The sequence below is a fragment of the Vigna angularis genome, chromosome 2 (assembly GCF_016808095.1).
Source record: "Vigna angularis cultivar LongXiaoDou No.4 chromosome 2, ASM1680809v1, whole genome shotgun sequence".
In the NCBI taxonomy this organism is placed as follows: domain Eukaryota; kingdom Viridiplantae; phylum Streptophyta; class Magnoliopsida; order Fabales; family Fabaceae; genus Vigna; species Vigna angularis.
The window spans coordinates 21,928,606-22,000,694 of record NC_068971.1 but is presented as its reverse complement, the minus strand read 5'-3'; the positions used below and the strand labels follow the sequence as shown (position 1 = coordinate 22,000,694).

General features: G+C 34.4%; 5 protein-coding genes and 1 non-coding gene across 12 annotated transcripts in view; 2 read left to right on the top strand and 4 right to left on the bottom strand.

Annotated features, from left to right (window-relative positions):
- Positions 1-26,005: 26,005 nt before the first annotated feature.
- On the top strand, positions 26,006-30,927 carry LOC108327908 (xyloglucan endotransglucosylase/hydrolase protein 2). Of its 7 annotated transcripts, XM_052873019.1 has the most exons (9): positions 26,012-26,247; positions 26,714-26,814; positions 27,547-27,740; positions 27,857-28,136; positions 28,631-28,804; positions 28,911-29,118; positions 29,205-29,495; positions 30,292-30,382; positions 30,499-30,927. In XM_052873019.1, the coding sequence occupies exons 1-5, from the start codon at positions 26,085-26,087 to the stop codon at positions 28,649-28,651; spliced, it is 759 nt and encodes a 252-aa protein (XP_052728979.1). In that variant the 5' UTR covers positions 26,012-26,084; the 3' UTR covers positions 28,652-28,804; positions 28,911-29,118; positions 29,205-29,495; positions 30,292-30,382; positions 30,499-30,927. The 7 variants fall into 7 exon arrangements, with proteins under 7 accessions (XP_052728975.1, XP_052728976.1, XP_052728980.1 ...); XM_052873020.1 differs by lacking the exons at positions 30,292-30,382; positions 30,499-30,927 and having other exon boundaries at positions 26,008-26,247; positions 29,205-29,633; XM_052873017.1 differs by lacking the exons at positions 30,292-30,382; positions 30,499-30,927 and having other exon boundaries at positions 27,857-28,286; positions 28,949-29,118; positions 29,205-29,633.
- LOC108327906 (acyltransferase GLAUCE) lies at positions 28,729-30,634 on the bottom strand. The gene is made up of 3 exons (XM_052872562.1): positions 30,200-30,634; positions 28,884-29,474; positions 28,729-28,788 (listed from the first exon to the last, which is right to left on the bottom strand). Exons 1-3 carry the CDS (start codon positions 30,632-30,634, stop codon positions 28,729-28,731), a joined length of 1,086 nt encoding a protein of 361 aa, XP_052728522.1.
- Positions 30,928-32,423: 1,496 nt separating the features above from the next.
- On the bottom strand, positions 32,424-36,704 carry LOC108326776 (uncharacterized). Its single transcript, XM_017560330.2, has 6 exons — positions 36,300-36,704; positions 35,262-35,323; positions 34,889-35,154; positions 33,272-33,346; positions 32,970-33,032; positions 32,424-32,818 (listed from the first exon to the last, which is right to left on the bottom strand). The coding sequence occupies exons 1-6, from the start codon at positions 36,404-36,406 to the stop codon at positions 32,774-32,776; spliced, it is 618 nt and encodes a 205-aa protein (XP_017415819.1). The 5' UTR covers positions 36,407-36,704; the 3' UTR covers positions 32,424-32,773.
- A 12,095-nt stretch (positions 36,705-48,799) lies between these two features.
- LOC108329022 (uncharacterized) lies at positions 48,800-58,635 on the bottom strand. The gene is made up of 13 exons (XM_017562996.2): positions 58,365-58,635; positions 57,669-58,287; positions 57,058-57,142; positions 56,882-56,971; positions 56,436-56,509; positions 56,145-56,229; positions 55,963-56,052; positions 55,747-55,877; positions 54,813-54,894; positions 54,679-54,726; positions 49,934-50,006; positions 49,717-49,820; positions 48,800-49,295 (listed from the first exon to the last, which is right to left on the bottom strand). Exons 1-13 carry the CDS (start codon positions 58,519-58,521, stop codon positions 49,179-49,181), a joined length of 1,755 nt encoding a protein of 584 aa, XP_017418485.1. The 5' UTR covers positions 58,522-58,635; the 3' UTR covers positions 48,800-49,178.
- On the top strand, positions 58,630-58,702 carry TRNAK-UUU (transfer RNA lysine (anticodon UUU)). The gene has a single exon. It is a non-coding gene; the product is annotated as a tRNA-Lys (tRNA).
- An 11,621-nt stretch (positions 58,703-70,323) lies between these two features.
- The window catches only part of LOC108328184 (uncharacterized), an 8,043-nt gene continuing 6,277 nt past the window's right edge, over positions 70,324-72,089 (bottom strand). The window contains exon 2 of the mRNA XM_017562005.2: positions 70,324-71,051. Coding sequence (XP_017417494.1) covers positions 70,681-71,051 — 371 coding nt within the window. The 3' untranslated portion in view covers positions 70,324-70,680. The remainder of the gene's footprint in view (positions 71,052-72,089) is intronic.

Sequence of the window (72,089 nt, the reverse complement as noted above, 5' to 3'; positions counted from 1 at the left end):
TTGGTAGCTTCTATACCACTTTCTCAAGCTTGGCAATGGAATCCTCTTGGTCAACAATGATACCAACCAAAGCTTTATTTTCTGCAACAATATCAGCCAAAGATTTCCTTTGGAAGTTGTCATTCACTCTACATTATGATGACCATTAAATGCTTCTTTAACAATGTCAGTACACATCTCTTCATTTGATACAAATACCTCAATAATGACCTATAAAAAACAAAATAAGCACACACATCATATTGAAATCAATACAAATTACATAAAAACTCGTTACTACAAGCAATTCTAAACTCACTTCATTAGTGACAAATGTTTTTTCAACTTCTACTTCACCAACTTTAACATGTATCCAATGAAGAATTCTAGGAAAACAACTTCTTCTTTTAGCTAACTTCTTCTGACCAAATAAGACATGTTTCATTGCCCAGATCTCTGTTCATACAAAATTCAATTTCAAATAACTAACACTAATAGATTATAACACAATAAATTTTGTAACTAACATGAAAATATACATGTATTGCAAATACACAACCAACAACATGACAGTGTGATCTTTTCTGTGTCTTCCTTACACCCAATGCAGAATCACACAAACTAGATACCTAATAGTCATAAATAACACCCCTCAGTTATACTTTCCAATTCATGATAAATCATCTAATAATTCAAATAACCCAACATGAACTTTTCCACCTCTATTTGGAAAGAAAAACTCACTCAACCCTAACAGTATATATAATCTGCAAACATCAACCAATTTGTCCCCTTTTATACGCTTTTGAAGTTCTTCATAAACATTCTATACACTTACATCAATTGTATCAAACAATCTTGTAGTATGACAATCAACTTCCTCTTTAAACAACTTAAACATCTCTCCATAAACTTTAACCCCTAAATTTAAGAAAACGTCTAACTTTGTAAATGGAATAAACACAGACCTAACTTCAAATCTGCCCCTCCTCTCTAACTTACACAATTCTAAAAGTAGTGTCCTACTCATTTTCACATCCACAACAATGGACAATAGTCATGCAAAAGGAGTTGATTGTATGCATGACTTTTGCACATCCGTTAATAATGTGTTCACATGTGCCAAGTAATTTGTCCTGCATGAATGTCGTGCATAAACCTATATATCAGAGTAAACAATTGAACAAGTCAAACAGACCACTTCAAGAAATGAATTTTAAACAGATAAAACGTCATCATGTGCATTCAAACCTCGTTTTCCATAATGACTCTTCGAAGTATCTCTATGCTTTCATTGCATATCCATAAAATAAAAAAGTTACAGTTAAAGCCATAAAAGCTTTAAATGGAAGACATATCTGGATAGATCTCTCACAAGAAAATCAGATTCAGAAACCAAACATAATAATAACATTTTGCACCTATTTAATTTCATCTAACACTCATATACCAAAAAGACATCCAATTTAGAGGAACCAACTCATACTTGTTTTTCAAAGTGTAGCTATCATCTAAATAACTTTCCATTTTTATAATTTTCTATTCCCTTTCATCCTAAGATATTTTAAAAAATTAGTGAACTTAAAATTGCTCTATCTTTCAACTACTTCCATAACAGTAACAGAGATTCATATCTCATATAACATTTATCTTAGTTAAATAAATAAGGCAAGTACTCATTATTGTGGAATGGCAACATAGATGATGAGCACAAATGAGGTGTACATCACCGAGCAACAAGAACATCAAGTCACATGGATATTTAAAATTATTAATGATGGCAAAAGGCGGAAAAGGAAAGAAAGCCAATAAATAGAAGAAGATGGAAAATGGTGAGGAAGACTCTGCACAAATTAAAATACATCGAAAGGTTAAGCCTGAAACTCAATTCTAAAGTAGAATGGTGAATGAGAGTGAAAGTCGATTCCAAATCCAAAATGCAACGTGACAAAGGAGCATAATACCATGATGGTCCTTCTGGGATGATGACTATCTTTCTAACAGTAGAAAGGTCGAGATAGTCAACAATAATAGACTTGTTAAACTAAGTGAGGAACTCAGTTTAACAAAGAGATTTGACTTGCATGTTGGTCGTTCTGGGATGACACAAACCACACGATCATCCTCTCCATAATTTGAATCTTACACGAATCACGTGAGAATCACAATACTGAAGTACATAACTTTCATGCAAAGATAATCGGCCTAGGAATATGTGGTGTCGAAAACAAAGAAATCAGAGTTGTTGACTAAGAGCTTAAAGTATTTTTCTATTCAATGATTACTATCTTTCTAATAGTAGAGAGGTCGACATAGTCAACAATAATAGACTTATTCAAGTAGATGAAGTCAAGTGCAAGGATCACACAATGTCATCAAACTTGGTTAAAACTCATCATGAAATCCATTTTACTAATTTTCTAATGTCCATTTTCTTTTCTTTCAACCTATAATCATAGGGTAAAAGTCATACATAGTACTCCCCTCAATAGTGCCAATAATGGCCTTTTATTCATGTCTAAACCCCCTTAACCGATTATATATAATATTTGCAATAATTCATAACAAATTAATATCGCCTTACTATACTATCATTTTATTCCTTTTGTTATTCCTTTAAATTCAATGTTTACTACTATATAGACGATAATTTTTTGTATAGGATTATAGTGATACCAAAAAATTTGCCTTTGAACTTCATATGCAATTTGCAATCACAAATAACCCACCATGATGTACTTATCCATTTCAACCACCTAGCTCATATCCTATGTGTGTTTTCTTCATTAATTAACCATCATTTTATGATATTGAACTGATATAGTTAAACTTTAGAACCTGTAATGACATCTTTAATTTTTCCTACTGCGTCAATTTTCTCTTGTTCGTTACTAAGATTGGCAATACAACTCTGTATTATTCATATACCCCTTTGATTTCAACATGTCCCAAAACCTCAATTTTAATGTTATGTCTACCATTAATTCCTTTTAATCAAAACTATATCATTCACACACAAAAATTCATATATAGAAAAGATAGAAATGAAATACATATTTGACTAATTGAACAAAATTCTCCAGAGGAAACAACTTTTGCACCAGCCACTTCCAATAAAGATTTTAGCTGATCCTGAAATTTATACTGCAAGCAGGAAGAAGAATTAAGAGAATAACCCTATCAAGACGAGTTATGCTTCAAAATTATCAACATGTTTTCAACTTAGAGTATCAAAACCTCCAGCATATTTACATATGAACATTAGAAAAAAGTTCCAAGAATAAAGTACACAAAATGTATCGACATATTCTTTCAAAATGGAAATCTCAAAACTAGCTAGTACTGTAATACTTAAATTCGGTTTATAGTGAGCATAAAACACTTTGAATTACAAGTACCAAATGCTAAGATTCCAATAAAAAAGTGTATCCTTTCAAACAATCTTCACGTCCTCTAGGGTCGGCAAGGTCATGGAATATAAAGAAGGGGAAATAGAGAAGAAAAAGAAACCTTCTTCGGTTAAATAAACTGGTCACAAGGTCATGGAATATAAAGCTACCATTACCAAACTATAAAGTCAAAGCAATAGTCATGAATGACAACTAGGAATTTCGATGTTCATATTCTTTTCTACAAAAACCAACAAGGGAAAAACAGTCACTGGTTAAAATTCAAACACCAGATAAAGTTTTCTACTGGTTGCAGACTAAATCATTCAATCAAATCTCACAATTCAAGGCACGGATTGAGCATTTCGTGTTCTCCCTAGTGCAACTCTCCCCCTCTCACGACCTTGCCCCCTTTAGTCTAGGGTTTTCAAAAATGAAGCAAAAAGAAAAGGAAAGATACACAAATGATGTGAAAAGAAGAAAGGAAGAAGAAGAATATAACTTTCTTCCGATCATGTCTACCCTATGATCACGTCCACCCTCCGATTAAGTGGCACCCATGGAGTTCTCATGTTCTCTATCAACCCTAACCCTAGCACAACACGAAGAGTTGCTCTTCGAAAATGAAAGGGTTCAGCCTTTGCAAAAGTGAAATTAGAGAGAGACTTTACTGAAACACACCATTTCATTTATTTCGTTTTCAAACCAGTGCAACAACAACACACCGCGTAGATAACACAATTACCCTTCATGACATTCAAATAATTTGGCCCCATCGCGTGTCAAATGAGTGTCAAACATTTTTTTAAAATTATTCTATAGAGAAGCCTTAAGTATTGTTTGATGCCTTGCTAAGTTGTTTCACATGTAGAAGTTGTTGAAAAACTGTAAACCCAATTGAAGATCATTATTTGTTTTGAATTTTTGCACTATCTTACCCATATTGTTTTCTATCAAACATTTTTAGTTTTTAAAGTTCTCAAATTCTTCCTTTTTTTAGTCTTCCTAGAGTAAACTCAGATTCCTTAAACTATCATTCATTGATAAAAAGTATATAACACCAAATTATGTGGTAGTAGTGGAAGATCTCCATGGATCAACATGAAGAAAGTCAAAAATCTTCTCATATCTTTGTTGCCTAACGAATCTAATCCTACAAGTTTTTCTATAGACAATGTTTACAAAATTTTAAATTATCAACTTTCTCACTACAAGTGTTGTTTATGAAACTTCATCAAACATTTTTCACATACATAACCTAAACTTTTATGTCATAAATCCATCATAAACAAAAGAAATTGCTTCATAGTTGATATTGAGTTAGATATTATAACATCTTCTAAGGTATGCAAACCATTTTTTCTTACACCCTTCATAACTATCATGTATGCTTTGCTCACTTTCAAATCCATCTTTCACCTTTGAACCATATCCTTTCTAAAACTTACCTAACTTCATGGAACAACTTTTCTATTTCATTTCAGTTCCATCATGCAACTTGAGCATTGTAGTTCTAATGTAGGTTATCTAACATAACTTGTAATCACCAAGGATAATTGAACCCCTTTCAAGTTCAATAAACTTATGGAATCATAAATGGTTAAGTGTAATGTAGTATGAACATTCGTAATCCATAATCCACTACCTTATCAGAACTATTACACACCATTTGGACCTTTACTACTTTGTTTTCCAACAAAATTGCTTCACTAGCCTACATCGCCATATCTAAATGACTTACCAAAGTGGTTGACCTTTTTCTACTAATCATAATAGAACTTTCTGGTAGAACGTAATGTTGGAAATATCACCTCCATGATTCCTCTTTACAGACTTAAACCTTTTATTTATCTTTCACTAGTGCAAAAACAGCGTATAACGTCACGCGTTCAACATCCAACCACTGAATAGCCAACGTTAAAAATGATCGGTGGCATTTTTGTAAATAAATGCCAATTATTAGACGTCGTTCAGAATTGTAATCCGACGTCAATTTGTTATATTGGATAAATTTTGCGAAAATGTTTGACGTGAAAGTGTAATTGTATTTACGTATGACGTCGAATTCGCTATAATTAGACGTCAAAAGGATATAAAACGTCCAATGCCCCAGTGTTAGATGTTAAAAGGTTAGTGAATTCAATAAAAAATTGAACGGGAGAATGAAAATTCATTCACTTTATCTTAACGCATGATACCCTCTTCTCTGCTCAAACTTTTCTGGAACGAAGTTTGACGACCATCACATGTAATCTTTCTTTCATTTGTTGCAAATGCATGTTAATTAACTACTTTAGGTATGATTTTCGTTTGTTTTGACCGATTATTTTCATGTTCTTGTCCTTCATAGGCACATTCTGCTTTCTCTCTCACTAGTGACAACACTTTATTTCAATGAACCCACCTTTTGAAGGTTAGTTTTCGTTTTCGTTTTGAAGAACTTATTTGTTGAACTTGTTTGTTGTTGAACTTGTTTGTTGTTGTTGTTTGGTTGAACCTATTTTTTGTTGTTGTTTGATTGAACTTCTTTGTTGTTTGTTGCTGATACTACACTACACGTTCATAGTTCATGCTTTATAAAATACCAAAAATTGAAATTTGTTGTTTTTCTGTTTTTCAGGTCTTGTAGAGTTGTAAAAAAGGATCACAATTAATTAAAAAAACAAAAAAAATGATTAACGTCGAATATTGACAAAATTCGTTGTTAATTTGCTTTACTATGAACGTCGAATTGTTCTATGTTCGACGTCAATTTAACGTCTTCTGATATGACATCGACCTCGAATTCAACGTGAAAGACCGATCGACGTTATAAGGTGTTTTTGTACTAGTGTTTTCATTCTTGGATGCTGTACCCAATATTATTAGTTTATCTCCATTAAACAACTTCATCTGAAACTTCTAGTTGAATTCTTTCAATTCGCTCTTTGATACATCAATGTCTCCTTGAAGTGATCATGTATCTTATGTAACATATATGAAACATGATTTCTTTTTCACTCACTAAATAAACATATATAACGACATTTTTAATATGATGGTTAATTAAAGTGGTCACTTTTTGCGATATAATGTGTGGCAACTGTCAAAATACACGTATATAACATGACATTTGTAACCATGCATTGTCATATTATTATTTAAAATTGTGTCATTTTGAAATGCCACTTCATATAAAACTTTATTTTCCATTTTGTGAAATGATTCCTGATTAGAATTTTGTCCAAGCCCTTTTTTGTTTAAAAAAAGAAATTGTTCCCTCTCTTTACCTTTTTTCCCAATTTTTTTCCCACGAACAATATAAAGGTATGTGTTTTAGGATTTTTTATTTTTCAATAGAAACTTTGTAATGGAGAACTATTATTGTTACTATTTAAGGTTCACTAGAAATTGCTATTGTTACTATTTTAGTTATGTTTATGAACTTGTTTATTTACGATTTTGAAATTGTCATACTTATGATTGGTTTTGTGTTGGTGGATGGTTGTGTTGGTTTGTGGTTTGGCTCAACATTCTTCTGCGTTAATATCTTAGTAGTGTCCTCTGTCTTTAGCTCTGTCACATAATACCAATATCGAACGTAGTAGCATTTTGGTCTTCTTTAACATCATTGCCTGAATTCTATCTCTTCATTCACCCCTTGCCTTAACTAGGATCGATATCTCATTGCATCAGTTCTTTGCTGATTAGATAATCCTTAATCATATTCTTTAAATTTGCTGCCATTATTTTTAAAATCAGGTTTTATATGACAATTTCAGTTTTAGTTTTCCTTTTGCTCATCATTTGAGATTTGATGCCACATTTGTGAGATTACTTATTTAAGCCATTTTTTCTTTTCTTATTGTGCTTTATTGTAGCAAAGTTGCCTTGATTGTGGTCATCCCTAATCTGCCTTAGTCTTTGCCCCTTTGGATGTTTTCTTATTTGTATCCTAAAGGTGGTGTTTAGTCCATATCGATTAGAGATATGACTTAAATAAAACTTACAAAGCTTAGGCAATCCTCACCTTACACAATGATTTTGTGGGGTTAAGAGTCTTGAAGTCAATGTTTCTAAAATTGAAACAATTTTGTTAAATCCTTCTGCAAATCAGAAATTGTATAATCTCCTTGAAGCAACTATGTGCTAATGAAAAGAGAAAGGTTTCTCTTAATTAACCTTTAGATATTTCCTTTATTGCATTTTCTTAAATTTGGCAATATTTTTATGTCAATATACAGAAGTGTCCTTCTAGTCTAGATCCTTTTTAGATACATAATATACTTGTCATCTTTCCAAACTGAAGCTGAAGTTGTGATTTAGTATCATGACTCTAATCTAGGAGAAGGTATGCAATTCTTTTATTTTATTTGTTTGTGAATGCTGAAATTATAGTTTTTCGTAATAATAAGATGCTCATACTTTTTTTATATATGATCCCCTAGTGTTTTTGCTCTAGAGTGATTCATGATTATGCTTTGGGTACTAAAATATCATTGTTTCTTTTATGCAGTCATTTGTTTCAATTTGGAGTTTAGAGAAGTTATGTGAAAGATCGGACTTTCTTGTAGAAAGTAGAGTGTTGCTTGGCTTAAAAGCAATTTTTACTCTTAAGAATATGATGCATTTTTTCCAAGTGTTAGTTATCTTGAGAATTCCCTGATCTCATATTTTGTCCCTCAAGGTTAATTACTTATTATTCTTTGCTTGATTTTCTCTTTTTACTTCTTTCTTTGTGGTAATGGGGAACTAATATGTATAAAATAGGTTGGTGCATATTTGAAATATTAAAATTTATGATTTTCTCCCATATTCCCTACTTGCTATGAACAATTCTTTTTGTGTGTGCATTAGGATGAATAATTTCTATTAATGACTGCATGCCATCATATCTTCCAAACGGTTGAGTAGGTTTCTTGCATGTCCTTCATTTATTAAATTATGTTTAGTGTGGCTAATCAAAACAGTATTGATGCTTGAACTCATATAAGTTTTTTAATTGGATTATATATTATAATATCATTAATCTTGCTTAATCCTTTTGTTGGTGGATAGATATATAGTATTAAATGAGTCATAAAGTCAAGGGTTTTAATTCTAGTTCTCGTGCAGTTTTAAGAGCTTGTAAGAGTTGTTTGCCATTGTCTTTTATAGGGCACTAATCCCTCTCAAAATATATTCCTCTACAAGATCATTCATTTCTTTTTTTGTACAATGTCACAAGCTGTCAAAATTGTTGTTGGTCTGATAACATTATTTCTGTAGGCAATTCCTCCCATTACACAAATGATAGGTTTGATACAATTTACAAAAGAAGGAAAAAAGAAGGTAGCTAGTACAACTGTAATTAATAACTATAACAGACTATTATAAATAGTCTTATTAGGAGGTGAGCAGAATGTTTTTGGATTATTTTGTAAAGGGAAAAGTTACGAGAGACAAGTCCTCTCGAAAGACTTTGAAAATTATACATGGTTGTTCCTGTTCTTACCACATTGGTAGAACATTGTTGTTTGGTTTCTTAATGTCGTGGAGTTCTCTTGTAAAGTCTGGGTACCTATCACACTATCACGTAATGCTTGAAGAACTGTATTATGCAAAAAATGAAAAGATTGGTTACTCGGTAATAAGAATTTTTAATCAGCATGTGGAAAATTCTATATAACATTTTGTAGTTTCTAGAGTTAATGTGAAAAGAGAGTTGAAAGGCAGGTTACGGATGGGGATCTTCCTAATGTTGCTTCACATGGGTAAGTATGCAGTTAGTCTTGCAATATCTAAAGGAAAAGAATACTTTGACATGGTTAAAGTTCCTTTGAATATGAAAGTGCTTGAGGAAAATTTATGAGGTCATTCCCCAAACATTGAGAATCTGAAAATTTTTAGTTGTGTTTATAGTTAAATTAGGTAAGAAAAACTACAAACACGTGTTAGTAAATGCATGTTTATAGTATCCAAAGAATGAAAATAAACAAGTTATGTAGGATTTGAGAAGTACATAATTAATTAGGACATCATCTTTAATAACATAACTTAGTTATAAGTTTTACTCTAATGTATGTAAACTTATTCAATCATGTCATTGTCTTTAATAAAACTAAAAAAAAACGTAGTTGTGAGTGTTATCATTATATTTGTTAAATTCATCTTATGTTCTTCTTGAGAAAGGATGATTCCATCATACTATCATACTAATGATTTTTTCAACCTTCCAATCTAGTTATGTATTTATCTTCTAGTTAAAAATGACAATTTGACTCATATTCCATGAAACAACTCTAATTTACTTCAAAGACAAATCTCTTTTCTATTGGTTCAACTAATAAATGGGTTGAAAAAGTCCACTAGTGCAGAATTGGCTTTTAACGTCCCCCCATAGACGTCCGTCCACAAAAGCACCAACGTAAATAATTGACCGGTGGCATATCCGTAAATAAGTGAAACTGTAGAGGTCCGTTGTGGGGGGGGACGGACGTCTATAATATTATAGACGTTCGGGCCCCTCCAACGGATGTCTAAGAGGCTCGAACAATCACATGTTTAACTCCCCTGTCAGCCCCTTAAATGTCCGTGGTGGAGGGGGCCGGACGTCTATAATATTATAGACGTCCGGGCCCCTCCCACAGACGTCTAAGAGGCTCGAACAATCACCTGTTCAACTCCCCTGTCAGCCCCTTAAACGTCCATGGTAGAGGGGGCCGAACGTCTATAATATTATAGACGTTCGGGCCCCTCCCATGGACGTCTAAGAGGCTCGAACAATCACCTGTTCAACTTCCCTGTTAGCCCCTTAAACGTTCGTTGTGGAGGGGGCCGGACGTCTATAATATTATAGACGTCCGGCCCCCCATATCGGACGTTTAGGAGCCTGACAGGGTGGTTGAAGAATTAATTGTCTTTAGCCCCTTAAACGTCCGTTGTGGGGGGGGACGGACGTCAGACTACAAGCTGAGGCTGTGCACTTTACTAGTTCTAAAGACAAAAATCCAATCACAACATCCATGAGTTATTTTGGAATAATACAAGAAATATGGGAAGTTGACTACGTCACTTTTAGAGTCCTAGTTTTCAAGTGTAAATGGGTTGATATAAATTCTGGTGTCATGACAGATGACCTTGGTTTCACATTGGTAGACTTGAACAAGATGAATTACACTAATGAACCATTTATCATGGCTAGTCAAGCAAGACAAATATTCTACGTAAATGATCCAGCGAATAAAAAATGATCAGTGGTTTTAGAAGGAAAAAACATGCATGGACATGATGATGACGATTCTCTTGATATACTTGAGACAAGATCTGTTGCATCTAGACCCACTGAAAACCCAGTTGATGACGTTGCCGATGTCATCCAGGTAATTCGTAGTGATCACAATGAAGGGATTTGGGAAAAAACAATATCTTAATAGGTTGTGACATTTTCTTTTATTGACTTTATATGTATGTTCATCATAATTGAATTATTACTAACCTTGTATAATTTTTCAGGTATGTCGGGCCTCAGACTCAGGATCGGGAAAGACCAGACGTGGTCAAGGCGTCACACGATTGGCAGATGTGACAACCGGACGCGTGGATGGGCAGAGGAGACATGTTGACATCGACCCCAGATCAGGTCATCCATCAGGGCCAAATGTTGATAGGTTTAGGAGTTATCTGGGTAAGTTAGCAAAAAGTCATGTCTCTATCCTTCATGCATGTTGGGATGACGTCCCAGAGGTTGACAATAACCTCTTATGGCAAGATATTCAGGTATTTTATACTTCATGCAATTTGTGATATACTTATATCTTTCATGTTTTCTTATCAATAACATGTTTTTTGCTTTAAACAGCAACATTATGATATTCCAAACACAATACAAATTAGAAAGAAAGTGTTATCGCATATAGCGATAAGATGGAGGGATTTCAAGACAAGGCTGACACGACTATATGTCTTTGGAGACAGGCAACATGAAAAATCCATGTCAGCAATATACATTCACAGAGGAGGATTGGATGCAGTTTCGTGCATCTAGAGAGTCTGAGGAATGGAAGGTATGTTTCTTAACATCTGAAAAGTCTTTCATTGAGTTTTTATGATTTTAAACTTATTTATATACATGGTTTCACAGGGTAAAAGGTTAGCCGCCCAAGAAAGACAAAGGCTAAACGATGCACCACACTTGTTATCACGAGGTGGTTATGCAAAACTGGAAAAGAAACTTAAAAAGTCTAGAGCGGATGCCTTGGGACTTGAGTCGCCGGACCTAGCACCTGCACCTGCTAGGTACGAGCTGTGCAAGGCTGCTCGGACTAAATCTGATAGGAACATGACATCTTCCTCAGCTGCCTTGATCTCACAGAGAATTGTAAGTTCAAATTCTAAGCAGTTGTTTGATTGTGTATTTATCACAGCATGTCGAATAAGTAACTTGCTTTTTTAATGTGCAGGATGACTTGGTTGAGCAGCAGACTCAGGGCACATTTGCTGGCCAAGGTAGGGACGACATTCTAACAACGGCCATTGGAAGGCCCGAGCACCCAGGACGTGTATGTGGAGTTCCTAGGGCGATTGGTCTTCGTGACTACTTTGGCCCTACACAGAAAACCCTAACATCAATGAGTCAGGAGACACTGAGGCAGATGAATCTTCAGTGGGAGGAAAGACTCAACCAAAGTATGAGATCAATGGAGCAACGATTCATGAAGCAGCTACAAGAACAAAAAGAAATACAAAGAACGCTTGAAGAGAACCTGCATTCCATGACGCAAGGCAACATGGGGACCGCTGAAACTCCCATACCACCTCGTGTAAGCACTAGAGGATCATGCTCTGCTGTAGAACCCACTTAGTATAGCGGTCAATATGAGCTGTTGGTGGATGGGGATCCCCCACGCATTGTGGCTTTCGGACGAGTGCTTGAGGGAGGGCAGACTATTCATGGTGTTCCCATATTACCCCAGCACGTGCAAGTGACGATTGACGAGGTTCGGGATCCCTAGGCTCAGGTGCCTGTACCCACTCCAAAAATTAACTTTGTGGGGGAGGCCATAGGATCATTTATAGCCTGGCCTAGAGCATTGTGTTGGTATCTGAGGGGGTATTTTTCGAAGAGTATAGCGCAGCGGAACTAAAACTCAAAGAGCTGAAAGCGTGTTCGATCACAATTAAAATTAATTTGGTCCTTTTAGTAAAAATAATTTTCTTTCAGAAAATTAATCAAACAGTTGATATACGTAAAATAATATGAGTGTAGGGAATAGAAAAATCACACAGATATTTTTATACTGGTTCGATTCAACAGAATCTACGTTCAGTCGTTAATCACTATAAATAGTGATTAACAGTTCCACTAAAAATGGTTTAACATATTACAATCAAATGAACAGGAATAAAACGAAAAGAACCACTCTAACAACTTGAAGAGAATCGCTCCGACAATCGACCAACGATTCGCAAGCTTCTCCTTTCACAAGACTAGGCAGAGTACCTTACTAACTTGAAGAGAGTTTGCTCCGACTATCGACACACGATACGCGAGCCTCTCCTTTCACAAGACCAAGCAAGGGAACAATGAAGAAAAAGCTCTCTAAGAACGTTCCTCTGACACACAATGTTCTAAGCTTTCTCAGTTCAAAAAACGTTGCCTTCTGATTTCTCCAAATCAAATTATATAGCCAAGTACACTGAATGCCAAAGGTCAGCTCCCAACTGCCATGAATAATCGATTATTGTAAGTGATAATCGATTATTCAAGTCCATTACAGAGTTTTCAAAAAAGTGATAATCGATTATATGAAGTGATAATCGATTATTCAAGTATGACTTGTGATAATCGATTATTGCTTAACCATAATCGATTATATTAGTAAAAATTACAACGTTTAACATTTTCCTACTACATTCAAAATCTACAAGTTGCCTTTTTTAAATATTTTCCTACTACATCCAAAATCTATAAGTTGCAGCATCATCAAAACACATCTTCAGGTTTTACCAATACTCCTTATTGGTAACAATCTCCCCCTTTTTTATGATGATCAAAAACTCAGGTTTACCTGCAACATATATAAACTAATGGACAACCACAGAGTTAGCAGTACCTGTACAATTAAAAACTATTTTTTTCTTTAATCCTCCCCTTATATTTCTTCTCCCCCTTTTTTATCATAAGCAAAAAGAATAATGTAATAACCTCCCCCTTAATATGAGCTCCCCCTCAAAAATGGAATATATGCACAAAATAAAAGCTCATTATATTAAGAACAGAAAGGAATTACATGAAATTCATAAAGATTAAGAAACTAAATACCATAAAGAAAATAACATAACAATCAAACTTAGAGGCCTAAAACCTAGAATTCAGGACTAGGACAACGTTCAGGAGGTGGGATATTAAGATGACCCTCGATGTTAGATAGGCGAAGATCAAGATCAAGAAATTGATCAACCATGTACTCATCAACAGATCGTTGCCACTCATAAATCTCCTCAAAGTGAGTCTTTTGTGCAAGACTCATATCCTCCAACTGTTTAGATAACCTTGCAAAATGTTCTTCCATAGAAGTTGAGGAAGAGAAGGGTATGTTGGATGGTCCAACATCAGACGGAGCAGCAGCACTTACTGGGTCAGCCATATGAGTGTCCATGTCATCATCTTCATCTACATCAGGATGGTCATCATCTTTGTGAATACGGACTCTGTCTCTAGTAAGGAATCTCATTTGACGAAAGGTAGTATCTCCAATTTCTGATCCCACAGCTTCAATAGTTTGAACGAGTTCTCCTTCAACAGGTACACCTTTGAATTCTAAAATCCTAGAAATAAGAAGAGCATAGGGAAATTGATATGAATGGGATTTCTTGGCTTTTACCATTGTGTCAGCAATGAGAGCAGGCCAGTCGATGTGTATGTGATTTAGAATCCCATACAACAGAAGTAAATCTTGCTCAGAGCATTGAACATGGTTGGTTGCTCTAGGACATAAAATCTAGACAATCAAGTAGTGGATCATCCTTTCTTCAACTTTAAAACCTCCAACCAGTAATTGCCTTCTATTTGTTTGTCGTTCAGGATGACACAGGAAGGATTGAAAAGTCATCATCCTGTTGAAATCTTCAAGTCCTAAATGAACTTTGACAACATCATCCCAGATGGGAAGTTGAGCAACATCGGTCCATACGTCATCATCTAAAATGATGCGTACTCCCTTGACCTTAGTAGATATTATCCCATCTCGATAGCGCAAGTTGAAGTAGAAGACTCTTATAAGATCAGGATAAATGCATCCTTTTTGTTCTAACAGATGCGTTAACCCCTGCTCAGCAAAAGTGTTTGGAAATTGAAAGCCATAGAAGCGGAAAAAGTCAAGACGAATAAACTTTACCGCCATGATCTTCCTTTCTTGCCAGGAATTAACAAAGTCTGCATGTTTCCCTTGATCTGAAATCCATCCATCTATGTTTGCAAGACGTGGTTGAGAAGAAGAGGAGGCTCCAGCTGTTCTGCGACGGTGCCTTCTTGAGTCAGCCATGGAGGAAGAATGGGAAAATGAGATTTTGAGAAGGTGAAGAGAAATGAAGAACATTTGAGCTCTAGATTTGATTTCAGCAGTATTTGGGTGCAAAGGAGTGTCTAATAATCGATTTTGGGGGGCTATTTATAAGAAAAATGGAAAAACTAGCCGTTTATGGCCGTTTATAGCCGTTATGGGATGTTCCAACGGCTCTATTTTTGAAACTGTCAGCGCGATAATCGATTATGGCTCGTGATAATCGATTATCAGTTCAATAATTACTGCCTAGAATTGCATGATAATCGATTATGCATAATGATAATCGATTATCTGCTCAAGATTTTCCAGAATTGAATTTTATGCATGAATAATCGATTATAACTTAGTGATAATCGACTATGAAGCGTTAAGTTTACGAAAAATGCAAAAATTTGCATAGATTTTGATTCTAAGATATGTCTAACACTCCTAACTCTCTTCTAAGCTCAAAAAATCTATCTTTAGGTAGAGCCTTGGTAAAGATATCAGCTAATTGATGTAAGGTATCAACATATTCAATTTGACAATCCCCCTTTTGAATATGATCTCTTAAGAAATGGTGCCTAATTTCTATATGCTTAGTTCTTGAATGCATTATGGGGTTCTTGGTCAAATTTATCGCACTAGTATTGTCACATTTTAGAGGAATTTTGTCAAGGAAGATATCAAAGTCTTCCAATTGTTGTTTCATCCACAAAATTTGGGCACAACAGTTTCCAGCTGCAATATATTCAGTTTCGGTGGTAGACAAAGCTACACATGCTTGTTTCTTTGAGTGTCATGACACTAAAGAACATCCCAAGAAATGACAGGTTCCACTAGTATTTTTTTCTATCAATTTTACAGCCACCATAATCTGCATCAGAGTATCCTATTAAACTAGGTGAGGCATCAGAGGGATACCAAAGTCCAAAAGTAGTTCCCTTAAGATATTTTAGAATTCTCTTAACTGCAGTCAAATGAGATTCTTTAGGATTGGCTTGGTGTTGAGCGCGTCGCACCGCACACAAAAGTTGATTGCAAAAATAATGCAGTATAAGCTAGGATGTGACTCCTAGGTCGTCTCTCAAGGACCAATTTTGGTGGTTCAGTCTCAGGTTTAACACGAAGTGGGGGGGGGGGGGGGGGGTTTGTGATTATTTTGTTTTTGATGCGGGTAAAATTAAATCACTGGAAATTAAATAAAACAAAATTTAAAACGTTGAAGTAAATTTTAAAAACGGTAAAAACTAAACTGTAAAAGACAGTAAAATCACAAAACGGAAAATTACGCCGTGTTGAAATTTACCCAAAAACATCAGTAAAAAAAATCATAAAAACGACGTTGAAAATAACATGAAGAGTAAAACATGATGACAAAATTTAACCACATAGAAAACAGTAAACGGTGAAATAAAATAAACGTTGAAAACAAAAGCACCTTGAAAATCAAATTTATTAAACATTCAACATTAAATTAAAATTCCTGGACGGATAAAAATAAATGAACAAACTAACACAGTACAGAAATTAAATTCTACATCTTTTTCTGAAAATGAGCAAGGACCTAAAGCTACTGGAACTCTCCTGGGCTTTTTCTACTCTACTAGAATGGAGATAGTGAGGAGAGGAAGACTCCCCCAAAAACCGTGACACATACTCTAACTTAGTTTCTACCTTCATTTTTTATTCATCACCACATGACAATGCTTTTCAGATTTTTAAAGAATGATGTGCTTTTCATTGCAAAATGCGTGACCACTTCCTACACATATTATACTTTATTCTAGCAAAACCAAAGACTTAAGTCTTAATTTGACAAATATTATATTCTTCCCACTCCAGCAATTTTTTTGGGATGTAACCGTGCAAAGACAAAGCTCATGAATAATAAGGATGCAAGGAATAAACTAAACATTAAATGCAATTCAAAGTAGAAATAGCATTGGAAGAAAACATTAACAGCAATTTAACAAGCTATCAAACGTGTAGAATAATACTAAGATGATTGTTTTTGTTCAAGAATTTAAAGATACAAACAGAACCTATTCAAGCTAAGCTTCATTCCACATTGTGCTGACAGAGAATCCAAACCAGAAGTTCTTGCTTGGTGGCAGCTAACGTATTTCTCCTCTCTTGCTCTCCAACCAAATTGTTTTTCTTCAGAGAACTCCAGCCAAGAGTGTAGTGTCCAGACTCAGAGTAACGTCCAGAACCTCCCAGCCATGAGAGCTGTCAGTCCCCCTCAATTCAGAGTAGCGTTCCCCTTTTAAGTCCGTGTGTCTCTCCCTGTTTCCGCTTCCATGCCCGTGTGTTTCCCACCTTTCTTCCAATAGGTGCCAAAAATAAAGCAAAGATGGCCCTCCACTTTGTGGTGTTCGTTTCCAGCCTACGATTCACGTGAATTCCCTCTAGCTTTCCATTCCAAATTGCTGTAGCTTCCTCTACTGTCATGCCCGTGAGCTACTCTTTCTTCCACCCAATGAATCACGTTATGCTTCAACAACTCAGCACTTGGTGAACCATTTTACCTCTTCCAACGCTGCATGTTGCTGCTTCAATACGTCCCTATTCCAGCCTCTTGCTCACGGCTCCTTGTTCCTTCACTCTGCTGTACTCTCTTTTCACGCTTCATTCCAACCGGCAGTGATTTGCTTTCTTCATCTGGATGGTGCTACTACTGAGAAGCTCCTGGTAAGCTTGCATGGATGGGAGTTGTTGGTGCTGTTGGATGAAAACCGAGAGGTCTCCTTGAAGCCAAACCCATGTGCTGGACGTGTATGTGCTTGCTGGAGTTGTGAAGGCTGCTGGATTATGCAGGTCGGATGACTTCCTCCTTCACATGTTACACCTAAGCTGTGAACCTCATTCTCTACTCAAGCACCATGCTCTCTTCTTCTCCATCTCAGCTGGACTTCCATGTTTCTCAATCTGGAACGTGAACAGCTGTGTGGCTGCTACTGCTGCCCGAGACTTCTTGCTGGCTTGGGCAGGCAATCCTTCACTTCTTGTGTCATCTTTGAGAATAACATTCCTTAGTGGAGCCCATACTTTTGTCTCATGCAGATTGGATTTGTATGTTAATTCTCATGAATTTTTTTGGCAAGCCATCAACAACCAAAACCGTAAGCTGCTGTATTGGTTCAAGGATTTTTCAACGTGGTGGCCCCCTTCTCTTTGACTCCTTGTGCTGCTTGATGAGATGCTTTTCTACTTTTCAGAATTATTTTCCATATGACAAGTAGAATAACCGTGAGTGGTGGCTCTGGAAAACCGTGACACCACTTCTCCAATTACAAACAAAATATTCCACTCCTAAGTTTCCACATAAAAACACAATAAATCATTGCAATGCAGCTTCTTTTAAGTAAATAACACAGTGTACAAATGAATTTTCTTTTGAATGTCTCAAATTGTATTTCCAAAATTTCTCTACAATTATTAATGTAAATAATTAACTCAAATAATTCAAATTAATTAAAATAAGAATTTCTGGTCAAATTAAGCACAATTAGCAAAAACGGAAAAATATCGGACATTTAAGCACAATTCCCCGATTAATTCTAGCACAATAAACTAAGTGAAGTGAATAAAATATTGACTCATCACTTGGTATCTAGCACATACACAAACACTCTGCAAAATATCTGGTCTACTAGCAGTTAAGTATAGCAAGGATCCTATCATGCCTCTAAACATGGTTTCATTCACTCCTTTTCCAATTTCATTCTTATCTAAATAACATGAAGTACCCATGGGTGTACTAGCTTCCTTGCAGCTATCCATACCAAATTTCCTAAGAATTTCTCTACAGTATTTAGTTTGGGAGATGAATGTTCCACCATTCATTTGTTTTATCTGTAGTCCTAAGAAAAAGTTTAACTCACCCATCATAGACATCTCAAATTCACCTTGCATTATTTTTGCAAACTCTTCACACAAAGAATCATCAGTTGACCCAAAAATGATATCATCTACATAAACTTGCACGATTAAAATGTGTTTTCCTACTTTCTTAATGAATAAGGTTGAATCAACCTTTCCTCTAGAAAATTCATTTTCAATTAAAAAGGTACTAAGTCTTTCATACCAAGACCTAGGTGCTTGTTTAAGACCATAAAGGGCCTTTTTCAACTTGTAAACATGATCAGGAAATTTAAAATCTTCAAAGCCAGGAGGTTGACTAACATACACTTCTTCTTTTATAAAACCATTTAAGAAAGTACTTTTTACATTCATTTGATATAGTTTAAATTTCATCAAAGATGCATATGCAAGTAATAATCTAATTGCTTCTAACCTGGCTACCGGTGCATACGTTTCATCATAATCTATACCTTCCTCTTGACAATATCCCTTAGCAACTAGCCTTGCTTTATTCTTTGTGATGTTTCCATCCTCATCAAGCTTGTTCCTGAATACCCATTTTGTTCCTATGACTTAGAATTCTTCTTGTTTTGGAATAAGTTCCCAAACTTCATTCCTTTCAAATTGATTTAGCTCTTCTTACATAGCAATGCACCACTTGTCATCTTGAAGAGCTTCCTTTATATTTTTAGGTTCTACTTGAGACACAAAAGCAACAGTTAGACAAAAATTATTTAAATTATGTCTAGTAGTTACCCCTTTTGATATATCTCCTATGATGTTGTCCAAAGATAGTCCTCTTGGTTGTTGATAGCTTTTGGAATCAACGACTTAGGGTGTTTCTTGAAGCTCCGGAGGATAATTTTCATTTAGATACATCTCCTCAAGGGCTTCTCTTAAGTAATCCTCATCACCTTGAAACCTTTGTCGCATAGTTGGCTTATGCTTAGAAGATTATGTTTGAGGCCTTCAACGTATAAGACGTCTTTTATTGTCAAAGTGTTTCCTCCTCCAATGTTTCCAGTACCCATTATTCTGCCTTTGTTGTTATCCCCATACGTTACAAATCCTTGCTTCTTCTTCTCAAAAGAGATGAATCTTTTCTTGTCACCAGTCATGTGTCTTGAGCAACCACTATCAAGATACCACAGTGACTTCTTGGACTTAGATTGATCCTACAAAACAAGTTAGCAAGAATTTTAGGTCCCCAATCTCAATATAGGTCCTTGGGGTTAGTTTTTGCAAGTTTACATCATCTCACAGCTTTAACCCAAGCATATTTGCCACTTGGAACACCAACATGTTTGATATTGCATTTGTTTGATGTGTGACCATGCTTCATACAGTAAAAGCAACATACATCACTAATTTTATTTTTAATAAAAGTTCCTTTAACAACCCAAATTTTTCGAGTTCTTCTTACCTTGGATTTAAAATTTTGATGCATGTTTCCATTGCTCTTATTAAGGTTTGTTTTAGCATGTGAATTAGCTTTAGTTGCCTTAGCAAGTAAGTTTTCAAGTATATCAATATCAAACATATAACTTTTGCATGACAAGCATTCAACAGGTTCAACAGTAGCATTTGCATCTGATAATTTAATTTCTAAGGTATTAACTCTATTTCTTAGAACAACTTCATCATCAAGCAGTTTATCATATTTTAACTTCAATTCATTATGTTCCTTTTTTAAATTTTTATGAGCAGCATTAAGTTTCTCATATTCATTCATCAATTCAAAGAAAGCTTTTTGTAAATCTAATTCACTATATTCAAAGCTGGAATCGCTTACTTGACTTCCAGTTTCTTCAGAATCTGCCATAAGGCATAGATTGGCTTCTTCTTCTGTGTCACTTGAACTCGTTGAGCTAGAGGCATTATCCTCCCAAGCTATGTATGCTTTCTTTTTCCTTTGAAATTTTCTTTCCTTCTTGTCTTCACTTTTCTTGCTTTTTGGACACTCAGATTTTACGTGCCCTCTTTCTCCACAACCGAAGCACTTTACGTTTGATGGAGATTCTTGACTTTCTTTCCTATCTTTGTGAAACTTGTCCTTTCCCTTTGCTTTCATGAACTTTGCAAATTTCTTTATCATCAAGCTCATGTTTTCTTCATCATCAGAATCATCTTCTTCGATCCTCTTAGAGCTTTTTCCTTTAGATATTTCAGACTTGAAAGCTAGAGTTTTCCTTTTGCCTTGATCCTCTTCAGCAGTCAATCTCCTCAACTCAAGTTCATGCTCACGGAGCTTTCCAAACAAGATTGGCATTGACATCTGAGTAAGATTTTGAGACTCCGAGATGGCAGTCACCTTTGGTTGCCAAGACCTATCCAGAGATTTTAGAATTTTCACATTAAGTTCATCAGTATCAAAAGTCTTACCCAACCCTGTTAAATGATTCACAATATGAGTGAATTGTTTTTGAACGTCAGAGATCGTTTCTCCAGGTTGCATTCTGAACATCTCATATTCCTGAATGAGAGTGTTCTTCCTAGCGCGCTTCACGTCCTCTGTTCCTTCATGAGTGACTCTGAGGACTTCCCACATTTCCTGTGTTGTCTTACACACTGAAATTCTATAAAATTCATCAAGTACAACAACAGATGAAATTATATTGCGAGCTTTAATATCAAACTGAGCTCATCTATTTTCTTCAGCAGTCCAATTAAAATAAGGTTTTTCAGTCTCTACACCATCAATAGTATTCCTAGGAATATAAGGGCCATTTTGTACAGCTTCCCAGATACCTCTATCAACAGACCCCATAAAAATCTCCATTCTCACTTTCCAAAAAGCATAGTTATCACCAGTAAACAATGGAGGTCTGTTAATGGAAGCACCCTCAGCATATACATGGTTTTGATTGTGACCGGCCATTTTCGCAAATATTTTTTTTTTAAAAACTATCAAAGCAAGCTCTGATACCAATTGTTGGTATCTGAGGGGGTATTTTTCGAAGAGTATAGCGCAGCGGAATTAAAACTCAGAGAGCTGAAAGCGTGTTCGATCACAATTAAAATTAATTTGGTCCTTTTAGTAAAAATAATTTTCTTTCAGAAAATTAATCAAACAGTTGATATACGTAAAATAATATGAGTGTAGGGAATAGAAAAATCACACAGATATTTTTATACTGGTTCGATTCAACAGAATCTACGTCCAGTCGTTAATCACTATAAATAGTGATTAACAGTTCCACTAAAAATGGTTTAACAGATTACAATCAAATGAACAGGAATAAAACGAAAAGAACCACTCTACCAACTTGAAGAGAACCGCTCCGGCAATCGACCAACGATTCGCAAGCTTCTCCTTTCACAAGACCAGGCAGAGTACCTTGCTAACTTGAAGAGAGTCTGCTCTAACTATCGACACACGATACGCGAGCCTCTCCTTTCACAAGACCAAGCAAGGGAACAATGAACAAAAAGCTCTCTAAGAACGTTCCTCTGACACATAGTGTTATAAGCTTTCTCAGTTCAAAAAACGTTGCCTTCTGATTTCTCCAAATCAAATTATATAGCCAAGTACACTGAATGCCAAAGGTCAGCTCCCAACTGCCATGAATAATCGATTATTGTAAGTGATAATCGATTATTCAAGTCCATTACAGAGTTTTCAAAAAAGTGATAATCGATTATATGAAGTGATAATCGATTATATGAAGTGATAATCGATTATTCAAGTATGACTTGTGATAATCGATTATTGCTTAACCATAATCGATTATATTAGTAAAAATTACAATGTTTAACATTTTTCTACTACATTCAAAATCTACAAGTTGCTTTTTTTAAATATTTTCCTACTACATCCAAAATCTATAAGTTGCAGCATCATCAAAACACATCTTCAGGTTTTACCAATACTCCTTATTGGTAACACATTGATCATGTCACACATCGCTACTCCACAGGTATAATGTCTTTTTCCCTAATATTTCTATGTTTATTCTTCAAATATTTGTTGATAACTCTTTGACGTAAATTCTTATCTTCAGTTCACACGTCCTCAGAAGCAGCCAATTCATGATACAGTCATACATGAAGATGATGACTTGGCTGAAGCGGAGGATGATCCTCTATCAAAGCTAATGACAAAATTACCCAGGTTGAAGAAAGCACCATTAGAACTATACTGGGATTTGAGAGTATTCGGTCTTCCCCCACATGTGCCAGTATATATCACATTCTCTGATGCATTGGAGGTGATTGGGGGAGACAGGATGTTGAATATTTCCATCATTCAACTATGGTGCATGTAAGATAGTAAATTTGGTCTTTCATATTACTTTTATTTAGATTCTTATAGTTTCTAACAACTTAACTTTGTTGTTTTAGGTACATGGACACAATCATTGTAGACCAAGGTCGGTCTTCCATGTACGGATTTGTTGAACCTCAGACCATTCAACCGTCTGGTAACACACTTCAAAACAGACAACATTATTTGCAAACATGGATGGATGAGTCAAAAAGAGACGTATACCTTGTGCCATACATTGATGGGTAGGTGTTGTTATATGTGGCTAGTTCATTATTATAGTTTCCTTAATTAGTTAAATAACTATTTGTCCTTTGTGATAGGTTGCACTGGTAGCTGATGGTCATCATTCCCAAAGCATGTAAAATTATATGGTTTTGTTCGTTGCATAGGAAGATGAAAAATGACTTGAGAACAATGCTTCAAGGGTAAGTGTTTCTCCAAAAATGACTTTGAATTTGATGTTCACCTTCAACTTTTATGATAAATATAGTCATATTAATTATATTTTGTGTTTTCAATCAGTACAGAGTTATTGGTAAATCTCGTGGTCAACTGGTTCAAATTTTGTATCCAAAGGTTGTAAGTCATTTATGGTTCTAATTCATTTTCTATGTTATTGAATGATCTAAATTCTTAACTATTTAGTTTGTCATTTTAGTGTAACCAGCAGCTAGATTCATGGGAATGTGGCTTCTATGTGATGTGTTGGATTAAGACCATCATTCGAGCTGTCATTATAGATGACTGGAATGAGATAATGATGTATACCTTGAATACATTACAAATCAAATTCATCTTCAAACATATATGAAACCATAATGAATCTTTCTTCAATTTTGCAGCGCTTCAAGAGTACATCTCCTATATCAGAGGACACAATTAGGCAGATAAGGCAGGAGTGGACCGCTTATCTTCTGCAAAGATGGAGTTAGGAATAGTTTTATTTGTTGTTGAACATTGCTTAGTTTTAGTTTAAGTTTAATCTTGATAGTTTTGGTAGTGAATTATATTTTACATTAAGTAGAACTTTATTTATATGAAACGCATATATATATTATACTATATTGTTCTGGGACAATTTTCTGCTTTTCAGGTGTGGTTTTATTGCAAAAATAAATTAATTTTTTAAAAAAAACGTCCAGTAGACATTTGTTAGTGCACTGTCGGACGTCTATAGACATCTGGTAGTGCACAAACGGACGTCCAACCCCACACCTACCACAAAACCATTCAGGCAGGTGGTCGTCGGGGGATACACCTCGGACGTCTGTGTAGACGTCGGGGGGAGGAGCCGTCGGACGTCTATGTGGACGTCAGAGGGGAGCACATTGGACGTCTATATGGACGTCGGAGGGGGTACACACCGGACGTCTAGAGAGACGTCCGGCCTGACATATCGGACGTCTATATACACGTCCGATGTGGACCCCCCGATGTCTGAGTAACGTCACCCACAAAGACGTCGGGAGAAGGTTGGACGTCAAAAAACCAAAAGAACGGACGTCTAAAGCTTTTTTTGCACTAGTAGTCACTACCAAATTCTTCACATAAAAGTCAGGGTTAGAGGTAAAGTGACTTTGGTTTATTATAATACCTCAATTAACTCTTAATTACATTTTATAAATACATGTCTCCTTAAAATATTCTAAATTGTAATTTTTTTAATCAAAAACTTATGGTAGACATCATTATATATCTTGACATCTTAGCTATATTGACATCACAAGAAATATTTATTATTTATCATCACATGAAAAATATTATTAAAAGTAATAAAAAAATAGAAAAAGAATTTCTGGAAAATCACACCAATATCTAATGATAAAAATAAGAGATAAGCCTCATACGAGCTAAAGTACCCATTGACATAGGAAACTGGTATCGATTATGGAATACTAGGAAGCAAATCAAAATATGAAAAGATTCCCTCTTAATCAATCATAAACTGGCTAATATCTGCACAATAATTACTTTCTCGAAAAATATGAGAGACTTTAAACTCTAAATATCCTTACACAACTTCAAACATTTCCTCACTGACTTCTAATCATCCAAGGATCAATCAATTGGGAAGTAAAAGTTTTACAAACTAAAATTAAGTCAACTCTAACTAAAGATGTTTAAAACCTGCAAATTAAACATATTCTACCATAGATAGTTTCTATAAGCCCAACATAAAGGGAATTGTGGAGAAAGCTAAGAAAGTTCCAATATACTCTCATTTTTAAATTCAAGTAATGACAAATAAAATTATTAGTGAGAGAAACATTGATAATAAAATAATGCATTAAAATTTTAGCGAGGAATTTAATTTGAATTATATTTTTTTAAACTAAATTTATATTTTAAAGATTTACTTTAAATATTTGTATTTAAAATTTAAAAAAAAATAGAATATAAAAATATTTGAGACTCCATGAATATTCATAAATATAAAAAATCTCTGATTTTTTTTCACGAGTACTAATTAGATAACAAATAATGGAACGAATTTCTTTTTAGACGGACTTGAACCTAACCCATTGCATCACTATCTCCAACTCAAAGCAATATGCGTAGTGCAATAAAAGTGTCGTAAGAAATTTTTTGCCAGCAATTGAAGCTTTATTATGAAACATTACATAATTGATTGCACAGCAATGGAAGAGCTGGAATGTTGTGGATTTTTGTGTGGCATGATATTTACGTAAATCTAGAAAAACCCAATTAAATCTAAAAGAGGGAAAAAGACAAAATTTCTGATTGAAAGTTTATTTTATTAATGAATATCTGAAGCTATGAAAAGTCTCCATATACATTGCTTCTGAAGAAAGCCCTAATGATGTGGTTTGTTATGGACGATAGTAATATTGAGAAGTCAATGGCGTATTGGCCATGCAATTATGGGTCATTGCATGCATGTTTCCATTTACAAACAAAGCTTACATCATCATGTGTATATATATATATATATATATATATATATATATATATATATATATATATATATATATATATACATGGATTTGTATAACTTTGCAAACAACATAATAAGCATATTTTCCGATGTTGTAATATTCAAAGCTTGGGTTATGTTATATGGGTTCTCAATTCTTCATTTTCCTTCTCCTTCTTGCTGTCCAAGGAAAAATGGACAGAGAAACAAGCTTCGATCAAAACTATGAGGTTATTTGGGGTGATGATCATGTTGTCTTCTTAAACCAAGGGAAAGAAATTCAGCTCACAATGGATAACTCTTCAGGTTAATAACATGTCCTTTTTGTTTCTTTATGTGCCTTGCATCTACTTTTTTTTTTCAATTATCTTTTACTTTATTAATTAGTGTTCTTCCCTTAGATAATTCTTTTTCAGTAATATGATAAATAAAACACTTTCTTTCATTTTATATACATATAATTGTTGAATTTGTGAAATAGACATTAATCAATAAGGACAAAACATTCTGTACGTATTGAACTTCAAGCAGTGTTATGTGAATTATGCTATTAAAAACTATATATTTTTTAAAAGTAAAATATGTTTTTAAGTCTCATTTAATAAAAGTAAAAACAAAAAAAAAAGTAAAATCAATAAAAGTTCATTCACTTACAGTGAAAGATTATCCCAAATTCTCTTAAAATAAAAAGAGAAAACATTACCCCCTTAGTAAATAAGAAAATAAACATATAAAGTAAATTATTTGATGTTAATTCTGTTTTATTATACAGGATCTGGATTTGGATCAAAGATGGCATATGGATCTGGATTGTTTAATATGAGGATCAAAGTACCAAACAGAAATTCTGCTGGAGTTGTCACAGCTTATTACGTGAATTCTTTGAACTTTGATCCTACTTAATTAAGAGATAATCTCATACATCCACATATTTTAATTCCATTACAACAAACTTTCATATTACCACTTTCAAAGGTCAAAGTCATTCAAATAGGAATCTTCTATAAAAACGCTTTCTACAATAGAAAAGTGTTTCAGACAAAAATTAAAATTTATAGAAATTTACTTACATCAAAATTTTATTTTTATTAATAATTGGTTGGTGTTCTCGCGTTTTTTTTTTTTTTTAATTCTTGTTTTTTTCTTATTTTCTGTATAATTTAATTTTAGTTTACAGAAAAGGCTTTTTCTTTTTTCCTTTTCCTGCTGAAAGTTTTTAAGAGGAAAGTTATCTAGACAAGGCATTAGTATCAACATCGGCCCACATGAATGTCTGTGTATAAAACTATTAATTTGTAAATAAATTAAAAAATACTACATTCTTCTAAAAAAATTGTAATATATTTACATGAGAAACTGACTGAATTTAATCAATATACTTATTTTTTACTCTAATATTTCATTAATAAGTTGACTTTTCTGATAAATAAAAAAATTAACTTTTGGTAAACAATGATCCTGTGCAGAAAGTAGAATTCAGAAACTCAACATAACTAAAAGTTTCTATTGTGAATTCTATGACATTTAGCAATGATGATATCTGTTTGAAATGTAAATTATATAGAATTATGTTGCAAAGTTCTTAATGTGTTTGATTTATTGCAGTTAAGTTCAGAAGGAAGTAAGCATGATGAGTTGGATTTTGAATTCTTGGGCAACAGAGAAGGGAAGCCTTATAGATTACAAACCAATGTATTTGTAGATGGCCAAGGGAATAGAGAGCAAAGAATTCGTCTTTGGTTTGACCCTACTGCAGATTTTCACAATTATAGAATTCTTTGGAACCAACATCAAATTGTGTAAGATGCACTACATGATAAAAATAGGACTATCTTTTCAGAAGATTGAAGTTGATGAATTTGAGAAGCTCTTACAAGCACTTTTTTATATGCATGTATCTGAAATGAATTGGCAGATTTTACGTGGATAACGTGCCCATTAGGGTATTCAAGAACAAGACTAATATTGGGGTGGGATACCCATCAAAGGCAATGCAGATACAAGCAACTTTGTGGGATGCAGAAAGCTGGGCAACAAATGGAGGCAAAACTAAAACTGATTGGCTTTATGCACCATTCAAAGCAAATTTCCAAGGTTTTGATGTCAGTGGCTGTCAAGTTTTAACCTCAAATGCCAAAAATTGTTCTTCTGATAACTTCTGGTGGAATAGGCAGAAGTTTTGGCACTTGGATCCTGTAAGACTAAGTCAATATGAACGTATCAAACATAAGTATACCACCTATGATTATTGTACTGATAGGAAACGATACCCTCAGATTCCCTTGGAGTGCCTCTAATTAACTCATGTATATGCTTCAAAAGATTGAATCATTGGAATTGAAATGGTATATCTTGAGTGAATTTCTTTTTTGACTTGTCTATTTTCATAATTTTTGGGTGAATTTGTCTAATATTAGTAAAAAAAACATGTATACAACATTGTTTTAAGCATATGAATTACTTTACTCTATGAATGATCTCTTAAACCAGGTGAATCTGGCATAAGCATCTCAACAATGGTCCAAAACCTTAAGCAATCACTGAGAGGAGTAACAAGCAGTTCATCTTTAGATATATTATGGGATTATTAATATTATGGGATTAACAACAGTACTATAACTCATAGAATTGTGAAACAAGATCTAGATTTGTAGCATTATCCTACTAAAGTGTTTCATTTGATCCTCAGGTAAATCAAGGCATATGTTAATGCCTCCTTGATCTTGTGGCCCTGGCAATAGCATGACCAAACCAGGCTTAACTTGTAGTGGAGTAGCACACTTGAGTCTACCCCATGCAAAAAGCTGTTCCTCTAACCCCAATCTCCACCATGCCACCAAGGAGAAACTATCTTCCATACAAGGTGCTCCTTTGTTCACTTCTAACCAATCTATTCCTGACTTAATGTACTCATTATTCAACCTTTCAAGCCCTTCTTGCACCTTCCTTATGTGACTTGAATCTTCTAGCTCCTTCAGCTCCCTCACAGTTGCTCTTGCAAAACCAGGGACCAATGCATTCCCTGCAAACCCATCTGGGAGTTCAGGAACAACCCTTTTCCTCACATCCACTGGAAACAGCATTGTGGACACTTTTTCCTCCGACATCCTTGTTGCAATGCTTCTTGCCTTCCATATTTTGGCAGCAACAACCTGAAAAGTGGTTGTGTTCTTTAAGGTTTTGTCCTCCTCCAGGGCTTTCTTTTTGAAGCTAGCAATGCTTTGTGGCGACAAATGAAGCACTTGAATCTGGTTTTCTGGCAGGGACTGCATGACATTGGTACCACTTTTGCCTCGGAGAGTAAACAAGTTGTGTGTCACAGTAGATTTTGAGTACTCAAAATGTGGATGGCTTACAATTGGAGGATTTCTTGCTCTCAGCAGTGTTCTATCTGCATTAGGTACTGTGATGAGATCCTCACCACGTGTTAATGCCCCTAAGTTTACCTCAAAATCTCTTATTGCAAAACCGTCCAAAGTGCAGTGATTGTAGTGAGAAGCAAGTGCCAAACTTCCACAACCAAACTGAGTCAGCTGTCATAAACAACAAATAATGTACTTGACTTACATTTGCATTTATTTAGATTTTATGTCTGAATTAGCTTATTCATCAGATTAACAATTGTGGCATAAATGCTTGTGCAGTTATATGGTAGAATTTATGAAAAAAAAATACAGTTTGTAGTATGTTCATAAGTTATTTGTAACTTATTTCAATAAATTGTCTGTGGAAACAGAACTTATTATATCAGAACAGTTTAACTACATTCCTTCTTCAATTAAAGTGAGAATTTATACTCAAGTATTATCACTATAAGTTGTTTATACAAACTGATCCTTTTTACCTTTGTGTTTAAGAATCAAGATGGAAAAATGAATTTAATGGAATGGAAATACAAGAAACTCATATAATTGGATCAAGATAATTTGAGAGGTCTGTTTCACAGGCATGCAAGTTGTAGAAACACACAGAACCATTTAAATCCAATTGTTTAAACAAGTTTGTAGTTTATATAATACATGTGACTCTTTTCCATTATGACATGCTTAAATTTTTCTTTATGATTTTATTCCACACTAATCTCATTGTTTTGGTCCCTGTAAGATGTTAATATTTTGAATCTTTATCAACTACATGATCCCTTAAAATGAACCTTCACTTTGGAGACTAAAATGCAAGGAAATCAAGAGTAAAAGCAGATAAAAAAACTTAAACAAAGAATGAATGTAAGGATGACAGAAGTAAAAGGAGCCTTAACCTGTAAGGATGCAAGGGGTTTTTCTTTCAGATCAGTTTCTTGGTCACACCCTTCATGTAAAAAAAGAACTAATTCCCTCAACTGTGGATTAGGTGCAGAAATCACACCAAATTCACTCAATTTTCTGTCAGTTCTTGCAGCTGCAACCACAATGCCAGCACCATTGCAGTCAATTTCAAATCTGTTAGTCTCTTCCAAACTTGGCACTAGTCTGCCAGCCATAAAATCATACTGCACAAGCATTTTACCAAGTGCACTGTATAATTTGTTACAAATCTCACTGAAACTCATTTGGGTAGTTGGAGGGTCAAAAAAGGAGGCAGAATCTTGGTAAACAACAAGGGACAGATCAATATTTGACAAGAACATTCTCTTGCGTGGTGTAGGTTGCTCAGGAACAACTACAATTTTCTCTACCAGTTCAATCTTACCCATTCCACAAAATATCACTGATCAACTACCTTGTATATTCAACACCAACCAAGATTTTTAGTCACTAATACACAGTTTTTTGTTTATTGGTTAGTAAATTGAAATTTGGCAAAATATATATAGGATGATTTTGACAATGGCAGGAAAATTCAGTTTTCTAATATTAATTACTTTTAACATACACAGATTCTTCTGTGTTGTTACGTAAATGGAGTTATGTATAATATCTATACACAGATGTGTTTTGATTATTTGTTAATACATTTATTGTGTATGTACTGCACATACATTTATCTATCAGCGTGTGATAAGATGTAACTATTGAAAGTAAATTATATACTTTGGTTACATTTTTAACTACAGCGTTACTTTTTCCATTTGTGATATTTGAAACCATAAATGCTAGTTTTCTATGAAACTTTCCTTTTCCATCTCTCACTAAGTCAAACCACCATTTATTCCTACCATTGCTTGCATTTGTTTAATATGAATAAGTAATGCTTCAACAATATTAAAAACGTTAGTGATGTTATCATTAAACTGCAATTTTTATATTAATTAAATTCAAATATAATTAATTTGAATAATTTCATAGTTTATTTTATTATAAAATAATATTAAATGGGATCACTTATTTAAATACTATTCAAATATCAAATTATATGAATATATATATATATATATATATATATATATATATATATATATAATATTTTGAATTTGTAAACATCGAGATGTTTCTTTATACTTAAGTAAATTTGTTTTAAGCCATTAAAATTAATTTTAATATAATTATTTTAAACTATTAGATATAATTAAAATATGTATATAAGTTAAAATATGTATTTTACTAATAAATTTGAATTTAAGTCAAAACAAAATAAGAATTTCATGTTTCTTTATTTTTTTGGCAACGGATTATGTGAAAACATTAATTTTGTTTACGATTGTTACAATATCCTTTTCAATTTGTTGAAGAAATATAGTAAGTATGCGTTTCGTTATCTATATACTCTATAACATTAATTGCTATAAATTATTATTACTAATATTAAAATAAAAGTATATTATTTAAGAATTAGAACTAAATGAAAATTTTGGAAGAATTTATGAGATAAAACGTGAACTTTGTTTAGTAAAAATTCAACACGTGTCAGAAAACCCTTTTGCCAACGAACTAAACTAGATTTTTTCTTTTACATTTGCATACGACAACCTTAGTTCTAGATAGTAGTACAATGGAATATTTTAATATCAACTCATGTTCGTTATTTTTTTTTTAAATTTGAATTATATTTTTTTGTTTGAATTAGCAAGTATAATGTATTATTTCTAAAGAAGAAAATATATAGTTTATATTTAATCAATAAAACATTTTTCCAAAACAAAATAATAATAAAAATAATTATACATTTTGAATTTTTTTTAGTTGTGATTATAAATAGTTTTTACTGAAATTATAATCATTATTAATTATAATGATTAGATTCACACATTTATTTGAATATTTAATTAATAATTCTTATATTTCTATATACCTATGTATTACAAATCACTATTATTACATCACGAAATATATGTATTTTCATTTAATATTAAAAACATATATTTATTTTTTGCAACTTAAATTTATGTAAGTTATGTAGACTATACAGGCCTACACAGGATGCACAGGAAATTTGGCACTTGAGCTAGTTTATTTAGCATTGTCAGCATTGAAATTGATCCACAGTACGCATGAATTTGCAAACACTCAAATTGTATAGACATTCAAAATCATAAAGGGAATACATTAAAAAGGAAAAGCATGTTTGGTTTCAAAGTAAAAAAGGAAAACAGGCAAACTTCATTTTACAAAGCATCCACCATCACCATCACCCATCAAACCAGGTCCCTCCAGCTAAACAAAAAAACTCTTATCAATTAATCTTCATGATTTCCTACTTTTAAATGTCAATAGCTTGTTTAGGCCACTTTCAGCAACGCATGGGAAGAAAGAAGATTGAAATGGCAATAGAAGCACCAAAAGGATTTCTAAAAAATTACAAGCAAGCTTGACCAGGTTCAAAGTATAAACATAATTATAAGCCTTTTAATGTGCAGTAAGTTATAACAAGGGTATACAAATACACGACCAAGATGTCAGCCTTTTGCCTCCAAGGCTAAAAGTATCTTCTTTCTTGGTCCCTGAAATCAACAAAGCATATCAGAATCGAATTAAGAAAAGCAGAAAATGTTAATAATGGCTACATCAAAACTAGAGAAGGGTTGACTTGAGATAAATAAGAATTTAGGAATTTGTGGGAGTGAGGAATCCACGCTCCTCGATTATACGTACCATTGGTATACCCATGGCCTTCAGATCCTCATCAGTCATATGATTGAGTGCAGTCATATCAACCTGAAGAAATAGCTTTCTGTCATAAATTTTGAACTTCAACTCTCTAATGTGCAATTAAAATCCAGCTATCGTATTTAATTCTAGTCTAAATGTAACTACATATTTAGATTGGCTTATTTTGAATAAATCATTTCCCTCTGCAACCTTCTGAAGAAAAATTCACAATTACTATTTCTCTAAAAACTAAGATGAAGGAACATGGATTTCGATAAAGGCGAGATAACAGATATACGACATACTTCCTCAGCCTGAAAACTTATGAGATACTTTTCGAGACCCAGTGACAGCAAAAATTCATCCAGTGATGAGTCAGCCTGTCAAGCAAGAAGCAGGGTTATACTGAATTTAGTTTTTTCCACAAGTAAAGAAACACATTGCCTAGCACGGAAAATTCTGGGAAAAACAACGGCTCATTTCACATAATTATTTTGTACGTGTGAATAAAATGTGGGACAGTTTCATCTATTTAAGAAGATAATATAATAAAAACAGAGATAAAAAAAGAAAACTAGGAAAAAAATTAAAGGATTAAATATTTTAAAAGAAACTTACATCCAGGGATTATTACAATCCTGGTGTCTCCATTGTTTTTATCTCAATAATCAATCAGGTTCGGATCACAAACAAAAATGCGTCATCTACTTTCACTTTCAGTATCATAATAACAAATGTTTAGTTCTTAAAACTATTTCCAGCCTCCCAGTAGTGTCACATCCCAACAGAGATAAGTAGGAGGCGGAAAATAGACATATAACCATCATTGGGCCACAATCTCCAACAAACATTTTAAAAGTTGGCCTTGGATGGTAAAGAGCACATTTGCATCATTTGCAGTTCATAACCAAAGAGCTCTTGCATAAGAAGGCATGCTATATGTAAAACCATTCATAGCCATACCTAACAAGTTAAGCTTTCAGTAGTTAGTCTTTGACAAATTCCAAGACCCAAGTCCTTATTCTATTTATTTATAGTTTATTCATTAAATAATCATCTAATTCAGGATATTGAGGGTGGATCATAATTCATAATTAAATGACAGGTTACTGTTAATCCTACTGCACACTAATAAACAGTACTGAAAGCTACAACAGCCTAAACAGCTATTAAACATTGAATTATATTTAACAATTTTTGCCCTGCATCTAATCCTATGTTAAATATTTGAATTTCTAATGCTTTTTCACAAATCCGTCCTATTAAGAATTTAAGTTAACTACATTTAACTACTAATTGCGTCTGAGTTTTCAATATTACATAATCTTTCAACATAGCACAAAATCTATGATACAATTATTGCCCTCCCATCCCAGCTTTACAGCTTGACTTTTATCATATGCACAGGTAACAGCATATTTTGCAAAAAATCAGTATAAAATAATAGTATTACTAACATAATACAATGCAAGAAAAAATTCTAGTCTCTACTGGCTAACTTCAAGTGTAATGGGATGAATTCAACCCATATAGGGCACAAGCAGAGAATCACATATCCATTTTTTATACTGTTATATTAGACAGCATGAAAGTGGCTAACGTAATATCAGTCTAGTGAAATTACATGAACAAAAATACAGTCCTTGGTCATCACTCTAATAAAACACCTTAAAATTAAGGTTAGCTCACTAATATAAAGAAGCCAATGAATCTGATACATCATAATAGTAAATTAAATAAAATTACCAAGGCAATCATTGTCATTGTTTTAAGAAGATTATCACTAGTTTAACAGCCAATGAAATGCTGAATGTAGAGGGAACAGGGTAACAGAACATGACAAACACTACAACCAATATCCCTGCAAGACCATTCTAGGAAATCTTGATTGAACAACAAAGAAAGATATGTCAACAATATACCTTTCGGGACACCTTTTTAGGAGTTGGGTTAGCTGATCTTTTGACATGTACTGAAGGGGTCTCAACATCTATACTTTTACTGCTTGGTTTAGCAGTCACTTTGGGCTTTGGTGGATCATAGTTTTTAGGTTGTGGAGTCATTGTCCCTGATAGCTTTTCACGGAGATCCCTCTCAACAGGAACAGAACTCTTTCCAGTTTGACCTCCAGGATGCAGGCCTTTCTTTTGAAGCTTCAAACGAAGATCTTGAGCAGTGACCTTGCGATCTTCACAAGTCATTAACACACAGTCAAAACCCATAAAATCAACTATCGGCATCCAACAAGAGCAGCAACTTATACTTGCATATGAGAATAACATAATCAATCCATACTATAGAGCTGGGGTTCATCATCGTCATAGAGATCATGTTTCCACTTGTCATCTTGCCTCTGCCTGCAAAAATCATGATTTGGATACATCACCAAGTCTTTAGTTTAAATAAGCATTTAAGTTTGCAACATAGAACGTCCACAGTGCTAAACAATCAAGTAGAACATAATGAATACAAATAAATCAGAAATAACCCAACCAACGAATGAGCATTGCTCCTACAAGGTTTCCCTCATTAACAAGGTTGCCCAGGTCTAAGCAGGGCCTTAGCTCAAAGATCAGGATTAATCTACCTATCCCACCTCATGAAATCAAACAATTCAACGAGTAAAATAGCAATTAAGACAGTCACTCATTGTGAAGCACCAGTAAAAACCCTAAAAATTATACCCCTCTCCCCTGCCTCCCACCAGCATACTAAACACGAAGGGCACAAAATATCTACAGACCATCACCAAAACTCCACATTCAAAGTATAAATCACATGTCACAACACCAAAACACTGAACGAACAATTCCAAACAAATACCCAAACATCTTATATAATCAAAGAGGCTCTAAACCAATCAGACAATGAGAATACAGTAATCCTCTGATTGAAAATTAAAATCAATCCTCAATAACAGCCACTGCATCATCATAAGCCCCCACCTCGGATAAGTATTTACGACAGTTTCACCTCTCAAGGAACTCCTCCCTGCTCCAGGCCAAGCCATTTCCCCAATTGCTCAATTCCCATATAGAAGATCACAAAAAGACAAAGCAGTTCTCCAAACACCTTCACTGACCTAACTCATGAACCCTTATCACTCCAATCCCTTGCCACCACTAGACAGGGATATTCAAAAAGATAAGCAAAAGCCCTCACAACCATCACACCAAGATCAAGGCAGCACAAAGTCATTCCACACCATCAAAAAATGCAGAATGCAACACCAAATACATCAACAAATTCATATTTTTTTTTTCTACAGTGGAAATATAAATAATCTACATGCATTAATAATAATAACAACAACAATAATAGCAACACAATAACCTCTTTCCGGTGACTTTGTGTTGGCGAGTAGAATCGGTGAGGAAATTCCCATCAAGACGTTCTTTCACTGACCTCCGAGTTCCAGTCTCAACCCGATCAGCATACATCCTTTGCGTTTGTTCCAAATGAAACCTAAACCTAAACACAAACACTTGCTGAAGGTGCACGAACCCAAATTGTGAAACGGTTCCAGAGAATCAAACCCCTGTGAATTTGATAGAAAGAGAATAAGAACACTGCTTCTTGGAGATTGCAAATTTCACCCCTCAAAAAGAAAACAAAACAAAAAGAGAAAAATTGGCTTTGGAATTTGGGAGTTGTGAGAGTCTATCAAGTCTCAATGGGGTCGCAGATAGAAGAAAAGGGTGAGTGAGTGGTAACCAATAAGGTCGCGTTTGGCGTGGATGTCTTTATAAAAAAATATTGAATCTGGGAAATGTAGTTGGGAATAAATAAACAACCATTCATTCTCAATTAATTTATTTTTCTGAAAACAAAATTCTTATATTACAATTTATAAAGATCTTTTACGATAAAAAATATATATTTTATAAATTGAATTTTATAATAATTTGTTTATTTTTTAACATATAAAATATTATTTTTATTTATAAATTGAAAATGTGAGAACTTAAAAGAAATGTGATAGTTTTTAAAAAAGTGATATTAGAATATTTAAATAATAAAAGGTTAAGGTGATAAATATAATTTTTATTAATTGAATTTCATTTTATAAAAAATTAAATATGTTTTTAATCTATAAATTATTATACGAATTTAAATTTTGTTTTTTCTTAAACTTTGATTTATTTTTATTTTTTTTCTCCCAAACTTTCATTTTTTTTATTTAATTCTACACAGCTAACATCATTAGTTTTTTCTTACGAATACAAATATCCACATATAAATAAATTATTATATCCATACCTATCTAAGTTAAGATGTAAATATTAAAAATATGTATACTTGTTATTCATCAAAATCTATTTACAATATGTTTTTTCTATCCATTATGTACGGATGCTTTTGACGTCCTAATTGTTACTTTCCATAAGGAATTTTTTTCAAAGGATATTAAACATAGTTGGTATTATATGATGGAGTATTTCTCGTAGAATTTTATGAAATTTCTTGGACTGTTTTTGTCAACAAAAAAGAACTTTCTTCTATTCTTTCTAAAATATAGTAAATATTTTTTACAAATACTTTTAAGGGATAAAAATAAAATAAAATAGATAATTTTTTCATGAATTAACTTCTATATAAGTTTTAATATAGTTTTTGAATTCTTTAATTTGTGTATTTTTAATTTATTAAAAGAATTTTTTTTTCTCTTACAAACGTTGATCGACAAATTATCTAAAACCCCACCTACTTCTATTGCTCTTGTATTTGTTAAAATTTTATACAATTATAAATTATGTATTTGTAAGCTTCACTTTTATATCTAGTAGGGATGCTTTTGGGAAAAAAAGGTTAAAAATCTAAATCATATTTAATATATAAAATAAAATTTTAAATTTTAACTATTTAATATTTTGTTTTATATATTTTCTTGTCCCTATAAATGATTTTCTCTTACATTTTTTTAATTTCAATTTAAAATTTTAAGACTTTTTTCTCATTTTTCTTACATCCCAAAAATATAGCAAGAAATTATATAGAAGAGTTATTACATATCTAATATGGTAGAAGAGTTATTCAACTAAAGTATAAAGTATAAACTTATAGTCATCCAAAATAACCATAAAATTTACACTTTATATACAACCTGTCTAATACAAAACTATATACAATACTAGTCTAACTAAATTATGTTGCCGCATCACCACCATCCAAAGTCTGCTCTAGGGACACCTCATCTCCCTCTGCTCACACCCACATGATGATTATTGCAAAGGAAAGAACACCAACACATACAAAATACAAGCACAAACAACAGGGTAAGCTAGTTGGAATAAAAAACAAACATACTATTTTTCAATTACATATCATACATAGACATTCCATCACAAAAACACTTTATGCATGACACTACACTGACTTTGACTGTCAGGACTTAGAAGGATTGTCGAGCTATGGCGGGTTGTGCACTCGTGGTGGCTTTACTGCTTTGCAAAGTCATTGCCAATGGGTTTCACCCTACCACACTCACGAGGTTAGTTTGTTCCGGGTCTTGGAGCATAGTGGAAGCCTCCAAGACAAAGACCACCTACTACTCCTCACGACATGGATCAATCCTCTCTACGTGACAATGAAAAACCATTGGAGTTTCAGAATAACCCCCAAGACTAAGCTCTTGCACTCATTCTAAATATAATTGAACCTCACCAAGAGAATTCACTTTGGAACTTACTTTCACCACTTTGAAACCATACTTTGAATCTTAACGCATGACTTTATTGCTCATACAACTCATACATAATCATACTTCATTCACAATAAATTCAATTTATATTTCAAACTAATCAAGAACAAGAAAAGAAAGAGTACTCAAAGACCTGAACCAGTCACTCAGCGCATACCCTCGTTAAGCGATTCCAGAGTGTTCTCATACAGCGACCCAGCTTGATGTGCGAATCTACAGATAGTGCCTCCAAACTCCAACCCACTCACTCAGTGACCCAACTCGTGGAGCGAATAAAACTCCCAATGGTAACAAACCCCAAATCTCTCGCTCAGCGGCCCAACTCGTTGTGCGAAAGTCCAAACAGTGGTCCAGACCCCCATACACTCGCTTAGCGCACCCATTCGTTATTTGAATAAAACTCATAGTGCTCCCAAACCTCAACCAATCATTCAACGCACCTTCTCGTTGTGCGAAACACCCAAACAGTGAGTCAACCTCCACAACCACTCGTTGAGCGACTTCACTCACTCAACGAGTCTGCATAATCTGCAGCACCAAATCTGCAGAATTACGCAAACTACACCAATTTTACCAATTCCAACTATTTTTCTCAACATCTAACCCTCCTAGATTGTGTTATATACCTAAATATACTTAATAAATGGTGTCTAAACACTTCTAACCTCAATCTAAACAAGTAGACTCAAAATCTCACCCAAAAACTTACAAAAAATCATCTTAGAGACTCAAACTGAATACTACCATTTGTGACACAATTCCAAGCAATTTAGGGACTCTAACAAGTCCCAAACAACTTACCAAGACTTCCCAAATTGACCATTTGCATACAGAACTCCAAACTCAAGTTTTCACTACCTCACTTCCTCCAAATTGAGTTCTAACACAAGTAGAACTCCACCTCATTACAACTGAGTGATATACTATGCCCACTCTGCTCAACTTTCAAATGAGACAACACCAGGAAACAACAAGCTCCTTCCTTCATATCCTGCTTCAACTACCCAAAAGACAAAAACATTACCTCATATTCCTCATAAAACACCAACTTCTTCTCACCGCAATCTATGAGAATGTGATTGGAAGATAGCCAATACATTCCTAGGATCACCTCTAACCCTTGTAGAGGTAAACAAATGAGGTTTACCTTAAACTGACGTCCCTCAACACTAACAGGACATCTAGCACACACTAAGGATGTCCTGACCAACCCAGATGCTGGTGTAGACACCACCACATTAAACTATAGCTCTCCTACAAACAGTCCCAACTTCTCAACACATGCCTCTGATATAAAGGAATGTGTCGCCTCCGAATCAAACAATACCACACAAGGTTTACCAAACAGCAAGCAACTACTAATGATGAGATTACCTGAACTAGTTGCCTCAAAACCCGATAAAGCGTACACACGGCCTGATGCTTGCGGTCTGGAACCGCCTCTCTGCACATATCTCCCAGCCTGGTGTGACTGATGACCCGTCCTCCTAATTATAGGACAATCTCTGGCATAATGACCCTCAGCTCGGCAAATATTGCACCTCCTATATCCAGACATCCGAGAGCAAATTGACAAGAAATGTGGCCCTCCACAAATGTAACATCATACACTCCCCAACTTGCTAGATTGCCCTGACGGCACTGAAGACTGAGAGGAGGAACCCTTAAACCCAAAGGAAGTAGGCCTAGAGTAAGGAGTCCTCCTAGAACTGAAACTACCCCGGGACCCACATGATCCCCCAACTCTCACTGGCTGACTCTAAACTTCCTTCTTTGTCTTCTCCATCACTCTTTCCATCTCCACCAAAGTAGGGAACTCTTTGATGCATAAACCTTTGACCAGCAGCTTGATAACACCTCTCAACCCATTCTCAAACTTTCTACACTATCACTCCTCATCCATAGTCAAAGTGTGGAACCTAATTAGATGCTTGAATCGATCAGCATACTCAGAAATTGACATACTCCCCTGAACCAACTGGAGAAACTCAATCTCCTTAGCAAACCTTACACTGTCAGGAAAGTATTCCGTGTAGAACTTCTTCTTCAACAACTCCCAAGTAATAGGAGCACCACTTCCTTCCAATAGCATCCTCATGCTACTCCACCAATGACTGGTTTCCCCAAATAATAAGTACTTTATGAAGGCCAATCTATTCTCGTCTGAACATCTCTTGGCATTATAAATCTGCTCCATATCCCTAAACCACTGATCTGTTTCATCCGGGATTACCTTGCCATTAACCTTGACTGGATGGTGCTGCAAGAAACTCTCAAGACTCCACTCTTGAGGTTGAGCGGAAGAAGATGATGAAGGTCCAGCTATAGCCCTGCCACTACTCATGAGCTCCAAATACTGCTTATGAGAGGCCTCTGCTGACACACTGGCAACATCCAACTGCTGCAACGCCACTGTATTTTGTTAAATCAATGCAACGTATGTTGTTGCATAGCATTAAGCACAAACTCCATCATCCGCATCAAGTCTGGCGCATCAAGATTAATGGGTGGGGGAGGAGGAGGAGGCCTAGGTGTAATCTTCTGCATGAGAGAAAATCCACCCGTCCAACTTAAAGAAAAAGGATACCCACTAGACATAATCATGAGCACACAAGCGCAAACATAGTACACTCATAACCTACAAGATTCCTAAGGAAAAAACTGCTCTGTACCAAAATGTAACATCCCAAAAATATAGCAAGAAACTATATAAAAGAGTTATCACACATATCGAAGAACAATTATCCAACTAAAGTATAAAGTATAAACTTACAATCATCCAAAATAACCATAAAATTTACACTTTATATACAACCTGACTAATACAAAACTATATACAATACTAGTCTAACTAAACTATGATGCCGCATCACAACCATCTAAAGCCTACTCTAGGGACACGTCATCTCCCTTTGCTCACACCCACAGGATGATCATTGCAAAGGAAAGAACACCAACACATACAAAATACAAGCACAAACAACAAGGTAAGCTAGTTGGAATAAAATAACAAACATACTATTTATCAATTACATATCATACAATCATACATAGACATTCCATCACAAAAACACTTGATGCATGACACTACACTAACTTTGACCGTCCGGACTTAGAAGGATTGTCGAGCTATGGCGGGTTGTGCACTCATGGTGGCTTCTACTACTTTGCAAAATCATTGCCAATGGGTTTCACCCTACCACACTCACGAGATTAGTTTGTTCCGGGCCTTGGAGCATAGTGGAAGCCTCCAAGACTAAGACCTCATGTTGCTCCTCACGACATGGATCAATCCTCTTTACGTGACAATGAAAGACCATTGGAGTTTCGAGATAACCTCCAAGACTGAGCTCCTGCATTCATTCTAAACATACTTGAACCTCACCAAGAGGATTCACTTTGGAACTTACTTTCACCACTTTGAAACCATACTTTGAATCTTAACTCATGACTTTATTGCTCATACAACTCATACATAATCATACTTCATTCGCAACAATTCAATTTATATTTCAAACAATTCAAGAACAAGAAAAGAAAGAGTACTCAAAGACATGAAACAGTCGCTCAGCGCATACCCTCGCTAAGCGACTCGAGAGTGTTCTCGCACAACGACCCACCTCGTTGTGCGAATCTATAGGCAGTTCCTCCAGACTCCAACCCACTCGCTCGGTGAGTCAACTCCCTGAGCGAATAAAATCCAAATGGTAACATACCAATCTCTCGCTCAACAACCAAACTCATTGTGCGAAAGTCCGAACAGTGGTCCAAACCCCCCAAACACTCGCTGAGTGCACCCATTCACTATTCGAATAAAACTCACAGTGCTCCAAAACCTCAACTGTGGGAAACACCAAACAGTGAGACAACCTCCATAACCACTCGTTGAGCGACTCAACTCGCTCAACAAATCTGCATAATCTACAGCACCAAATCTGTAGAATTACGCAAACTACACCAAATTTACCAATTTCAATTATTTTTTCCAACTTCTAACCCTCCTAGATTGTGTTATATACCTAAATATACTTAACTAATGTTGGCTAAACACTTCTAACCTCAATCTAAATAAGTAGACTCAAAATCTCACCCAAAAACTCAACTTAGAGACTCAAATTGAATGCTACCATTTGTGACACAATTCCAGGAAACTTAGGGACTCTAACAAGTCCCAAATGACTTACTAAGACTTCCCAAACTGACCATTTGCATACAGAACTCCAAACTCAAGTTTTCACTACCTAAAAATTGAGTTTTAACACAAGTAGAACTCTACCTCATTACCACCACACTCTACTAACTCAAATCGTTAACATCACGAAGTATTAAACAAACCCACACCAGTTCATAATCAACCCCAAATTCACAAAATCAGTTCCACAACCTTTTTTCCTATTTCACTACCTTAAGCTTCCATCTTACACTAAACAACCACTAACAAAGATTTCTTTTGGCTTAAATGCTTACTTCGTCCTCATGTTAAGAGGTGAATTTCTGTTTAGTACCCGGTTTTAAAAATGAAGACATTGGATCCCTATGTTATGAAAAATGTATGAATAAGGTCATGTCCATTAAGTTGACAGCAACGGCGTTAAGTCGATACTGATATGGCCGTACTTTTTCTTTTCTCTCCTCTACTGTCCAACTTTTTTTCTCTCTTGTTCAACTTTTTCTTTGATGATTTGTTGAACTTGTTCTTTCTTTGTGGACCTTATTCATATACTTTTCATAACATAGGGACCCAATGTCTTCATTTTTAAAACCGGGTACTAAACAGAAATTCACCTCTTAACATGGGGACGAAGTAAGCATTTAAGCCATTTCTTTTCCACTATAACAGTCCAATTGTGTACAATTCAATTCAACCACATCAACTGCAACATCACAAACATATATATAACAGATTCCACACATGACCAACATCCATTAACATACAAAACATGCATTCCATCCAATTACCACTAACAAAAATCACATAGTAGATATTCATTGTTGGTTGAAATGAAAACTTTTATTGTTAATTATGGTGTTAAATTTGTATATATCATTGAATTGTTTTAACGTATGAGATGATATGATATTGAATTAGAGGTAGTTAATTTAGAAGTAAACTATTGAATATCAAATTATGTATTGATGATGAGGTTTGAAGGAAAAAGTGATTGAATAATTGAAAGTTAGTAAAATTGTTAATGAAATTTTGTAGATCTTTGTTTTGAACTTGAAGTTTGTTAATTAATCAATTGGAGTTAGAAATATTGTATTAATGTATTAAAATGTAAAAACAAATTATTTCAATTGTGTGGTTAAAGTTAATTGTTTGCGTTCTGTTGTGTTGTCTGAAGTTGAGTTGTGATCAAGTAAGCGGTCTTTCGAGTCTTTAAATCGGTCAGATGGTACAACAAAAGGTAAATTGGTCTGATTGTACTATAGAAGGTACTTTGATGCTAAAGTCAATTCAGTGACAGACAACAATTAATGCAACAGTTAATGCATGTAACCTACCTTTTTATGGTATTTTCATCTCGTTCGGTCCAATTCAAGTCCAGACAGCCTGTTCGGTGATCATTTGAGCTTGGTGGCCTACTTTCTGAGCTTATGGTTGACTTATTTGAGTGGTGCATGGCCAGTTGGCCTGTTAGTGGTTGGTCGAGTTCAGTGGCCTGTTCATCGAGCTAGTTCTTGACTCTCCGGGCTCGTACATGAATGACCGACCTATTTGGTGGTTAACCGAGCTTGGTGGCTTATGCTTCGAGCTATGGGTTGACTATCTGAACTGGTGTATGGTCAACTAGTTTGGCGTTCAGTTAGGATCGCTGGTTTGCTCACCAAGCTGTGGGTTGACCATCCGAGCTAGTGTATGGTCGATCGATCTGTTTGGTGGAAGATCGGACTCACTAGTTTGCTCTTTAAGATGTGGGTTGACCATTCAAGCTATAGTTAATCATCTAGGTTGTGGCTGACTAGGCAATCATACGGTACAATAACCAATGCCTCCAATCTCCACAATAAGCCTTTATTGTATCTCCTTCTTCTTTTTTGTTTTTCTATCTCATTTATCTTACCTTCCTCATTTCTCAAATTGTCTTCAACCTCTTTACCTATCATTGTGCTTTGTCTAGTAGTGATAACTCTATGTTGATTCTTAGGATTGATTTTTGTATTTACTGAGATTTTTCTTTGTTGTTGATTTGCCAATTGTTGTGCAATTTGGCCAATCTGCACTTCCAAATTTTTAAGAAATGTTTTTGTGCTCTTTTGATTGAAAGTTGACACTTGTATGGATTGATTCATAACATCTTCAATCTTAGAGACTTTGTGTTGCAGTTGATTGTGTTGTCCTTGGTAAAGCATTTATGCATATTGGTATTTGATGATCCTCCTTCATGTCTCTAACTAGAATTTGATTTTGATTTGATCTTCAGTTGTTTGAGTAATTGTTTAGTCTCCTATTGTTGTCCATGTAGTTTACTTCCTCCCTTTTTTTAGTTTCTGATGTAGAATAATGGTCATTTTGGTGTTCTCCAAAGCAAAAATCATATCTCAACACTTGGTGCGTTAAGCCATAAGGTCATGGCTCAAGCTTCAATTTTTCATTTTCTTTTTCGACTCTTCCATCTGTTGAGAAATGAGTTTATTTTGTGCTAGAATGACATTTTTTGTTCCAAGCTCCAAAATTTCTCTCTTTGAAGGTTAACTTTTGTCATATTGTACTTGATGGTAACTTGTTGAATGAAGGTTGATGTGTCATAATTACTTGTTTTTAAAAGAAAAAAATAAAGTAAACCTCTACAACACTTTAAAGGTTTTATATATAATGTAATTTGAATTGGTGTAACATTTATTCTAGGTTTAATACCAATTTTGGTCCCAATTTTTGTCAGCTTTATTCGAAATGGTCCTAATTTTTTTTTCTATTCAATGTTGTCCTAAAGAATGTAATTTATGTTCAATTTAGTCCTTTTTGCAGACGACTTTTAAATCGTTAATGACGCACTGTCCAGCTGTGCAAAATCCAAATGAGATGGCATTTAACTGCCCACGTGGATTTCCTTCAGGCATAGTGAGGTGGAAGGAAGGAAGAGGCCGAGCAGTGAGGGAGAAGAAGAAGGGAACCGAAGGGCTGAAGGGGTGAGGCTACCGAACGGTGGAAGCACGGAGCTGATCGACTCACCAGAGGGATTTGCGATTTAAGCTCGTGGTCCTGCAGATTTCTGGTTCTTGTGGTTTGCAGGTTTGGGGTTGGCGAGGATGATGGAGGTGTGTGCCGCGGCGAGCATTAAAGAAGGGAGAGTGGTAGTAGTAGCAGTGGTCATGGAGATTCCGCTGTTGGCTATGAATGTTGTACGAAACTCGCGATTTAGGTTGGTGCTAGAGGAGGAAGACTCGTGATTTGCTACAGGTTTGATGGCGTCGCGGATGGAGATGTGGTGGTTGCAGGTTCTTGCATTGAGTGGAACGATTCTTACGGCAACGACGGCCTGAAATGGGCTTTGCTGCGCAGCGGTGGTGGCGGCCTAAGGTTTTGGAAGCACGAGGAAGATGATGTGTGAAGATGGTGGTCTGGCGAGCTGAGACCTTAATCAGAAATACATTTTCAAAAATTGGGCTTAGGTGGTGGAGAAGATGATGGAGGTGCGAAGATGGTGGTTGGCCGTAACCGTGACGCCGACGGTTAGGGTTAGGTGGTGGCTAGGGTTTCTGTGTAGGGGAAATTAGGGCTTCTGGAGGTAAGACATGATGATGACGTGTCAAGGATGATGTGTCATTTATTGCACAGTTGGACAGTGCGCTGTTAACGATTTAAACGCCGTCTGAAAAAAGACTAAATTGAACATAAATTACATTCTTTATGATAACATTGAACAGAAAAAAAAATTAGAACCATTTTAAACATTCCCAACCAAAATCGGGACAAAAAAAGTATTAAACCTTTATTCTAATATACCATAACTGACATTAATTTTTGTATTACTTAGAGTTGTTAGACCTTAAATTCCTCCAACAAACACTTGGAATATCAGTTGTTAGGCCATCACCTGTTACACCCAAATGAAGATTTGGATATATGAATCTTGGATATGCCTCTTAGATTATGTGTCCCTGTATTTTATACATATAGAACAACGATGACATTTATACCAGTAAAGTATCATTTTTTAGATGAGTCCAACACATTATTAATAAAAACAAATATAATTATTTTCTAAAAATTCATAAATTTATTATATAAGTTTCTATTATAATTATAGAAATAAGTAACAAATCATATATGACCATGAATATTTAGATTATATATGTATTATTGAAAATGTTTTTATATCTTCTATTATATCTTTCGTATAATGTGAAATTTTGTAAAATTTTAATTTTAAATGAATCTCAACTAAAGTATCTTTTTCAATAATCACGATTAAAAAGAATATGAAATATTTTAAATGAAATATATTCTCCTTTTATTTTTTAAATGTTAGATAAATGAATTAGTTTCGGTTTTATATCAATGAAAATATAATTAGATTGTTATATTTGACTAACTATGTTTATAAATTATGTTACATTATTGAAATAATAGGTATCAAAGTATACATATCTATGTTGTATCAGGTGTCCATATTATCCATGCTACTTAATTTTAAATGCAAGTAAAATTGTTCCAAAACATCAACATCACATAGTGGAGAAGTACTATAAAATTCGCATTACAGACTTTTTTGGGCATAGATAGTAAATTGTCTTAAATGATATTATTTACTTGGTATATTAAATTTTAGTATGACTGATGTTATACAAGCATTATATCATCTGCAGATTTCTCAATCCAGTATGAGAATTCAATTGAATTTCGCTGTATTGCTAGAATAATGACATTTTCTTTTGAAAGTACAAAATTATTGTAATTATAATTACAGAGACAAACATTTTGCGCATCAACACTTATCAAATGTTGTCTATTTTAAAGCACATATTACAAAGACTAAGTTAGAATTACAAAATACAGAAGCCAACTATATCCTTTCCCCAATTCTGGAAATGTTAATCATATTCAAGTTGCAATGTCTAACTCACAACCAGCTTTTAGTCACCCCTCTTAATATTATTGAAGGAAATGGAAACAATATTATTTTAGGCAATTAAATCTATGTTACCATATTTTAATGACGTATCAAATTATTGTAGGAAGTGTTAATCCTAACAAGAATGGGATATAGAAGATCTGCAACTCTGTTTTAAATAAAATGCACCGGTTGATAGTATTATCTGCACACTCTTGCCTTAATTCAGTCATCTCTAGTGGAAATAAAAAAGATAAATAAAAATAAGGGAGAACTAAAATGAAATTAAAAAAATGTTAGATAGAAAACAGTTAAACAAAGAAAAATATATAAAACAAATTAAAGTAATAAAGAAAACTATTAGGTCTTACCTTGCTTTTTATTCACCCAAACAAATAATATTGTTTCCATTTCCTTCATTCCTCAAGTTCTAAGCAACCAAAATGCACATTAATGTAAGTATTGTGTTATTCATTCCTCAAGTTCTAACAACCAAAATGCGCATTAATGTAAGTATTGTGTTAGATTCATTCGGATAAGAAATAACTTCAAATTTAACTCAATATCTTTTCTTAACTCAATTTTTGATATGAGATTTCCAACTTATAGTTGTTCAAAATTCATTATAATTAGATGTGTGTTCTGTCTTTAGTGTTCATTGTAATTGTAAACTCTGGGCATTATTCTGTTTATTTGAAGTTTATGCAAATTATTAGAGTTTTATCATTTGCACAAGTAAAATGACTCCCTATCAACAGAGTATCTCTCTGCTTCATTTGATTGCTTTAATGGAGGAACCGTGGTCTTTAAATGCAAATATAGATACTCAATTTTGCAACAAAATTGACATAAAAGGAATCTACTTTTGATTTATCAATGTGTTCTAGAATATATGCAATTCCCTAAAAAGACAATACAGATAATAAAATTCCCTCGTATATCTCCATATTTTTTGCTCCACTAACAAAGTTCTACTGGTTCAGTAAGGAAGGAGAGATGGGAAAAGTAATTTTACAACGGATACAAATATCAAATATTCCATTAAGAAATCACATAAAGTAATAAGCACAATTCAATAAAATCTAGTCAAACGTGTCGTTTTTCATTCACAATATGAAGTGCACAGTAGATTAAAGATACAAGATTTGATAGATTTCACAGATTAGTAATGAGACTTTTCAATAGCTAAAGTATGATTTTTTTAGTAAAATGCTTTTCCCCCCCTCAATCTACTCAACTATGGTACAACCAAAAGCCGCCGTGCCAACATTACCTTGCTCCAATAATGTGAAATGTCCCGTAAGTGTCATGTTAATATTGTCATTTTCAGCAAAATTCACACATTCAGCAGATCTTGAGAAGAGAGGAAGGAGGCTTTGCTGAGGTGCTTTACCAAATGCTAGGCCCCAACTACCAGGAAACCTCCTTCATCGTGTTAATCTCTGGTCAAGAGGATTATGAAACTTTTTCTTTGGCCTTCGCTGCTAAGTATTTTCTACTTTCTTGCTTGTACCTCTTCCATTCTCGTAAAGCACCTAGGAGGACATGCATAATAACTGGCAGAAAAAATGGCTGCAAAAATCAGAAGGAAATTAGTCAATTGCTGCTTAAATTTGTCACAACTAATTGATGTCGTTTCTCAGCAGCAGAGGCAGTACCAACAGACATTATGAGGTCGGCAAACAAGCCAAGAATTTAAACTTTCTTAGAGAACAAAGGCTAAACAAAAGATTCAACTCAAGCTTCTGAAAATGACATCTTTTTATGGGCACCACAGTTCTTCCAAAATCTTAATATTCATTTCAGCCTTTGTGAAAAAAAATAAAATTGACAAATTAAACAAGAATCATTTCACATCCATAACCTAAATTTCCTAATGATGCATGCCACAAGGTAAAGATGACCACCAATATAAAACAATCATCCACAGGTCAAGTTAAATTAATTCACAGAAGCCGGACTATAGGGCAGAGAGAAGAGTTCAAGGACAAACCGAATAGATGGCAAAACAATGCTCAAACGAATAATAGCTTATGGACATAATTGAAGGATGAAAAAAGGCATCCTCGGCCAGAGATCTTGATTGCCTTGATGAAACTGATAAGCAAAAAGAGATTAACCATATTTTAGTAGCAGAAATCAGGCAATAAACCTTCATCAAAGTCGGTAACAAGCATTTGAATTCACCATAAAGTCTATGAAAAGCATACCAGCTGAAGCATCATATATTCCAATAGATGCATTACTTTGAGCAAATTTTGCTGCCTCAAGAGAAAACTTCACCTGCTCGAAGACCATAAAATATTGAGAAACAGTATAATTTGGAAATCAAAGATGAGGTCAACATTTATATACCAATTCATTGGTCAAAGTTAATATACAACAAATTTATTAGTGCAGCTGAAAATCAAGTGTCACTTTCTGAAAATCAAAGGCAACACTTCATCGCCCTATCAGGTATTAGCATATGAATGACATCATAAATAGTACTGTTATAATTTATATTATTTTCTAAGTGTTTTGTTCTGCATGTATCTATCTACAACCTAGAATCCTAGGGAAAAACTCTATCATATTTTCCTTTTTCTCTTTCCTTAAGTTTATGTTGAAAGTCATTGATCCTTATAAACATATGAATCAGAATCAAAGAGAGATATCTAACATCTATCAAGTTATTTTTCTTACATACTCCTTCAAGTTAGTATGAGAGCGAGTTGATCCCACTATGGGTATATCCCAATGAGTTAACATCCTCCACCAACATTGTAACTTCTCACTATTACTAGGTCTAACCTATCTTTTGCAATCAATGGCATTAATCATTTTGTGCACACTCCTTGCATTGATCTTCTTTGATACCTCAAAAAGACTCCAGGATAGGGTTAGCTATATGAAGATAAAAAAAAGTACCCAAATATCTAGGTTTTGTGATGCTGATAGGTCTCGAGTAATGAAACCTATAAGCTTCCCACACTTTAACTCACACAGAATCCACCAGAATACTGAATAACCTCCTCTGATTTATAGAGAAACAAGAAAGAATACAAGAATATAGGAACGTGGGAGCCTAATCTCCCCCCAAGCAGACTACAAGTCTGATTCAGATACAAGAATTAACAAGAAGTAACTATCCTTCTCCTCTCTAGCTATTTATACAAGTTTGACCTCCTAACAGATACATCTCCCTTCCTAACTGATAAAACAGTTAGGCTACTGACCCACTAACTACTTCTCCCGTCTGTTTCTTCTCACATACACCTTTAGCCTCCTATCATTACTCCCCCCCCACTTTCAACCTTGCCCTCAAGGTTGAAGTCTGGAAACTGATCTTTGATTGTGGCTAGATCTTCCCAAGTTGCTCCTTCTTCACCTCCAGTCTGCCATTCTATTAATACTTGCTGAATTGACTCCCCATCCTGCTGTATCTGCCTCTGTTGCAGAATTTTTGCTGGCCAAAAAGCAGGTCCCTCTGCTTGCAACTCCTCGGGCAGATCCTTTTCTACTTTTCGATCCCCCACTGCCTTCTTTAATTGTGATGCGTGAAACACCGAATGTATCTTTGCTGACTCAGGTAATTCCAATCTAAACGCTACATTTCCCACCTGCTGCAGTACCTTGAACGGCCCAAAATACCGTGCAGAAAGTTTGGGATGCAACCTGGTTGGCATTGAAAGCTGTCGGTGTGGCCTGATTTTCAGATAGACCCAATCTCCCACTTTTATATCAACTTCCCTTCTCTTTTTATTCGCTCATCACGAGAAACTCATAAGGTCCTTGGTGGGTGCGAAATGCAGTTTTAGCCACGTCTTCTTCCTCCATACATATCTGATGATACCCGGACTTGAGATCAATCTTAGAAAAGTACCTGGCACCCGTGAGTTCATCCAATAATTCCTCTATCACCGGTATGGGGAATTTATCCGGTATGGTCGCCTTGTTTAACGCCCTATAATCCACACAAAAACGCCAACTTCCATCTTTTTTTTTTCACTAATATAACTGGGCTCGAAAATGGACTTGTGCTGGGACGGATGATTCCAGCTCTCAACATTTCTTCAACTTGCTTTTCAATTTCACTTTTGAGGAGGTGAGGATACCTGTAAGGCCTTACATTTATAGAGTTATGGCCCTCCTTGAGCTGGATACGGTGCTGCTGGACACGTGTCGGAGGTAAGCCATGCAAACCTCGAAATAAGTGTGAGTGGGTCTGCAGCAGAGTCACTAACTCTGCCCTCTGTCCCACGGTCAAATCTGTCCCCCACTCACTACTATCATCTGCCTCCACTCTACTTAAACTCCACACCATGGCCCCCGCTTCTGCATCCACCACTTTTAACAGTGACTCAGCCTTTACCAGCTGTCTCGATAGGGATGGGTCACCCTTAATGCATATCTTCCTATCCCCCACCTTGTAAATCATAGTCATATTACCCCAGTTACTACTCACTTCTCCTAATGTGGCCAGCCATGCAACTCCCAAAATTATATCCACCCCTCCTAAATCAAAGACGTAAAAATCTTCTTCCACGTCGACTTCCTCCAACTGCACTGTTACCTTGTCACACCGACCACGCGCCTCCCTCCGATGGCCATCACCCAAGCTTACGCAGTATGCCGGAGTGTCCGTCACAGTCAATCCCAATTCCTCCATCACCTTCTGACTGATGTAATTGTGACTGGCGCCACTGTCGATCAACACTACCACCCTCCGTTCACCTAACGTTCCCATCAGCTTCAAAGTTCTCGGACCGGTCCACCCCTCAGCAGAAAACGCCGATAACTCCATCGTCTTCTCCCCTGTATCGTCAATCACCTCCGTCTCTCCTTCGTCTTCGTCCTCCGCCAGTAACAACACTCTGAGGCTCTTCTCTGTGCACCGGTGGCCGGGGGCAAAGGGCCCTCCACATCGATAACACCTACCCTCTTCTCGCCTCTTAAGGAACTCAGGATAGGGCAAGTTACGGACCGCCCTGGTTCGACCGTCACCGGCCGTCGCAACGCTCCCTCTCGTCACCATGTTCGACGCCACTCCCTCTCTTCTCGCGACTCCTCCACCCTCCGTTTTCACCACTTGGGTCGTCGCAGTTCTCACCGGCTCCGTTCGCGTCACATTTCCGATGGGTCGCATAACGTATGGGTTCGTCTTAAACCCACTTGCTTGCCATCCTTGAACTCGCAGCGCCGCGTCTTCCACATCCCTTGCTATCCTCATCGCTTCCATTAATTCAGAAGGATTCTGAATTCGCACCTGTCCCTTCACGTCTTCCCGTAACCCAGCCAAGAAATACCCTAACACCTGTTCCTCCGGTACCCCTTTCGTCTGCCCCATCAACGTTTTGAAACTCCGAACAAATTCTTCCACCGTGCCTTCTTGCCGTAGAGTGGCCAATCGCTCGAACACCGTGCCTCTGAATCCCTTTCCAAAGCGATTAATCATGGCCGTCTTCAGGCCATCCCACGATCGATTTCGGGCCTTCTCTTTCCAAAACGTAAACCAGTACGCCGCACTCCCCTCCATGCTCACATATGCGAGTTCCACCTTTTCTTCGTCGTCCGTTACTTTCTGTATGTCAAAGAATCTTTCTGCCCGATTGAGCCAACTGAGTGGCTCCTCTCCTTCAAAGGTCGGTAACTCTACCCTCTTCCTCCACGGTTTCTGTTCTCCCCCTTTTCCACCATTTTCGCCCACTCCAATCACTCTAGGTCCCCTATGCTGATTATCGTTGACGGAGCTATCTTCTGAACTCCCTTCCGTCTGAGGACCGTGATGGCCTTGCGTTCCCAAAATCTTCATTATTTGTTGAAGGTCCCTTCGTACCGCCGCCGATTCAGCCTTCATCCCCTCCATCGTAATCTCAATGGCTTCAAGCCTTGCCTCCGTCGCATTCTCCATCTTCGCGTTTTCTCCAATTCGTTTGGATCCGGCAGGTCGGACCAAATGATAGGTCTCGAGTAATGAAACCTATAAGCTTCCCACACTTTAACTCACAGAATCCACCAGAATACTGAATAACCTCCTCTGATTTATAGAGAAACAAGAAAGAATACAAGAATATAGGAACGTGGGAGCCTAATCTCCCCCCAAGCAGACTACAAGTCTGATTCAGATACAAGAATTAACAAGAAGTAACTATCCTTCTCCTCTCTAGCTATTTATACAAGTTTGACCTCCTAACAGATACATCTCCCTTCCTAACTGATAAAACAGTTAGGCTACTGACCCACTAACTAACTAACTACTTCTCCCGTCTGTTTCTTCTCACATACACCTTTAGCCTCCTATCAGATGCTGATTGGGCAAGATCTCTTGTAGATAGACATTCCACAACTGGATCTAGTTTTTCATTTGAGGGAATATTATTCTTGGAAAAGTAAAAGATAAAACGTAGTTGCTAGATCAAGTGATGAAGCTAAATATAGGACAATGGCATAACTCATTCATAAACTCGTGTAGATCAAAAAGTTTATACAACAACTAAGGTCTTACGAAATCCAACAAATGAAGATGTAATGTGACAATCATGCAGCACTTCACATTGTTTCTAACCCTATGTTTCATGAGAGGACAAATACATAGACATTGACAATCATTTTGTTAGAGAAAAGTTGTTCTCCAAGGAAATTTGCACTGAGTTTGTTGGCTCTAATGCTAAATTTGCACACATTTTGACAAAATCCTTGGGAGGACCACACATTCAATTTATGTTCCAAGCTTGGAACATACAATCTGTATGTTTCAACTTGAGCAGGAGTGTTAGAATAATTTATGCTATTTTCTTAACATAAGTTCTTTTGTGTTGCATCTATCTATAACCTAAAATCCTACAAGTAAACTCTATCATGTTTTCCTTTTTCTCTTTCCTTGAGGTTCTTTTTTAAGCCACTAATCCTTATATGTATGAATCTGAACATAAGTCTAACAAGCAATGGTCAAGCATGTAGACCAAAAAATCACCTGTTTTCCAATCTCATCCATGATAATCATCCTTGGCAATGACTGTACCTGCAGGAAATGAAAGTTCGACAATATTTAAATAGACAATAGCCAGCCAAAACAGACAGATGAAGAAACTTAATTCACAAACATACCAATCTAGAAAGCGATCCAAGTGTTGTAGTACATGAAAGAAGATTAAAGCATATATGCTTCCGAGACAAAACATCCAACTCCCTACACAAAATTCCCCACAAAAACAAATTCATGGTGATTTGTTCCTTACACCAGAAAATAAATTATATAAATAGCCTACGCCTCTTAGCCACGTGCATACAACATAAATTTAACAAATTTTCCCTTCTACCACCATCAACCAATACCATGTAGTCTAGTCTAGGGTTATTCTATTTAATGGACAATACAAGGTTATCAGATCATGATTCATATACTAGATCATTAAGCCAATTTTTTAATCACGATAAGTAAAATGCATTGAATAATATAATTCAGAGACACATCAAACACAGCTTAAAATATATCATATGAATGATGTGTAGAGCTCGATCTGATTTTTTTTAAACTGTAAATTTGACGAGACAAAGAGAAGTCTCACAAGTATTTCAAGTCAAAATCAAGAAGGAAAATAAATCATTGATCTAGCCAATCGCACAATTGACCACATTAAGCCATCATTTTGGAATAATGAAAGTAGAGTAACACAACCAACCAAAAAGGACATATGGGTGAGTGATTTATTTTCTCCAGTTTGAGACGGACTGCAGAGAATCAGAATAGGATCAGTTTCATATTCTCTCTATATTACTACTACTATTATTATTATCATTGATATTATTATTATTATTATTATTTGTACAGTTATGTTTATATAGGGATTATAGGAATAAAATGTCCTCCATTTAATTGGATTCATTGTAATTATTCTATATAAACAGACTATGCTGTGTATTTGAAACACAGTTTCAACCAACATATTTTTGGTTCTTTCTTTTTGAACAGAAGAAAATAACTACATAAAACATGCCGTTAGCAATTTTAGAAGGGTAGAACAAGGACTATTACTCTCACCATTCTGTGAAACCCCTTTCACTGCCAAGAAGAATGGATGTGCCTGACTCACCAACATAAAGGTTATCAGACTTCAGACCAAGGAGTTGCCGCAGCTGCCCCATTAGAACTTCAAAAAGCATCTGGAGATCCTGTTACAAAATACTTGTGTATAAAAGTAACAATGAGAAGAAATTATTGTCAACAACATAGCCAACTAATGAATATAAGACAAACCTGGTGAGAAATTGTATTTCTAACTGGATCATTACTTTCTAAATCTTTTATACAGCTTTGGGGATTCCAGACAACAACACCTCCCCACATCTGCAACATTCCAGAATAGATGCTTCATAATGTTAACAGACTTCGTAATTTTATAAGATTATTAGGAAATTTTTCAAGGTAAGATAAATAACCGGAGATATAAAGCCATTAGTTTTAGAGATATCTCCATTTGGAAGCTTCAGTTGAAGAGGACACTCCTTTGCAGATGGTATATACCTAACATAAAGAAAGTTTAAAATGTAAGCCGTCTTACAGCATAACGTAATAAACAAGCTGGAATCAGACACTTGAGAAGTAATTTCATTCCTCCCCACCATTGCACCTAGTACTAAAGACGATATACCGTAAATTGAATGAAACAAATTCTAGGTTCACGTTTGTGTCAAACAAAAAGTAAATAAATTTAGGATCAAGTGATATACACCACAAGTTGCAATACTTTTGACCTTCCTCCTGCTGCAACAGAAGTATCTAAGTGCCACTCATTTGAATTAACCTGTTTCAGATAGAACCATTCATGTCATAAATATACTATTATAGTATCCCACCAGATATGTGGAACATTGAAAAAACTACTAAGAGGAAATAAAAAAGAACAGTGTGGCAGGTTTCCATAAAAAAAAAGTATATAACTAGAACCAAATCTAAAAACTCAAACATAAAAAGATAAGAAAAACCTGAGTGACCAAAATACCGTCATTTTATAAGCTGGACATCATGCTAATATGGTATGTGCATAGGTGGGAAGTTACATTACATCGTTATGCTAATAATTTTGAGTTACAAGTTAGAATTCAAAACATGGTAATTGATGTCAAAATAAGCTAAATATTATAAATCATAATTCAAAGCCATAGATAGAACATACAAAGAAAGGAAGATCCTTGGCTGTAAATATGTGGCTGCCATGCTTATCATCCCAGTAAGAAAATGAAGACTTTGGGGTATGGTATAAAACCTGCAAAACAGGAGGAACAATAAATCACTTAATCTATGGGATCCAATGACTCTTGCAATAATTGTTACATTTACACGAGACTTCACCTGGCTTTCAACACTGATGTTTGCTATGGGTTGTAAAGCCTCAATCACGGGTTGTAACAAAGTCTTATCAATTTCACGAAAATTCCTACAATATGATAATCACAAAAACTTCAAAATGGTACTATTCAAAAGTTCATAAGCAAATAATCCGGACCTGACAATAAAAAATGTAACCTACATTATATAACAGGTTCAGTGAATATTTAACATCAGCATGGTTAATCTTTGTCTTTACCCAATCACAAAATCACCAACTTAGTTGAAGCAGGTGCATTCTGTATCTGCCTCAACTTTCATAAGTATATATCTTATAATTACAATAGGGTGGTATTATTGGTTCATGAAAATGAAAATATATAGAACTGATCTCCAAAAGTGTCAGCATGATCACAAGTTTTCTTACTAAGCCATAAACTGGAAAATAATCTCATCTCTCTAAAACTAATTTATATAAATGAAAACTTCCAAGCAACAATGCAGTAGAAGCTGCACCTTATTCATAAAAAGAATCAAATCACATATCAACTATTTATAAAACAGAAACAAAACCTCAATCATTCCATTTACCAATTGATACTAATCTGATTAAAATTCCACTTCATAATCCATACCAATCATATATCCAATCTCGAGGGTCTGCATTGAGCAAACTGAAAGACAGAACAATCCTCCCATCAGCACCAACAGGCATAAATTCACTGCGAACCAGACCCTCCTCGTCCCCTCCATTAACAAAAACCTTAACAAAGATCTCAGCCACACGCAACACGGCCTCCTCCTCCTCTACCCTTCCCACAATCCACGCGTGCCGATACTTCCCCACCACACTCCTAACCTCCCCCCCTTCATTCACCACCACAACGCTATAAGCATGCCCTCCTCCATACTGATTCACTACACTCCTCACCCATTCATCAGCATCCTCATCATCACTCCGCAACTTCGCACCAAAATCAAACGCACTAACATCACCCCTTTCCACGGCCACCGCGACGGAGTAATTGCCTCCGCAACCGCCGCAATCACCGCGACCTAGGTCCGATATTTTCCTCTTGATCGCCGCTGCCACCTCGCTGTGCGAAGCCTTGAAATCGAAACCGATGAAAACGGCTTGAAAGCTGCATGGGAATGACAGGGGATTCGATTCCACTTGCGACGAGAAGGAGTCGATTCGATCGAAAGGGAGGGGCGCGCGGTAGATTTCGATGGATTTCCACAGAAGAGGAAAACCTGCAACAAGAAAATAGTAATTAATTAATAAATAAATAATAAAATATTTGAAGATGAAAAGAGAGGGAGGAAAGGACCTAGAATGAATGAGAAGAGCACTGAGACACATATAATGAGGCGTTTGACTCCAGGTTTTGTGTTTCGCGTGGTTTTGGAGTCGATTTGTGGCGTAAGGGTTTGCGTGTTTTCTTCTACGGGTTTTGAAGTTGATGGAGAATCAGAGATTTCCGCCATTGCTGATCCAGGTTTGGCCAGTTCGAATTAGAGAGGTTGAAGACAAAAATACACTCACCACTGGAAACTACTTTCCATACACTAAACAACTAAGATTATCATCGGTTGGCCGTCTTAGCTCAGCTGGTAGAGCGCGTGGCTTTTAACCACGTGGTCGTGGGTTCGATTCCCACAGACGGCGTCTGCCATTTAAAATAAATTTATGAAAATATTTTAAAAAAATTATTAATTAATTTATTTTAATATTTGGGTTTTTTTTTGTTATTATTTTAATTAATAATAATTTTAAGAAACGATTTTTTTTCACTTTTTCAATTTATTTTTTTAATTAAATTGTTTTATATTTTAAAAAATACACTTAAAATAATTGGGACATCACACTACAAATAAACTAAATTATTGGCTTCCTATTAAACCAAATCACCTCAATTTTCATCCACTTTCTCTTCAAATTATAATTACTATGAATCATATCCACCATCAAAAGTTACTAACTTTCAGAAAAACTAATGGTTTTAAAGATCTAGACTTTTTTTCTTTAAAGAATTAACTATTACCCTTTTATATATTCTATACATTTATCATATTAAAAGAAAATAAAAGAGAAAAAAAATAAGATGAAATTAATTGGATTAAAGAGAAGAGAGTGAAAAGTTGTCAATGAAAAATCTCGCTACAGATGTGATTGATACAATAAAATCAATTTTTTATATATATTTAAAAACTAGTTTTGTCAAATAGATTTTTAGAAATAATTTGATATAAAAGAAATTTTTAAAATTTAAATTAGTGTTCAAATAAATTTTAAATTGAAATAAAAAAGTTATTATTAAATATTAATAAATAAAAAAGTTATTATTAAATATTAATAAATAAAAAAGTTATATTTCAAAATGATAACATATTAAAATAAGGGCTTAATTGCTTACTTCATCCCTATATTTAGATGTTTTTTTTTGTTTAGTACTCATTTTATAAAGTGTCTCTATTTTGTCCTTAAGTGGTATAAATTGTATCAATCACGTCCTTCCATTAAAATGACAGAAACAGAGTTAACTCTGTAGTGATGTGGAGTACTTTTTTTTCTCTTTCTTTTACTTTTCCTGTCATGCCTTCAACTTTTTTTCTCTCTTCTGTATTTTTATGACTTTTTTTGTTCTCTCTCCTTACTGAAAACTCACCACCTCTTCCACGATTCTTTTCTCTCCCTCCCATTTTATCATCACTGAACTACTCCCCACTCCCATACTCATGTGAATGCTCCCTAACCTTATAACCCATGAAGCATAACTCCCACCCCTCAAGGACTTCCTCACCAAGAACCCAACATGCCCACTCTCAGTTTTCTCTCAATCTTGGACCTGTGTGTATAAGATATATCTGAATTGAAAAAGAAAGAAAGAAGTTTAAGTCGCGGGGAAAATTCAAGATCTTTGGACCGAAATAAGTTCCCAAAGAAGATTATAAAACTCTATGAAAAGAAAGAGTATATAACCAAAACATTTCAACGTTTAACCAGTAAATATTTCACTAGAATTGAACCATCATTAATATATTTATATGAACCTGGTATTCTTAGAAAATATTGTATTGTTTGTGTACAATAAAAAATAAATTTCTCTTGTTGATCAAAATTGATCTTGAGTTGAGGGCATCTCATAATACTAATTCCATGTCCCTAAGAATTTTCACAAGAACAAAAATCATGACAATGTTAGGTTCTATTAAAAACTCCACCAAAAGAGGAAAAAAAATATCAACGATTTGGAGTATTTGGATTATAATTAGAAAAGTTTTAAATTACATTATAGTTTAGATAAAAGTAACCTCTTTTTCCATGATACGAAGAAAAATTAGATTCACACAAAAAATCAAGGAAAAATAAAGTGAAGAAAGAGATAACGATTCATTTTGACTTTATAAAAAAAATCATACAGGTAGTATTTTGAGTGTTGAAAGTAAATATTATTTTTAATATTTAATTATAATTTAAAAAAAATTAAAGTGAAAGTTATTATGGTGAATTGTATATGTAAATGGTGAAAATGATGTAGTGATGTGAGTAGGGTGAATTATGAAGGAGACACGAAAGATTTGCATGTAGTGATACCTGCAGTCACCAACCAACCCACACGCCGACAAAGCTCCCTCTCTTGATCTCACGGCCAAGCATTAGAGAGGGATGTGAGAGTCTCATTGGTGAATGAAAGAGAAAGAAAATGGTGTAAAGGGAGGTTGTGCAGGTTTATAAGGTCTTGGGGAAAGGAAAGAATTGTGGAAGAGGGTGGTGAGTTTTCAATAAAGAGAGATAAAAAAAAGTAGGTCATAAAGATATACAAGAGAGAAAAAAAGTTGAAGTAGAGGAGAGAGAAAAAAAATATTGATTTCATAGCCACGTCACCATGGACTTAACTTTGTTTATGTCAATTTAACGGAAGGGACATGATTGATACAATTTATATAACTTTGGGACAAAATAAAGACACTTTTAAAAGCAGCTACTAAACAGAAAAAAATCTCTGAACATAGGGACCAAGTAAGCATTTAAGCCTAAAATAAATTACTTTATAAAATATAAAAGTTTAAAGACTTAATACCTGTTTTGTTCCCGCGATTTGTAACATTTGTTCAAAATAGTCCTACCTTTTATAAAAAGTTCAAAATTGTGTAATATTTTGTAAGAACATTTCAAGTTGGTCGTTTTTGCTTACGACGTTAAAAAACACTAACGACAGAGTTGTCCCTAGCTAGTGACAAGCTCAGCCAATGAGGAACTACCATGTGACAGTCCCCTTTCCACAAAAAACTAGAAGCTTCATCACACTTTTCCTTCTTTTGCAATCACTGTAATCATAATCACCAGAACCAGCCACAGTGAATATTGAGCCACACCGCAGCCTCCATCACAACTTCTCCTTCATTCCACCACTGATTAGCGAAGCCATCGTGAGCGCCCTCGTTCAAATGCGAAGCTTACCGCAAACCCTCATTTAATCCTTACATAAGTCATTGAAATATCTTCGTACCAAACCTGAAAATCTGCGAATCCTAAAATTGTGAAAACCTCAACATCGCAAGAAATCAAAATCGTGAACCATAGAACGCGAACACCAACCACCTAGTTTTGTCCATTTGAACCTTATTCTCTTCTTTTCTTAATTGATTTAAAGAAATTTAATTGTTCTTCTATTATGTTATTAGGTTATACAAATTAGGAAAAATTTTAGAAGAACTTGAAGCTCTGAAACAAACCTTTTGTAATTCTTCCTAATTGAAATTGTAAATGTCTCTTCTTAGCTTAGAGTGAAATTGTGAAGCTTTGATTCTGATCAATATTGTATAAATTACAGAGTCAAAGCAACTTCCATAATTAATTCTAATCAAACACGAAGAATTGAAACTATCAAAACGAGTAGATAAGATGAAGAACCCACAAACCCAATTTCAACACCAATTTCAGCATATTCTTCAACCTCAAATCGCCCCAAATCACGAATTGATTTTGACCTAAAGGTAATTTCATTTAACCCTTTATTATAACTAATTCATATCATTAAGTTTTATTTTTAAAATTGACACCTCAATTGACCTCAAAGTGTCACGTCATGATAAACTATAAACTCATTCAGTTTTGGTTAAGGACAACTTTACCGTTAGTGTTTTTAACGTCATAAGAAAAAATATTAATTTGAACCATTTTTACAAAATATGAAACAATTTTAAACTTTTTATAAAACGTAAAATCACATATGAAAATAGGCATTAACTCAAGTTTAAATTAGCTATGTAACTTACCTCTTTCTTCTTTCTTTTTTTCATTTACTTTTTTCTTTCTCCCTCTGTGTAGTGTTCTCTATGCTTTCTTTTTAAATTGTTTTTTTAAATTTCGTATCTTTCGTGATTCTATTAGATACATAATAGGATTATAAGAGTTCATTATAGCTTTTAAATGATCAAAGTTTTTAATAGAAAATGTTTCTGTTTATTTTAAATGTTTTTATTTTATTTTGTTTCTTATAACTTTGTTATCAATTTTGGTGGGAATAGTTGAGTTTAGTGATTCTCTCAACTTGATTATTGAAGTTTATAGTTATTTACTTGAGCTGAAACTTTCTTTTTGAATAAGTATTTATTGGTAAGTGAAATACGTTTTCGATAAAATTTCATAATAGATTATTTAGATATGAAAATGACATGGTTAGGATATTGAGTTTTAGACTTGTGTGTTGGTTGAACATATTTTAAATGGTTTGGTTTGAGAAATTTATGTAATTTGATTGGTTAAAATTTGTTGTGTATTATTAATTTTAATTTATATTGCATGTGAGACAAAGTAATTCAGGTTTATTTTGAAACAAAAATATTCAATGTTTCTTTATGAGCTTAATGCCAATGAAATTATATATAATGAGTCTGAATGATCAAGATTGAATTAAAGTGAGGGAAAATGATGTTTGAGCAAATTATGAATCATATTAATCATTTTGAACGTGTTAGACAGTTGTATTTGTTAAATTAACACCTTTGAAAATCACTTATTTTGTTGCATAAAGTAGATTTTATGATATTTGCACTCAAATGAAAGATTTTCGGCCACGCGAAAATAAAACAAAGATTTAGACTTTATTTTTAAAGATATTTTTTTCTCAAGCTAAGAATTTTTTCTCAAACAAGAATGTGAGTATCGCTTAACATTAGCCTTTGTCAAATTTTCATTTAAGTTAAAAAAGAAAAACTATTTTTTCCTTTTTTTTTTCTTCCTAACTAACTTTTTAATTGATTATATGTGGATATTTATTATAAATATAAATTTAATTGATTAAATTTATAATTTTATTTAAATTATATATTTTATGAAAATGGTTGTCAAAGTGTAATAAGAATTGTATGAAATTTTTTATAAGATAATATTGAAATCATTAATTTTTGTATTAAGTATTGACACACTTGAGTAATATCTAAGGTACATAAACTATTGTGTGGACTTGAAGAAGAGTTTTTCCATACTATAATATTTGTAGATGTGTGGCTTGAATTATGTTGAACTTACTCTTATTTCATTATTCATATATTCTCTTATAAATTTAAGTCTTAGATTAGGGTATGTTGAACTTACTCTTAGTTTCATTATTTCATTTTTTATATAAATATTTTTGTTGTATATGTTAAGGGTATGTTTCGAAAAGTTATATAGGTTTATGGGAGAGTGTTACTACATAATTATATTTTATGTATTAATATAATATTTTATTTTCATTAAATATAAATATAAATAATATATATATATATATATATTAATATTAAATTATTTAATTAAATTTTATTGTATTTTATTGTATTTTGTAAGGTCCTAGAAAACTGTATGGGCCATTGGGCCTTATGTTCTGGGGCAGCTAGACCCAAAGGGCCAAAGGCAACATGACCTTAGAAGGGGTTCTTTCATTTTCCTAACTCTGAACCAAATTTCAGTTTCCCTTTCTCTCTCTAAACTCAGCTTTCTTCTTCCTCCTCTGCCTTATCTCTACCCTTACACTCATTTGCACCGTTGCATTTCCCGTTAGGTGGCGTTCTTTCGCTCACGGAGCTGATAGCTTCCTTTCTATCCGATTAGATTTTCATTTGGACGGGTGGTTGTGAGGCACTATTTAGGTTTTCTCTGTGAAAGCGCTGTTAGGGCACTCTAGTTGGCTGTACTGCTCAACCTCAAGGTAAGGGGAGCTAATTATTTTTGTATGAATTTATTTTATAAAAATATATGCATATGAATGTTGAACTGGTGTGCTCTTGTGAAACTGTTTTATGACCTTTATTGTATTGGGTGTTATAACTGAAACTATGAAATTGTGCATGTTGTGATGTGATAAATTTAATCTGTTTTGAATGAGTTTGTTGGATGAAATTGATCTTGTTGGAAGGTCTGGAGTAAGGGTTCTGTAATAGCATGTATATGGGTATTAAATAGATGTACAGGTACTGTTTGAGGTTGCTGTGAGAGGAAGTGAAAATATTAAAATTAGGCATTTCAGATTTAGAGCATAAGAGAACATAGTAGATAATTTAAATAAATTAATTGTTAATTGTTGAGAGCCTTTCTTTGTTGGTAGGATAGAGGAACCTTAAAAACCTAAGTTGGCACATCCCTGATCATAGAGCAGCCCTGGCCTGGTCCAGTCAGTTGTGACTAGTCTTATGTGCTGGCGTCGAAGGTGAGTTTGATGCGTTCAGACATCTGGGTCCTCTCCGGTGACCAATTGGGGTAAAGAAAGATCTCTACTAGGATGAAAATAAAATAAGTTGATTTGTATTTGCTGGATGTGTGAAAGTTGTGTATACATGATGTGCTGAACCTTGTTTGACTTGGATGAGCATGTGTTGGTTGTACTGGTTTCTAGATTGGAATAAGAACTCTGGGAAATAGTTAGAATGGATAGTGAGTGGATACATGAACTGTTGCAGGTTACTGTGTGGTAAGGGGAGCTAGATCTGTTTCTATAGATTGTAGAAATATTAAACTGTGTTTGAGATCTGTGATATTCTGTTCTTTGATGAAAATCTGGGAAAAAGGGGAATGAAAAAGGGGCTCTAGAAACGTGGTTGTGATTCTGCAAAATTCTGCAGAATTTGAAAGTGACGTTCATCCAAATGGTAATTTAAATTGGTAAACGTTCGCCCAAACAATATTCCACCTGATAGGGTTCAGTCTGTAAATGTCTGTTCAAACAGTATTCGATCTGATAGTGTTCGTCTAAACAGTATTCGACCTGATAGTGTTCGGCCTGTAAGCGTTCGTTCCAAATAGTGTTCGGTCTAAACAGTATTCGGCCTGAGAGTGTTCGGTCTGTAAGCGTTCGTCCAAAAGTATTTGATATATAAGCATTCGTACAAACAGTATTCGACCTGATAGTGTTCGGTTGATAGCGTTCGGTCTTATTATGTGCTAATGATCGTTAACGTTCGACTTGGATCAGGTATTCTGAGGTTTAGCTTGTAAGTGTTCGGTCTTGGTGTATTAGTGATGGTTAACGTTCGGTCTTGATGATGTTTATTCTCAGTTAGTGATCGTCCATAGTGAACGTTCGGTCTTGATGAGGCTTGATCTTTGAGCGTTCGTCCAAACAGCATGCGATCCATTATGATGTTCGGTTCTAAGTCCATTTGCTCTTGTTCTCGGTTGAATTGAGTGTGCACAATGTTTGGAATATATATACTGTGATGTGATTTATGTGAAAAGTATGTGAATGCATGATATGTTGGATTTACTATGATAATATGGAGGTATCTGGTTATTCATGACTTGGGTTAAGTTTCATAGTAACAGTATGATTCATGGACGTAATTCCATGATCCTCAAGGAGAGGATACATGGTGGTGATTTGGGGGTGTATGGAATGATTGCATGGTAGCTCAGTCTTGGGGGTTTTCCTGACGCTCCAATGGTCTTTCATTCTCAAGTAGAGAGGATTGATCCATGTGGTGAGGAGTAGCAGGAGGTCCTAGTCGTGGAGGCTTCCAGTATGCTCCAGGGCGCGGAATGGACTAACCTCGTGAGTGTGGTAGGGTGGAACCCATTGGCAACGGCTTTGCAAAGCAGTAGAGGCCACCACGAGTGCATAACCCGCCATAGCTTGGTAATCATTCTGGTCCGGACGAGTCGTTCTATAAAGCAATGGGTGTTGTGATGTCAATGTGCTATAGATAAGTGGCTTTTGCATGTCATATGTGATTGATTAACATGATTTTTGTATCTATCTCACCCTTGCTTGTTTGTATTGCTTGTGTATGTTTCTTCTTGCAATGATCATCCTTTTGGGATGAGAGTAGATGGTGAGGAGGTTCCTTTGGAGACAGCTTTGGAAGTTGAAGACAATGCTGCTACCTAGTCCCCTAAGATGTTATTAGTTTGATTTTGTACTCTGAAATACTACTTCCCTTTCAGCTTACATTTTAGATCTCTTTGGAGTTTAAGCTTATATTCTGAAGTTACTTAGAGGTTGACTATAATCCTATTTACTCTCAACTACTTTCCTGTATTATGCATGTGGACGTTTTTATTATATATATGCTCTCTATATAATTGGGATGTCACATATTCATCATTTTAGTGTTTTTTAAACATTTATCTTTTATACATAGAAACATTTATTTATAAATATTAAATTAATATATTAAACTGTTTTATTTCATTTATTATTTAAGTTATTTATTTTACTATTATATAAAAGTTATACAAGTTAATATTAATAATATAATTATTAGCAATAGTAATAAATTCTTTCAATTTAAATAATAATGAAATATATATATATATATATATATATATATATATATTTATTATGATTTCAATATAATTGGTTATGTCATAAATATTTTATTTATGAATGTAATTCATCATACTAAAATTACAACTTATTATATTTAAATTATGATAATTTTTAACTTTATAAATTCATTTTTAACTATTGTGTAAAGTTAAAATTAAAATAATTTAACGCACTCGTGGAGTGATTCCTTCAATCCACATTCAACTCACTCTTAACGTGGAATACCAAGCAAAAACATGAGACAAAAACAAAATTATATGATGCAACAAAATAAAAAGGTTTAATGTTTTTATAGGTTTTTTTTTGTCCAGAATCTCAAATAGGTCCTCTACATATTCGATATCTTAATTGGGTTCTTATTTTTTGAAAAATTGAAACAAATAGAGGATTGTCGTCAAATTGGACAAACACCGTTTAAGAGGTTCTTATGTGGTATGCTGACAGTATTTTCGCCTAAGCTAAACCTTCTCGTTTGGACGAGATATGCACTGGAACATTTTTGTTTAAGCTAAAACTAAGTTGTTTGGGCAAGATTTAGACTAAAACTTGGAGTGCCCACTGGAACATTGTTGCCCATTTTCGCTTAGGCGAAACTTGGGTCGCTTGGGCGAATTATTTTAAAATTGTTGCCTCGTTAATCTAGTTTAAGTGAAAAATTTTAGCTTAAGCAAGACCACACGACCTTGTGTTAAAACTCAAATAAGGAATGATTGATTCATAACCACTTTCTTTCCAACACAGTGTTTTCTTTCCCCAAATTATAGGACTCGAGTAGAGCTGTCAAAACGGGTCACCCGACCCGACCCGGCTCGGCCCACCACAGGTTGGTCACTTAGTGAGCCAACCCAACCTGAGTCATTTATTAATGAGCCAGAAAAATTCGAATTCGACCCGACCCACCACAGGTTGGTGGGTAAACGGGTTGGCTCACTGACTCACTTAATTACAATTCTTTTAAAATAATTTTTTTTTACAAACTTTCTATAATTCAATTCTAAACAAATTTCACTCCCAAATTTCACTGCCAACATGGGTGTTTAATTAATTTTTAAAATAAGAAATTTAAATAATTTTTTTAAGAAAAAATAATAATAAATTTTTTTTATAAAATTAAAATTAAATTTTAATAAAATAAAATTAAGTAGGTGGGTTGGTGGGCCAACCCGACCCACCACGGGTTCAACCTGCATGAGTCGAGTTTAAATGAGCCGGATTGAAATCTGACCCGCATAAAAAAAGATAATTTTTTCAAACCAACCCGACTCGAACCCGTAGTGGGCCGGGTTGACTCGCGGGTTGTGACCCATTTTGATAGCTCTAGACACGAGGTATGAAGAGATAAAACACTAGTACTTTATCACAGAAAGAAAAGTGGTTTTGCTTCCACAGGAATATGATCCGTTCTTGATTAGGATTCCTACTTTTTGATATACCATTAACATCATTGCTATATTGAGGTAAGGTAGCTCATTTTCATAGATTACATAACAGAGTATATTTTGATGAAATTTGATCCTGAAACAGCTACCAAGAGAGCCAAACGGTAGAATGAATATAACACAACTTCATTCATTAAAGATAGTCAAATACATTGCTATTTGAGTTTTCATTCATAAACTCACTTTAACATCATTTGTTGCATCCTAACAAAACAAATATATCAGCAAAACTTGTGTTTCAGTTTTCTGCATATCTCGCCTAGGCGAAAAGGTTTAGCTTAGACAAAAATACTATCAACATGCCACGTAAGGGCCTCTTAAACGGTGTTTGTCCAATTTGACGACAAGTCTCTATTTGTTTCGATTTTTCAAAAAATAAGAATCTAATTGAGATACCAAATAACTAGGAGACTTATTTAAAATTATGGACGAAAAAAGGACATACAGAAACATTAAATTAAATAAAAAATATCTCATCTTTTAAATGGTATTTTTTTTTTAAGATAATCTTGATATATAATGATAATTTATTTTCATGAATCTAATACTTTTCATAATATTTGAATATAATGGTTATATGAGTGTTTCTTATTTTTATTGTTTTTTTATTTTAAATTAAAAATAAAATTATTAAAATATTCCTATTTTTGAAATATGTCTTTTTTAATATATATATATATATATATATATATATATATATATATATATATATATATATATATATATATATATATATATATATATATAACTTATCTTTCTAATTCAAACTGTTGTTTAATTTTTCACAAAAAAACTACGTTGCAGCATAAAGTTCTCTCCACATACTTTAACTATAAGATTATCTAATAAAAGATGTAATCTAATCTCTTAAATGTAAATCTGATGCACAAATAATTTATATAGACAAGAACATTAAGGCTGGGCTTAATTAACTTAGTTACAGTAAATTATAGATAATCTATACTATTTTGTACTATAAAAAACTGAACTGTTTTTATACAAACTAAATTATACTGTTTTTTAGTGTAGTTTAGAAAAACTAAACTTTTTCTATTAAGAGTATAGTTAACTGTTTTAAACTCTGAACTGTCTTTTAGATTTGATTTGAAACTTTTACTTGTTTGCTTTTTTTTTAACAACATAAAAAAATAAGAAACAAAGAAACAAATATACATGTCCGAATTATCTTTTAGATTATATATATATATATATATAAAATATGGACAAATAAATAAATAATTATTATAATAAAATAATAATATTAAATTTATACTAAAATTCATTAAATATTTTAAAAAAACTAAATTTTATTAAATTGTAATTATGAATCGATAATTATTTTATAAATTAATAAAATTAAATATATATATATAATATGAATAAATAAATAAATAACTGTTTTTAAAGTTCTTTAAAAAGTTAATATAATAATTATTAAAATAAAATAATATTATTAAATTCATACTAAAATTCATTATATATTTTAAAACAACTAAATTTTATTAAACTGTAATTATGAATTGGTAATTATTTTGTATATTATACAAAATTATAATTATGGGATGCAGTAAGCAAAAGCCTGACACTTATTACCATTCATAAACAATTTGCAGAAAGATTTGGATTACTGTTAATTTTGGACGCATTGCTAATATTTAACGGCAGTGCCAAAACATTCTGTTAATTTGAGTTAAAATAGTTTATTAAACTAAACTATAGTTAACTAGAAAAATACTTAGTTCAATTCAATTAACTGAACTATTTTTTAGTTCAATATAGTTTTCATAAACTAATTTATAGTTAATTATAAATTTGTATAGTGCAGTGAATTATAGGGCAGTTTGCCCACCCCTAACGAACATATCAGTATGAAATAGCACACTGAACCTAACTACCTTCTATTCTCATGTATTTGTATGCAGACTTACTTCGCTAACAAATGCATTTTACGAATTTCTTACCTCAGATGCAACGAATGCAGGTTGCAGAAACTACGATGTCAGTCCTATCACTTGTGTTTATGCATAAATGGTACAACAAGATGAACTTGAAGGCACAATTATAATGTTGAAATTCAACAAACCCTTTGTAATTCTTGATGACTATTTGTGCCACCAAAAATACTTCAGCATGCATCCAAACAATAAAAGAGGTAAAGACAACAAAAAACCAAGATGGTGAATTTGTTACGCAATAATCTGATAACTAAATCGAGAACAAACTAAAAAGAACTGCAAAACTTATAAACTTAGCACAGAGCTCCTTTGGTCAATGCTGCATTTTCAAAAAGGAACAAAAGATTTTTTTTTTCCAAAATAAAGATTTTGCAACCTAACCAAGGATGGCCCTGAAGAAATCTCATCCCCAAAATTTGTTTATCAATGCATCTCAACCATTCCTCAACTCTTGTGTCCCAGTGTTTGAGCCTGCAGATTTTGGTTTTCTTCTAAGAGTCTGTCGTATTCAAGTAGTAGATCTGCAGCTTGCTTTTGGAGGGAAGCAACATGTGCTTCAGCAGTCTCAACTTTCTTGTCCTTCTCTTCAGATTCCAATTTTATCTTTTTCAAACTTTCGGCCACCTGTGAAAGTTCTTCCTTAAGCTGTTGCATCTCCTTCGAAGCTTTCTCATCCTTTTCTTTAAGTTGCACAGTTTCCTTTTTAAGGTTTTCTAATTCTTGGTTTGAAGTTCTTGCATTACTCCTTAAATTAACAAGTTTTTGAAGATAATGGTGGATTCGATCAATAAGAAATCCAAGGAATAATGTAAAACCTGCAAGACCAAAATAATTCATTTAAGACAAGGTAAAATCTAGTTTAAGATGTATGCTAATGTTTGTGTCAATGTTTCAGTCCCATTTTCTGCTTTTACAAATAATAACAGCAAAAAATGTCACTTTATTTCCTGTTGAGTTTGTTTAACTATTAATGAAACCAAAAACATGTCCTTAAACTAAACTGATCCTAAAACAGACAAGAAAATTGATGACCAGTGTCCTCACAGAATTCAAAACAAAGAAGGTCTAGAAGAAAAGAGAAGATTGGATAGGCATCGATCTTCTTGTGCACTTGGACTAAACTTGCTAAATAAAACACATACAACAACACATCTCTACCAAAAAATAATTAAGTAAGACCCTATGTGTATATTCAACACAAGGGATATTAATCCCATACATAATTTTCAGTATATTCAACAGTTAATGCAGGGTGTAGGATAATTTTATATGGACATTGACTAATATTGATGTAAGGTGTATTGTGATTATACATCAACATTGATTAGCTTTGATGCAGGGTGTATGGAAATTCTTGGGATTGTTTAATTCCTAGTGAGTATACTTTCTAAGGTGGAGTATGATTGCTAGTATAGACAATGAAGATGTGTTTATTTTAATCAAGGGAGAGATTGTTGGACTTATGAAAATAATACATCTTGGAAAATCACACATCACTTAGGGTAAGTAAGGGAGTGAGTAATAGTAGTTATATAATGGTTTAAGTTCATAGTGTTTCTTACCCAAAGCTTTTTCTTATACTCTTGTAGTAAAGTCTTATGAAGTGTAGTTAAATTCTTGTTCTGGAGTGTGTGGGTGTACTTACGGTCAAAGGGTTTGAGAGTGTTGTACAAATTTTTACATAGTGGTATTATATGGTTGTCATTAGACAATAGTCATGGTTTTTCTTCCGTGTTCCTTGTGTTGCTCTTATTTTTACGTTAGTAGGGTGGTTTTCAGGGATTGTTGCTCTTATTTTTATGTTAGTAGGGTGATTTTCAGGGATAAAGACAGTAATGTTCTTCATTGATGAT

Coding starts and splice junctions, on each gene's coding strand:
- LOC108327908 (XM_052873015.1), top strand. CDS start 26,085: ATGGGTTCTCAATTCTTCATTTTCCTTCTCCTTCTTGCTGTCCAAGGA. Junction 26,248..26,713: donor CACAATGGATAACTCTTCAG/GTTAATAACATG, acceptor TTTATTATACAG/GATCTGGATTTGGATCAAAG. Junction 26,815..27,546: donor GAGTTGTCACAGCTTATTAC/GTGAATTCTTTG, acceptor GATTTATTGCAG/TTAAGTTCAGAAGGAAGTAA.
- LOC108327906 (XM_052872562.1), bottom strand. CDS start 30,634: ATGGGTAAGATTGAACTGGTAGAGAAAATTGTAGTTGTTCCTGAGCAA. Junction 29,475..30,199: donor AACCCCTTGCATCCTTACAG/GTTAAGGCTCCT, acceptor TGTTTATGACAG/CTGACTCAGTTTGGTTGTGG. Junction 28,789..28,883: donor ATTCAAGTCACATAAGGAAG/GTGCAAGAAGGG, acceptor TATGGAAGATAG/TTTCTCCTTGGTGGCATGGT.
- LOC108326776 (XM_017560330.2), bottom strand. CDS start 36,406: ATGTATGCTGATCGGGTTGAGACTGGAACTCGGAGGTCAGTGAAAGAA. Junction 35,155..35,261: donor TGATGAACCCCAGCTCTATA/GTATGGATTGAT, acceptor TGACTTGTGAAG/ATCGCAAGGTCACTGCTCAA. Junction 33,033..33,271: donor TAAGTTTTCAGGCTGAGGAA/GTATGTCGTATA, acceptor CTATTTCTTCAG/GTTGATATGACTGCACTCAA.
- LOC108329022 (XM_017562996.2), bottom strand. CDS start 58,521: ATGGCGGAAATCTCTGATTCTCCATCAACTTCAAAACCCGTAGAAGAA. Junction 58,288..58,364: donor GCTCTTCTCATTCATTCTAG/GTCCTTTCCTCC, acceptor TTCTTGTTGCAG/GTTTTCCTCTTCTGTGGAAA. Junction 54,727..54,812: donor TTGGATCGCTTTCTAGATTG/GTATGTTTGTGA, acceptor CATTTCCTGCAG/GTACAGTCATTGCCAAGGAT.